Genomic DNA, 72,089 nt, shown 5'->3' with positions numbered 1-72,089 from the left:
ATTGATCAAACTCACAGCATAGAAACAACTTCTTAAAATTGAATGCATTCAAATTAGAATGGTGACACGTACGACCAAATATGTTTCATGATAGTGCCTTTCAACATGAAATGGACAACTGGGGAGAAGTAGGCCCCATCTTGGACCTGGTGTCCCCAATTACCTACACACATTTCTGATCAGACACCATTCATAATGTGAATTGCAACACCCATTCACAACATACAATGGCCATAAGCTTTCTGTGATGGTTGGCACATTTCATAAACTTCCTTTTAAAACTAATTTTTAAGAGCCACCCCTAAATATCTGCATACACCACAACATTCAGTGAAAATTGTGTTTTTATATCAGAGCAAATTTTTACGATCAAAATTGCTAATATCTTGGTCAATTTTGCCAATTTTCTCGGAGAGAGAACGCATTGTAGTCTTCGAATTGAATTGGATATATGCAGAAGTGTTGTTTAAGGCCACATATGTCGCTATATCAATATTGGAGCCAACACGGACAGACAGTGATGGGTTCAAGCTTGGTGGTCTCCAATTCCCTACACCTACCCTACATATGTCAAGGAAAAAAATGGCTATGAAAGAATTCATTTTTCATCAAATCGGTGAGAAGTGGTTTTACGGCACACATCATTATTCAATTGATAGGCTTTATTTAGACCAGCATTGCTCCAACGTCAGTGAATGTGGATAAAGCAGTTGACATCTATACTAGACAGATGCATGAATTTCAAAAGATATTACCTTACCTGGTGGATTCTATGACACAATTTCCAAGAAAGTTCAAACCATGGCTGCCATGAAGAAGTCAATGTTGGGATACGAAAATCTATGAAAAGTTGATCTACTCCAGAGTAATAGGACTGCAGACAAGTTCAAGAGAGGTCAATATCAAGGACATTTTGTCATAAGAGCTTTCACCAGTCCCAACAGCACTTTTTGATGATTCTGGAAACGAGCACTCCCATGTCAAAGACGGACTTATAGAATTTGACAAAAGTTGAGATGTCAGCCAGGCATGAGACACTGGAACAACCTTGTACAGTCATTGATGGTTGTGCTCTGCTGTGGATGAAAATCTGATGATTTTTGCTTGGTGTTTGACAGATCCGAGAGTATCTAGAGGTCATAACGGGTCGAGAGTCTTCCAACTGAGTCCCGCGTCACTGCTGCCCTCCAAGAAACTATCTCTTACTATTCGTCGTCGTCGTCGTTGTCATATAGATCATGGCTCACCATTGTGACCCGTTTGATGAGACCTTTTGATCGGCATCTGTCTCCTGCAATCCGGTAGAGTGTCTTTAGTATTTAGAGGGTGGCTAGTGATTTCCCGAAGGTCGTCAGTCCATCTGAGCTTGAGTCTTCCTTTGTTACGTGTTCCTTCAAAGGTACCTTGAATGATAATTTGTCAAGGTTGTCTCCTGATCTTCTGCTAACGTGACCAAACTATTGTAGCTTGTACCGTTAATCCTGGTAGCAAGTGGCGGTTGATCTCCGATGATGGACATTAATTGTGTCCATTGGTGTTGTAATCTCTTCATGATATCCCAAGTAGCTTCCTCCAACACCACATTTCAAAGGCAGATATTGCCGAGCTTCCACCCTCCTTGACAATCATTGACCCAAGAACATTATATAAACTTGTCCACTTGATCAACTTCTTCTCCATCAACCACCATGCTCTGTTGCATGTAGTTAATTTCCACCAGTCATGATCTAGGTCTTTTTCCCATTGAGGTAGGGTCCAAATTATTCACTTGCATCCTTCACTCTTTTTTAAAGAGTTCTAGTAGTTCTTCTTATGTTCTTGTTATAAGTGTTGTCAGTGGCATACTGAGCAAAAACACTTAGAGGGGCAGAAAAACAATCTGCATCACCACCACTCATACATGTTACATGCAGGTCCCGCAGAACTTTTTTAAAATCGGGGTGGGGGGGGGGGGGTGAAGTATTTACGATCAGGAAGAGAGGAGCGCAAATTGGCGTGGTGTTCAGGGGGCACAGCCCCTGGAAGCTCAAGGGTTTCAGGCATTTATTAACTGTAAGATGAACATATTTTGATACCTCATTTCACCTCGGGTCACTTTCTTTCTTTCTAGTTCTCTTCAACATACTTTATACAAAAAGTGAGGGGGCTCGAGTCCCCTGAGCCCCGCTGTTCTGCGGACCCTGACATGTAGGCTTTTAAATAAGCATATTTTTTTGCTTGACTGTGAATTTAGGATTTGTCATTTTCCAACATACGCTTAACAAATAATAATTTACTAAAAAGTGAGAAAAAACCCAGGAAAATCATGTCATTTCAGCAACATTTGTAAATCACTGGTATCGAATATATAGAAAAAACAGTTTGAATTTTGTTTGGGGGTTTAACTGTCCCCAACCCCCCCCCCAACCCTTCCCCATCAATACGCCAGAGAGTGTTGTATTGTCGGCGTATCTTAGGTTGGTGATCGTTCGTCCACCAACAGAAACTTGACCATAAAATGCCTTTCTCATAATGAATACAGCATAGATGGTGATAGGATGCAGCCTTGACGGACAACTTGACCAATAGTGAACCTTTCGGTGTAGCCATTCTCTTTTGTTACTGTTGCTTCTAGGTATTGGTAGAGCGACTGGATGAGTTGAATTATATATAATGGAAAGCCCATCCAGCTCATAATCTTCCATAGGCGTTTATGTTGTACTCAGTCAAAAGCTTTGGAAAGATCAATAAAGCTAGGGAGAGAAGTTGTTGAAACGTGTCTCTAGTGTTGCTAACTTCACTATCTTTTCATGACAACAAACTACAGTTGATCGACATCGTAATTATATGCGCGAGTCTGCAGGATGATTGGGTGCTCAGAAATAGGCAAAAGCACAAGCAGGCCTTTACCGTCAAGATGAGGTTCCTGTTGAAGTGATTCCAGGCAGTGATGTCATGGCAAGGAAATGTCTGTCCACAACATAGTTATGATGAAGCAGGCAACATCGAAGTACAGCAAGCGATTTGAATTGATGCTAATGAGAAGATGTATGTTAGGGTCCTAGTGGATGACACAGACGTCTACGTACTACTTTTGCATCGATCATTATCTACATGACGGACTTATAAAACGCCAATGACCATGGAGACGCCCCTTCACAAATTGAACTGTTATTGATGTTCCTGCTAATGTAGACAAGTTAGGAGATATCATTCCATCGATGTTGGCAGGACATCCGTTGACGGGATGCGACACTCTTGGGGCATACTTTGGCATTGGATAGGGTACAATGCTGAAAGTGATGAAGCAGAAGATTCGACTCCCTTAGGACTCAGTTGGCAATGTTGATGCAGCATGGTCATATCGTCGCCGTTTTCACGAACCGGCACAAGCCACCGAAATCCCTTCAAAATGTAGTTTTTATTTTTTTTGCATTTTTAGCATAAGTTATCAACAATCTTTCATCTCACCAAATTTGATCATCCAAAACGCTTTAGTTTTTGAGATATCCATGGTTACACAAATGACAAAAACGACACACGAGCCAAAAAGCACGATTCATATTTTCACGAACCGGCACGCGCCGTTATAAGTCAATGGGCTGTGCCGGTTCGTGAAAATATCTTTGCGCTTACAAGACCTAGACGACGCGACACAGGCGGTTGTGCCGGTTCGTGAAAATAAAATACGCGCTAAGACAGTGCGAGCGCTTTTGTCTTGCGCGTAAAGTTACATAGGAAAAACGACACAGTGGCTTGTGCCGGTTCGTGAAAATATTTTTGCTACGTAAACAGCAAAATAATATTTTCACGAACCGGCACGAGAGTCCAAAGCTTCGTAATATTAATAGTAATTGTCATTATGCTTAACAAATGGAATGTATAGAAAATACAGAATATTTTCCTTTCATTGATATGTATTTTGTGATATAAAATTTGACATAAGGCATGTTTCTGGCGAATTCAAAACGGGCTAAACGTAAAACGCGTTTTTCTCAGAATGTACTTATTTCGTTGCGCGTTGGGCTGTGCCGGTTCGTGAAAACGGCGACGATATGTCATCACTCAACCTACTCAATGCTTTGCTTCATGTTATGGACAGTCAACAACCAACTGAATGTCAGAGGCTCGTATCAACGTGTGGCTATCAAGGGTCCGAAGACTAGGAGCTCCAAATACCCCCAAACCTTGCCTCACTACCTCAAGCGTTTGTAGAAAATGTTATTAAAAGAGAGCTCATTTGCAAACATGCGTGTGGAAGCACACATTACAGTCACGACCTCACTTTGCAGAATTAAGTGTTAAATTACACCCTCTTCCGCATGGAATATTTTAGGGCTCCCAACACTTTAGAGGGCTTTTAAACAAATTTCAAGATTTTGAAGCAAACTTATAAACGGATATAGTCCTGTATCGTATCGGTAGTTCGTAATTTGTAGGTTAATTAAAAGAATCTAGTACCTTAGAATACAAATCTAGTTTCTTAACGCTGTCACTGAAAATGGGCATTTATCACCATATGCCACCTCATATCTATGGGACAGAGAGCATAAAATTCAACCATGTTTTCTTCGAGTATAAAATTACAAAATAAAAATAAATGTGCAGCACAATTTTTAATCACTGTATCCAGTGCATCTGACTCATGACATATGATAATCTCATGTTAGAAATTGGTATTTGGCCATCATTTTGAACTATTCAAGTTAATGTGTCTATAGAGGGCGCCATTCCGAATTATGCAAATTTGCATATCATTTGTGATCATACAGCATCGCAATTTTTATTTAGTGATGATTCTAGAAAATTATTAAGATATTTGACTGCCATTTAATGTAGTAAAATGCTGTTAAAACTTTTTATATCATTAATTTTGGTTAAAAAGGGGATTTTGGCGGCCATTTTGTATGACGTCACATATCTCAAATTGCTCAATGCTGACAGAGTGTCAGCAATCGAATTCTTCAAATTGATGGTCTAAGGAACTATAATCCGAAGAAAAAAAAACTATAGACCCTAAAACAAGGTATATCGAGATGGCTGCCGGACTATTATTATCAATGATATTATTATTGTGATATTATTATTACTATTATAATCTATATTATTATTATCATTATTATTCTCCTTTCCAGCACTTCACCCGTTATCTCCCGCCCCTGCTTACTTTCGATACTCATGTTGATACTTCGAGTAATGTTCCTCACACCATTCGACACCACGCAAGTGTATGTTCCTCCAGCGTCGACATCTGTGGAAAGGAAAATGAGCGTCTGGTTGCTGTGCTCTAGCTTATACTTGGTGTCGGAGTTGTTGCCCAAACTCCAGGAGTCGTACGGGATGCCATTGAAGAACCACTGTATATTACAGAAATTAAAGCTCTCACACTGGAGAACACGGTAATGGCACTCATCGGAGAACACCTGGCTCGTAGTCTCTTCCTTAAAGGAAAGCTCACCAAGCTTATCTGTGGGAGTAGAGTAATGCAAAAGCTTACTGGGACCAGCTGGTGATCAAATACCTCACAACCCAAGGAGTTAACGTCATATGAAAAAGAATTTGATATAACAAATCATTTTCAATTTTACAATCCACTTGTATTGACATCACATGAAAAAGAATATAACAATGGTTTACCAAAGACAAGTTGCAAGTATTATACAGTTTAAAGAATGAACGCACAGATGTGATGAAGCATAAGCATAGAGCTTGAATCGTTACAACACCTTTCAAATATGTGATATATGACAAATAAAATTCCCAAAGGGTTGTTAACTATTGACACTTTCTACAAAGAACAAGAAGAAAAAAACTAGAAAAAAAGAAGTATAGTGTTAAGTTAGTAATCTTCAATGATCTTTTTAGCACAAATGCATCTTATCACTCATATTCCACCCGTCAATACGCAGATTTTCATCACTTTCTTCCCAAATCTACAATCAGTTAACATTTCATAAGTTGTAATGGAATTAAGGTTTGGAATGACCTAGACAATGTTAATTAACATAATAGAACTGTTGGTAAATTAAAAAAACTTTTGAAGAATGAAATGTTCATGCAGTATAAAAAACACGCCCAATTAAATAATGATTAATTTGCTCCATATGTTTTGTAATAAGTACTGCAAAGCACCGTCTAGGGGCGCATAGGGACGCAATATAGCTTGACGCCGTGTCCGATACGTGCGCACATGGCTGGTGCTTTGCTGTAAACGTTTTATGCTCATATATAAGTCTACACAGTGATCCGCCTCGAGGGTTGAAGCCACGAGGCGGATCACTGTTTAAACACGGTAATAATCTTTTCTGTATTTGTGTATTCATTTATCGATTGGTTTTATTTAGCATTATTGTTATTATTAATTGTAACATTGCAATTATCATCATCATTGTTATCATTATTATTATTATTATTATTGTTTTCATTGTTATTGTTATTCTGCTAATTATAATTTTTATTATTATCATTATCATTGTAATTATTATTCTTGTTATTATATTCATTATTATCATTATAATTTACTATATCATTATTTTTCTTTTCCTTTTACTCGAACATTCAAATATAACCTCTAAATTTTACTATTGCCTGCTCAGATATAAACATCACGGGGCATCACGGGTTCCAAAGCTCTAGCTTATTATTCATGCTGAATGAATTATCTCCTCATTTCATTTAAATTCAGTCGTAATAAATCGGCACTTTAGATTACTGTTCCTGTTATTCAAATCTCTTTATTGCACCCTATAATACCTTTTTCAAGCAACAGGAATAAATTTGAAAGAAAATCTAAAAGAAAACAGGAAAGAGACTTAGAGCACTATGCCTTGTGAGAGACTAGACAGAAAAAATAACAAGGCAAATGAAGGGAAAAACAATAGCTCCAATAATACGTAGTATACTAATAGTAATTAACATGTATATTCATGATAAATCTTGTCATTGACATCACATAATACAATATAATGAATGAAATATTTTTTTTTTAAATGTAATAAAATGCTTTGTTAATGCATGTACAAGTTGTAGCGTCCACTTACTACTATCAAGGTCCGCCAAACAATCCGTTGCTTCAGTCATGGTCTCATTGCCAAGAACTGACCAAACACTGATCAGTAGGAATACAAGTCGTCTCATTACTTCCAAGTCCCTCATATTATCATTAATGATTCTCCAAACAGATGATTCGAAACTCAACAAGCTGAGAAGTTTCTTTTTCTACAAGTCATTGACGAATTCGTAGTTAATTTAGCAATATCCTCGCCAGAGCCGCCTTGAGAACCTTGCGCGGTGGATATGATAAGACAAATAGAAATGGAATCGAAATGCCTCCGTTCTTCAAATAAAAGTAATGCTTGTTGAACGATTGTTAAGAAGAGATATGCTGCGACCGTCGACCTACATGAGCATCGACAGTATGCAGGATCGATCGTGTTTGAAGATCTGCCCAAATTTGGAGGCAGAATACAACGGAAGTCAATGGATATATTACTTCTGCTTTGTGGTACTAAAATCAACAACATATCTCATGACCGGAAAGTACAAGGACTACCGGATACGCATCGTTTATACTAGATTAAATAGATTTTGCAACGTAATTGTGGGCTTTAGGGTTTGTTCAAGCTGCTACCTCGAAACCATTGCATGGAGCGAAGATAGCTGACAGCAAAAGTGAAACTCAAACTTTCACTGATGATCTGTTTTTTCTACTTTTTCTGCTTGCAATAAAACTAGCTTCATATCCGGGTGGACTGCCCTTGATATGCATCCGGATATATATAAATACGTTTCGTATTTGTTTTAAAAAACCCGGACTAGAAGAAATTGGGGATAGAGCGTTTGCATCAGCAGCTCATTCTCCGTGGAATAATTTCCTGCTTTCTCTTCAAACAACCAATATCCTTCAAAATGTAAAAGTCATACTTAAAAATAAAGTTGATTTCTGGTCATGCGATTGCATTGTGAAAGAAACGGTGTGGAATCAATCAGAAAAGTTATTATGTAGCATTAGTAGTATTGGTGTGTACTGTAATCATTATGGTGCCTTCACTTAAATTGTATCATAATGTGAAAGAGGATGTAATTTGATACACGCTGCTGCAAAGATCCCCCCCAAAAAAAAAAAAAAAAAAAAAAATTGTTTAGAGAAAAAATAATATTGATAAAAGAATACATAATTTGGGTGTGCTGTGGTAAGCAGAAAACCTCAGTGTTGTATTCTTTCATCAATATTCTACTTTAAACATGTTTCTATTAAAAATCCTTTAACATTATGATACAGCTTAAGTGATGAACATTTGGGGGCCCCAACATTTTAGAGGGGCTTTACAAAAGAAAAAAAATATAAGGTTTTTGGTATGCCCTTTTGAATACACAATTATCTGAGAAGTAAAAAAAAAAGGGGGAGGGGGGCTCTTCACTCTAGGAATCTTCATTTCTTTCTATCTTCTTTACCCTTCCCCTACTTTTTTATGCCGGGGAGGAGGCACGTACCATCTCCCGTTGTGCCAGCGAGCCCTGTTAGAATGGAGGCACTTGCAAGAAAAGCTTGCATTATGGCTTGTTCAGATATGCCGCGGTATAAAAAGAGAAGAAGAAGAAGAGAGAGAGAGAAAAAAAGATAGAGAAGGAGACAAGTAAGAGGAGAAAAGAAAGGAAAGGAGGAGGGAGGGAAACAAGAAACAGAAGGAGTAGAATAAATGGGAGGAGAGCAAAAAACAGAGGAAGAAGAGGGCAAGGAGAGAAGGTGTAGAAGAAGAGTGAGAATGTGAAATAAACATGCTTTGAGACTTCATAGGGCTGTGGCCCTCCCAACATACTTGGAGCCAGGGGCGTACGCAGGGGTGGGGGGGGGGTTTGGGGGTTCAAACCCCCCCTTTGGTATTTTTATGTGTGTAAACCCCCCTAAAAAAAACTAAAAACCCCCCCCCCCCCTTTTTTTTTTTTTTTTCAAAAAAAATTATGCCCACGGCTAACGTAAAGTGACCTTACCCCCCCCCCCCCCCCAACGGAAAAAAAAGTCAAATTTTCAAATTTCGAGACCAAAAAAAAAAAAAGTGTCCGCTTACCCCCCCCCCCCCCCCCCCCCCCCCCCCCACCCTCCCACTGAGCGACTTTTCGGTTGGCTGAGTCGTTGCGTTCTTTCTTTTGGATTACCAAAAAAAAAAAAAAGTGTCCGCTTACCCCCCCACTGAGCGACTTTTCGGCCGGCGCGATTTTCAAATTTTCGGGAGCAAAATATTTTGGGCCAGATTTTAAACCCCCCCCCCCCCTTGAAAAAAATCCTGCGTACGCCCCTGCTTGGAGCAGTATATTGAAAAGAAAGAAGTTACTGCAATATTTGTTACGGTGTTCCTAACTTCTTTTAAAACGTTAATTTCGACTCTTAAAGAGAGAAGAAATATTTTAGCCGAGCTGTTTGTTGGGTTTCATTGTCCTTTCAATGTATGAACTATAATTAATCAATCCATCATCCAGTCAACCAATCAATCAACCAATCAATCATCATACTACCCAACTAATCAACATCCGTAGATCTTGTACGTGCGGACGTGTTTGTATTGCGCTCCCAATTCAGGACATTTTATACCTTAATTGCCTGAATTCTTCCTGTGATTTGGATATTCTAAGTTTTTGGAAAATAACTATTGGAATCCAGTGGAAAAGAACTTCACTTCATATCGTCAGGAAGACACTCATTTTAAGCTATTCCAGTGGATGATTCTGGCTACGGTTTTTTTCTTCTTCCCACTGTTGTGGTGAACTACATGGGCCTACGGTGTAAGGATCCTACGACACAGTCGCTCCTGATCTGACGTAAGATCACCAACCTTGTTGCAATTTACTCACTGGAATCAAACCTCATGACATATTTTATCATCAGAAACCAGAACAATATCCCAATATAAGTATTTTCAGGAGTTTCCTGTGATTTCATGCTATTTCTCTGTCGTGTTGAATTGTTATAGCGTATGTCTGTGAAGTGTCTGTGACTATGTGATACCATTTGCCTCCACACTACTTGACGGAGGAAATGCCTGTCCGTGAAAGGAGAAGCTACCTAAAGTGAGCCATTTTCATATTCTACATCTCCTACTTGGTGTTTTTCTTATCTGTATCGTCATCACTGGACATTTTTTTTATTTTTTTTTATACCTATCTAATATGGCGTCTTCAGCAAAGAACGATGACGTCACCCAAAGAGTCATGAATGAAATGTTTGAACGTTTTCAAAATGAGAACAAAAAGCTAGTTGAATCAATCCATGTTACAATCCATGAGGCTGTGCAGAAAGAATTTCTTTTGTTACATAATCGATTGGATGATCAGGAGGCTCGATTGTTTGATGCTGAGTTCAAGAACAAGTCGCAGGCTGAGGAGATCCAACGTCTCTCAACCATTGTTACGGATCAACGCACCACGATGAACAACCTTCGCTTATCTGTAGCTGAACTTGATCAGTATTCGCGAAGAAATTGTCTCCAAATATTTGGTGTTGAAGAGCAGGTCAATGAATCTACGGATGACGTCATCTGCCAATTAGCGCGGGATTCCCTTGGAGTGACTATTTCCAAGGATGACATAGATCGTTCGCACAGAGTCGGTGACCCGAACAAGCAACCGAAGAGAACGAATGGAAAACCCGAGAGAAGAGCGCGCCCCATTGTTGTCAAGTTTACATCGTATCGGACCCGGCATGCGGTAATCTCTCGCCGTCGGAGATTGAAAGGCACTGATGTTGCTATTCAAGAACAGTTAACAAAAGCCAACTTACAGCTTTTGAAGAGCGTGAAGAAGATCAAGAATGTTCTCACTGCATGGTCTAGTGATGGTCGCGTGATTGCAAAACTCCAAGCATCAAATGGGAAAACAATAAATAGAGCTATCAGGGATGAAAGTGACCTACATACTTTGGAACTCTCCTCGTAAAACCTGAACTTTGTATTTGAATAAAAGGAACTATGGCATATACCCTCTGTCACTATTTGATATTATACTCTCGTTTAAGTTGTATATATTGAATCCTTTGTACATCTGCGATTTTGTTTTGTTCATCATATGTGCACTTTTCTCTTCCAATGCCTCCCAAATATCCTTGCACTTTTTGTAAAAAACCAGTAAGAAATAATCAAAATGCCATGTTATGTATTAGCTGTTACAAATGGGGTCATTTGAAATGTTCCGATGTATCAGATTTCTTTTTCCGATCAAACTCTGACTGGAAATGTGATGTTTGTCTCTGGAAAGAGTTGCCCTTCTCCGAGTGTTCAAGTCCTTCCTTTATAACGAACAATGACACGAGTAGGGAAATAGAACGTATCAATGAATCAATCGTAAGTGATGATTTAGACGTTGTTAAGAATGAAATAACTAAATTACAATTACAAAAGGGACTAAAGTTAGGCCATTTGAATTGCCTATCTTTAAAAAAACATATTGATGAAATAAGATCTTTGGTAAATAGTTGTGGTATGGACATAATGACACTTAGTGAAACCCATCTCTGTTCTGATATTGATGACAGTGAATTATGTATACCAGGGTACACAATCTTACGGCGTGATAGAAACAAATTCGGTGGTGGTGTTGCAAATTTTATTAGAAATGGTATCGAATTTTTGAAAAGAAATGACCTGTTGCAAAATACAGATATTGAAATGATTATAACTGAAATTAAACTTGATAAACAGAAACCATTTCTAGTTGTTTGCTGGTACCGACCACCGAATTCGAACATGAAGGTGTTTGAGGAATTTGAGCAAGTTATTCAAAAAATAGATAACTTAAAAATGCCATATCATGTTCTTGGTGATTTTAATTGTGACGTGATGAATAGCCCTATACTAAACCACACAAAAAAACTTCTTGATATAATGGAGTCATACAACTGTACTCAGTTGATTGAAAAACCTACTCGGGTGACACAGAGATCCGCGACAATCGTTGATCTAATTTTCAGTAACTGTAATGAAAAGATAATTGACAGGGGTGTTGTTGAAGTTTCTATTACTGATCATTACATGATTTATTGTGTCCTTGGTAAATCCAGAGCTGGATTCAATAATTATCATAGGTACAAAACTGGAAGATGTCTGAGAAATTTTGATAATGAAGCCTTCAAAAGAGACATTGGTGATATAGATTTTGATGTTGTCTATACTATTAGTGACCCAGTAAAGGCTTGCTCAGTGTTTCTGTCTCTTTTATTAACGGCCATTGATAAACACGCGCCACTCCGGAGAACACGAGTTAAACTTAAATATTCTCCATGGATGACGCTCGATATTTTACAATTGATTCGCACTAGAGATCGCTTAAAGAATAAAGCGAAGAAATCAAAGAAGGATGATGACTGGGCCAAATATAAAAAAGCCAGAAATAATGTAACAGCACAAATTCGACAAGAGAAGCGAAGTTTTGTCTCGAGAAATATTGAATCTGCTTTGGGAGATGTCAAAAAAGTCTGGAAAACTTTACAAAATCTAGTGCCCACAAAGAAGAATGATACTGAAATTCATTGCATTAAAGTTCAAGAAGAAAGTCTACGAGGTCAGGAATTGTCAAATGCCTTTAACAATTATTTCTCAACTATTGGTAAGGCTTTGCATGGTACATTTTCTACTACTCAAACTGAACCTACACGATTTCTGTACCCTCATGCAACTTTGTTCGAATTTAGGGATGTACTAACTAGTGAGGTTGAGAATATATTAAGGACACTCCCAGTGAATAAGGCTACTGGTCCGGATAATATCCCAGCAAAACTCTTAAGGCCGATTGCCACAATTATTGCTCCATTGTTAACACATATTTTGAATCGATCACTGCGCATGGGCGTTGTGCCTAGTCAATGGAAACATGCACGTGTCACGCCAATTTACAAATCAGGTGATAAAACTTGCATGGAAAATTATCGACCTATATCAGTTATTCCTATATTTGCAAAAATTATGGAAAAGGTTGTCTACAATCAGATTCACGATTATCTAACCAATAATGCAATTCTATCTGATTGTCAGTCGGGATTTAGGCCTTTACATTCCACTGTGAGTGCCCTTCTTAACGTTACAGATAAATGGTTGGATGTAATTGATAAGGGAAATATTGTTGGCTTGGTGATGATAGACTTAAAAAAAGCGTTTGATACGGTCGATTACTCTATTTTATTGCAAAAATTAGAAATGTATGGATTTGATCAATTGTCTTTGGAATGGTTTAAAAATTACTTCAATGAAAGATTTCAGTTTACATCTGTGAATGGTTACCTATCTGAAAAGAGACAAATTATTTGTGGTGTCCCGCAGGGCTCCATTCTGGGCCCACTGTTATTCACTCTTTTTGTAAATGATATGCCAAAATGTATTAACTGTTGTGAAGTCGCACTGTACGCTGACGATACATGCATATATACATCAACAAAAGATCCACAGGAAGCTGTACTTAATTTGAATAATGACCTTATAAGTTTATCTAATTGGTTGTCTGAAAATAAGCTGACAGTTAATCTGAAAAAATGTGAGGCCATGTTCATGGGAACAGCTCAACGTCTGAAGAAAATGCAACATGTATTTGATAACTCTGATATCTTTATTGATGGCATAAAAATTCAACAAGTCGAATGTTGTAAATATTTGGGAGTCGTTATTGATAGGAATTTGCAGTGGAAAAATCACGTTGAATATGTTAAGAAAAAAGTTATAAAATATATTTATCTTCTGAGAAGACTCCGACCATACATTAACCAAAATACGGCACTGTTGTTCTACAAAACCATATTGCAAAGCCATTTTGATTACTGCAGTCCGGTTTGGACAAATACCTGTAAAACATATCTTGGAAAATTACAAATTCTACAAAATAGAGCTCTCCGTACAGTGTTAAAAGTGGATTATTTGTTTCCTTCTAATGATTTATACCGATTACTTAAACTAGACCGTCTGAACGAGCGATGGTCAAAACACCTAGCTTGTATCATGTACCGATCAATTCACCAACTCTGCCCAACCTATCTTAGCAATTTTTTTTCTTTCCACCAATCAAAATATAATACAAGATCTGGCCCACGTAAATTAAAACTTTCCCAACCCAAAACTAATTACGGTAAACGATCACTTGTCTATCGGGGTTCAAAGCTGTGGAATTCACTTAGTAACATCGCTCAATCAATAGTCTCAATTCAAGCATTTAAACACTTCCTTCAGAGTAACCCCATCAGATGATTTGTTTTACTATGTTTTGATTGTTTTATACGCAACAATTTTATATTTGGTTTTCTCTCTCGCCTCTCTATTCCTTGTTTCTTTCTTTCGCCTATCCTGCACATTTCTGTTTTTCTTAATGTATATATAATGATTTGTTTTTGTTTTGTTTGCTTGTTTATCATTGTAATCATATCTCAAATGTATTTTATCAACAATTTGTATTTTTATCTTGTGGATGGACCCCTTTGAAGACCAGCTTTTAGCTGAAAAGGGTGATCCTTCCCATATGTGGAAAATAAATAAATAAAAAATAAAAATAAAATAAAATATCAATCAATCAATATATCAATTAATCAACCAGTCGATCAACCAATCATCCAACTATTCAATCAATCAATCAACCAATCAATCATTCTACTACCCAAATAAGCAACATCCTACCATATCAATCAATCAAAATATCAATTAATCAACCAGTCGATCAACCAATCATCCTACTATTCAATCAATCAATCAATCAACTAATCAATCATTCTACTATTCAACTAATCAACATCCTGCCATATCAATCAATCAATATATCAACCAATCATCCAACCAATTAACCAAACCTTCAATCAATCTATCAATCAATCAACCAGTTGAAATATCAATCGATCACTATCAGCTAAAATTGTGTGCAAAGAGAAATGTAATCATAGAACAGGAAACCACACAAGAGAAAACAATACTGTCCCATGAAAAAGGGAATTGAACAACAACTTCCCATTTCATATTCATTTCATATTCTGCAGTTTTGAATTGAAGTATGTTCATCGTGCATATACAATGTATACAACTCAAATGATATGTAAATCAAAAATAAATAAATAGGGTTCCATGAAGCCCTTTTATATATGTATCATATTGTTCTAATCTGCAGAATGTTTGTGAAAGTTGATCATATGAATTATGAGACCATTCCAGATCTTTGACATTTCTTTTTTAACGAGCACATGTTGTGATATTGGTTCTGTTGTGTATTTATATGAAGAATTCATTACAATGGTCATGATGGTACATGGATATTTTGTTTTAAAAATACAAGCACTAAATAAAATGAGACAGAAAATCATGTTAAAAACAATGGAAACATTATTAAGAATCGATAAGTGTGCAAATGTGACATATTAAAGCTTACATCTAAAATTATTTAACAAAGGACCTGTTTCGACCAGTCCACCTTTCATTCTTGACAAACATCAAACATCACACATACGAGGGGTATGAATAATTCAGTTGATAACTGTATGAATACTACATATATACATATATATAACCCTACATGGTACATTAAGTTGACATCATAAAAATCCTAACCCTAACCCTAAAACCTAACCCTAACCCTAACCTTAACCCTAATGTCTACTTAATGAATCATTTGTTCACTTTAAATGTCCCTCCAATGACGCCTTTATTGAAATTACATATATAAAGAGAGATATACAGTGCGTCCCAGAAAAAACGTAACCGAGAATTATCGATGTTTTATCATAACTTAATCGAAATTATAATTAATATAATTTATGACACATATTTGTAAAGCCTAGATCCTTTTCTTTCTTTTGATCCGACTCATATTTTGCATGAGTGATAAAAAAAATTGAAGAGAGGACACAAATTCATTTGGCGGACGGTATCTGAATTTCAAAGAGAAAATCATATTTCTAGAAATTTAACTTTCTTCCCTTTCATATGACACCTCAATCAGGAAAAATGAGCTTGGAATAACAAGGTTCTGTTTGTTTAAAGTAAGGCTTGTATTTCCGTAATTTTATTAAACGAATTTGTTTTCACTGGGTGCCTGTCGTAGCAACAAGCAGAATTGACAAAAGACTTATCTCCGTTTCGTTGACAACTAGCCATGCATCAAGTCTTTCGTCTTCTTTGTGCATGGCTGATTTAAAAAAAAAAACAGAGTTAAGTCTTCTGTCAACTCTGTTTGTTGCTACGGCAGGCAGCCAGAGAAAATGAACTCGTTTAATCAAATTATGGAAATGCAAGCCTTTTTTAAAACAAACAGAACTTTGTTATTCCTGGCTCATTTTTTTTCTGATTGAGGTGTCATATGAAAGGGCAGAAATTGAAATTTCTAGAAATGTTATTCTCTCTTTGAAGATACCGCCTGCCAAATGACTTTTTGGTTTCCTCTCTTCAAAGTGTTTTAAATCGCTCATGCATTAAATATGCATCATATGAGTTGCACAAATATGTGTCATTTTTTAATCATTATAAATGTGATTAAGTTATGATAATACATCGATAATTCTCGGTTCCGTTTTTTCTGGGAATTAGATCCTCCTCTTTCATTTGTAGACGAAAGACTTCATGCATGGCTGATTGTCAACGAAACGGAGCTAAGTCTGTTGTCAATTCTGCATGTTGTTATGGCAGGCACCTAGTGAAAACGAATTCGTTTGATAAAATTATTGAAATGCAAGCACTACTTTAAACAAACAGAACTTTGTTATTCCTGGCTCATTTTTTCCTGATTGAGGTGTCACATGAAAGGGCAGAACCTCAACTTTCTAGAAATGCGATTTTCTCCTTGAAATTCAGATACCGTCCGCCAAATGACTGTTTGGTTTCCTCTCTTCAAATTCATTTTAATCACTCATGCGTGAAATATGCATCATATGAGTTGCATCGATTGAAAGAGGAGGATCTAAGCTTTCCAAATATGTGTCATTCAGTAATTATAAATGTGACTAAGTTATGATAAAACATCGATAATTCTCGGTTTCGTTTTTTATGGGACGCACTGTATAGCGCTCGATCCACATCATTCAGCTGAAAGCTTATCGGTTCGGATCTGAATTAGTTGTAAAAAGGAGATAGAAAGCAAATATACCAAGCATTAAGTTCGAAAGTATAGTGAAAATTATATATCTTTGGAGGGACTGGCAATAGTTACTATTTTTTCTCTCGAAATTATACCTTCTGTTTCTAGTGCGGCGCGATGGTCATGATACCAAAGTTTGACGTCAGTGCCATAGCGTTTCCATGACAACACGACTAGGGAAAGGAGGATGATCATTGTTGTAACCACGACCACCACAATGGTTGTGTGCGTGACCTTGACTACATGTTCCTCTGTGGTCGCTGTAAGAAAGTAGATAAAGAAACACGCACGTATGAGATGCTGATAACTGTAATGTGATCGAGAGCACTGTGGTATTACAGGTGGAGGCTCATGATATGACAGGTCCCGGGTTCGATCGTTGCTCGGTGCTTGATATCCTTGGACGAAATGTTTCATCCCTCTGGTCCTATGTGTATTAATGGAGACCTTGCAACGGTTGAATGGTAATAGCTCCATCTGTAATAAGTCTACCCTGGGTAATAAACCAAAGACAAGAAAATAAATCAAAGACAAGCCAAATCGTCGTAAAGTCGTTAAGTGTCTACACGGTCTAAGGATATTCTTACCAAGCGAGAGTGTAAGGTTGACTTTCGTTATGTACTGGGAGATCTTACACATGACCTGGTATATCCCCAAAGCCTCTTCAGTCACATTAGTGATGTTCAGCCATGTAGACAAAATCTTGAAAGGCTTCCTGGGTAAAGGGAGTCAAGTATAAAGAAATGCCTAAACATGTACACCACCATTATACATGTACGTCATGGATTCTCGAAAATCGATTTCAACCAATGAAATGAAATTTGTATGAATTGATGAATCGTATCCGTGCCAAAAGGTTATTCAAAACAAGATAAAACATGAATCATAACTTCTTTCCGCATTGAGTGATAATCCGTGGTGAGTTCAGGATTCCCTGGCAGTGGCGGAAGGGAGTGGGGGAGGGGGCAACAGTCTGAAAGCTCTCGGACAAGCAGAATAAATGTTGTATATTTCAAGAGCTGAGTTTTCTGCCGGGAAGGAGGCACATTTTCTTTGCATACTCCATGCGTTTTAAGATATGCCAGGTTGGGTTTTGTTGAGTGGTAGGGGGTTGGTAGGGCACGCCTCCCCCCCCCAAAAAAAAAAATTAGCCATGCTGTCATGCAGCAGGTTAGAAATTTGTTTTTAAACCCACTGCATTTGGCAAGCGATTGGAAACGCACAAAATATTATTTCAAAAATGAAGCAAAACAGAACTGTTTACTTGTTTAGAATTAGCTTCGGTGGGCAACTACCCCTTTGGCTGAACTATACGCACTGCAATTGTGTTTTGCCCCTCTTGAGGTCAAGGTCTGGATACGCCCCTGGTAAGAAGATAATAAAAACGAAAAATCTTGCTTACCTTTGACAAGTCTGAGTTTGGGTGACATTTCCGTCTTCTTTTCGGCTCCCATATGAGAACTCCGTGCCATGGATCTCATAGAAGTCCACGTTTTCATATATCCCGTTGGTCTGACTCAGTTTTTTCCAATTATGCTGCAAAAGAAGATCGTATCGATACTTGAACTGGCAGAAGAAGGAGGCGTTCCCTCCAAGAACGGCCATCTGATCCTTGCATACAACGCTGGACGATTGATACGGGATTGGTTTGTTGATCCAAGGGCGCTCTGCACAGAGATGGAGGAGTGAGAATGAGAATGAAAATGAGGGAGAAAGACAGAGAGAGAAAGAGAGGGGGTGGGGGAATAGGGATGGGGTAGAAAGAAAGAGGGAAAAAGAGAAAGAGGGAAAATGTTATAACTATCATTATTACTATTAGCATTATTATTGCCATGGTTATTATTATTATTGTTTTTATTGTCATCATTATGATATTTATTATTATCAATAATAACATTAATGTTAATATTTTTGTTATCATTATGATTGTTATTATTATCAATGATATTATTATTGTGATATTATTATTACCATTATAATCTATATTATTGTTATCATTATTATCATTATTATTCTCCTTTTCAGCGCTTCACCCTTCATCTCCCGCCCCTGCCTACCTTGGATACGCATGTTGATACTCCGACTAATATTCCTCACACCGTTCGACACCACGCAAGTGTATTTTCCTCCAGAGTCGAAATCTGTGGAAAGGAAATTGAGCGTCTGGTTGCTGTTCTCTAGCTTATACTTGGTGTCGGAGTTGTTGCCCAAACTCCAGGAGTCGTACGGGATGCCATTGAAGAACCACTGTATGCTACAGAAATTAAAGCTCTCACACTGGAGAACACGGTGCTGGCACTCATAGGAGAACACCAGGATCGCAGTCTCTTCCAGAAAGGAAAGCTTATCTGTGAGAGTGGAGTAATGCAAACGTTTACTGGGATCAGCAGGAGATCGAATACCTCACAGCACAAGGAGTTAACATCATATGAAAAAGAATGTAATATATAAACAAATCATTTTCAATTTTACAATCCATTTGATATAACAATGGTTTATCAAAGACAAGTTACAAGTATTATACCGTGTAAAGAATGAACACACAAAGGTGATGAAACATAAGCATAGAGCGGAATCGTTACAACACCTTTTAATATGTGATTTATGAGAAATAAAATTCCTAAAAGGTTGTGAACTATTGACACTTTTTACAAAGAACAAGAAGAAAAAAAAACTAGATAAAAGAAGTATATTGTTAATTCAATAATCTTCAATGATCTTTTTAGCACAAATGCCTCTTATCATTCATATTCCACCCGTCAATACGCAGATTTTCATCACTTTCTTCCCAAAACTACAATCAGTCAACATTCCTTAAGTTTTAATGGAATTAAGTTGCTATGGTCATAAATCAGAGCAGCGACCGACCGATTAGTAGCCTGCTCGGTCGCCGTTGGAATTTAGGCATCGCCCGACGATTTTGTGGAGAAGTCGCGAGCAGGCTGTAGAGCCCCAGCGATGCCTGGGCGGTGCTCATGTCGATTTCCCGTCGGTCGCCGGTCGATTTTAGGTCAAAACTGGGCAAAATTGGAGAGCTTCTCCGAGCGGCGTCCCGGCAGTGACCGACCGATGACCAACCGATACCCGAGCGGTCTCCAACCGGCCACCGGCTTACTGTAAGAAAATTGCCCGGCAGCCGGCCGGTGATCGGCGGGGCGCCAAAAAAAGCTCGGTGCCCGGGTGTTCGCAGCCCGGACATCGACCTAATCGAGCGTTCGCCGTCGAGCGATTTAGGTCAAAAATCTAGGCCGCTAGGTCAAAGGCTGCTGACCGATTTTGAACTCGCCGCCCAGTGACCGACTGATCTCCCAGCGGCGACCGGCCGACGACCGGGTGGCGAACGCTCAGGTGCCTTTGACTTAGCGGCTTCGATTTTTGACCTAAATCGCTCGACGGTGAGCGCTCGACTAGGTCGGTGCCCGGACGGCGACCGCCCGGGCACCGAGCGTACTTTGGGCGGCGAGTGAAAGTGAGCAGGCGCCGCCCGAATTTTAACTCCGCGCTAAAACTTCAGCAGCGACCGAGCCATGCCCTAAAAACAAGCGGGCCGGGCGGCCGCCGCTGGGCGAAATTGGCTCAAAACTCGTCGCCCGGCCGCCGAGCAGGCTACTTTTAGGTGATGTGACCATAATGGAATTACCTAGACAATGATATTTAACTTAAGCTATGGTCGTGCATTGATTAAGCATTTTCTTACATTTTATTTCATTCAGCTTTGGTAATTGTATTTTTTCAAGTTCGAGTTCGTTCATTCATTTCATTTAAACAAAACAGCAAATGCAAATAAACATACAAGTATATATACATACAGTTGTAGCGTCTACTTACTTCTATCAATGTCCTCCACACAATCCGTTGCTGCAGTCATGATCTGATTCCCGAGAACTGACCAAACAATAAGCGATAGGAATACAAGTCGTCTCATTACTTCCAAGTCCCTCATATTATCATTAATGATTCTCCAAACAGATGATTCGAAACTCAACAAGCTGAAAAATTTCTTTTTTTACAAGCCATTGACGAATTAATAGTTAATTTAGCAATACCCTCGCCAGAGCCGCCTTGAGAACCTTGCGCGGTGGATATGATAGGAAAAATAGAAATGGAATAGCATTGCTTCCGTTCTATTTGGAGGCAGTATACAACGGAAATCAATGGATACATTACTTCTGCTTTATGTTACTATAATCAGTGTTTATATTATACGCCGGTAGATTTTGCAACGTAATTGTGGGCTTGTAAGTTTGTTCAGGCTGCAACCTCGAAACCATTGCAAGGATCGAAGATAGCTGAAAGCAAAAGTGAAACTCAAACTTTCACTGGATCTATTTCTTTCTACTTTTTTTCGCTTGCAATAAAACTAGCTTCATATCCGGGTGGACTGCCCTTTATATGCATCCGGATATATATAAATACATTTCGTATTTGTTTTAAAAAACCCGGACTAGAAGAAATTGGGGATAGAGCATTTGCATCAGCAGCTCATTCTCAGTGGAATAATTTCCTGCTTTCTCTTCAAACAACCAATATCCTTCAAAATGTTAAAGTCATACTCGAAGATAAAGTTGAGTTCTGGTCTTGCGATTGCATTGTGAAAGAAACGGTGTGGAATCGATCAGGAAAAGTTTATTATGTAGCATATAAGTATTGGTGTGTACTGTAATCATTATGGTGCCTTCACTTAAACTGTATCATAATGTGAAAGAGGATGCCATTTAATACACACTGCTGCAAAGATCCCCCTAAAAAAAAAAGGTTTTGGTATGCCCTTTCGAATACAAAATTCTTTGAGAAGCAAAAAAAAAAAGGGGGGGGGGGAGTGGTCTTCACCCTAAGAAACTTCATTTTTTTCTATCTTCTTGACCCATGCCCTACTTCTTTTCTTTATGCCGGAGAGGAGGCAGGCGTACCATCTCCCTGCATCTGTCACTGATCATGGATGTACAAAAAGCCTTAACTGAATCGATAACATATTATTCTTTGTTACGTCATGTTCGTAGGCACTGCTAATGGTTGTGCCAGTGAGCCCTGTTATAATGGAGGCACTTGCAAGAACAGCTTGACCAGTTACACGTGCCTATGTACAATACAGGAGATACAGGAACCCACTGTGAAATGTGTGAGTAAGTCCTAAATGTATCAAAGAGACTAAAAAATTATGGCTTGTTCAAATATGCCGCGGTAAAAAAAGAGAAAAAGATAGAGAGAGAAAGGAGAGAGAGAGAGAGAGAGAGAGAGAGAGGGGGAGAGAGAGAGGGGGAGAGAGAGAGGGGGAGAGAAGAAGAAGAAGAAAAACAGAGAGAGGAGGAGAAAAATAGGAGGAGAAAAGAAAGGAAAGGAGGAAGGAGGAAAACAAGAAACAGAAAGAGTAGAAGAAATGGGAGGAGAGCAAGAAACAGAGGAAGAAGAGGGCAAGGAAAGAAGGTGTAGAAGAAGAGTGAGAATGTGAAATATACATGCATTTAGACTTCATAAGGTTGTGGCCCTCATGCATTGAGACTTCATAAGGTTGTAGCCCTCCCAAGATACCTGGAGCAGTATATTGAAAGGAAGAAATTACTGCAATCTTGGATACGGTGTTCCTAACTAAGAAATGTTTTAGCCGAGCTCTTTTGGGTCTCGTTCTCCTTTTTGATATATAAAAACAATTAATCAATCTATCATCCAGTCAACCAATCAATCAGCCAATAAATCAACCAGTCGATCAACCAATCATCCAACTAATCAATCAATCAATCATCCAACTAATCAACATTCTATCATATCAATCAATTAATCAACCAGTCGATCAACCAGTCGATATACCAATCGATCATTATCAGCTAAAAGTGTGTGCAAAGAGAAATTTAATCATAGAACAGCAAACTACACAAGAGAAAACAATACTGTCTCATGAAAAATGGTATTTATTTCATGTTTTTTAAGTTCTGAATTGAAGTATGTTTATTGTGTATATATACAACTCGAATGATATGTTAAGCAAAATAAATAAATAAAAAGAGAATTGGGTTGCATGGAAGAGCCCTTTCATCTTGTATCATAAACAAACAAACAAATATTGTTATAATCTGTAGGGTATTTGTAAAAGTGGATCATACGGAATATGAGACAATTCCAGATCTTTGACATTAATTTTGTTTTTTAACGAGCATATTTTGTGATATTGGTTCTGTTTTGTATTTATAAGAAGAGTTAATTCCAATGGTCATGATGGATGGTGGATATATATATATATTTTTTTAAGTTTACAAAAGAAAAATGAGACAGAAAATCATGGTAAAAACAACGGAAACATTATTAAGAATTGATAAGTGTGCAAATAACTGGATTGTTTAAGATGAATTTAAATGTTCAGAAGACGGCCAATGGTAATTTATTATCAATTGTGTTAACACATTGCATTGCCTTTTATAATTGACAACTGTACAACATTTCGGAAATGATATATTCGTAAATTTTATAGTAAATTTTCTCTTATGTTCTTACACATTTGCATAATAACAATGATTATGCTCACCAATAATTTGTTTTACCTCTCCCCAGAACTCAACTGTCTCTTTAAGCTGAAAAGAGTGTTGCCATGTGGACTATATGTATCCTGGATTGCTCTCATTATCAATCAAATGAGGCCCCTTTTTTGGTCGTAGGAAGAATTGAAAGATGGAGAGAGAGGAGTTGAATGTGTTTGAATTTGGCTGATATTCTTGGAATGAGTTAAGATTGTCAGGTTCGTTTGCGTGGACCGGGTGGGAAGGCGAGAAAAGTGAGGACGAGGTGGAAGATCCATAACTGGATGATAAGGACATCGGCGCCGTCGGCGACAGCGGAGGAGACGTAGTCGTCGACATATAGGATATTTCTGAGGACTGAGTTGAAGGTCGGTTCTGCCGGGACGAGCCCGAAGCTTTCCCTACGACGAGTCCACCAGATCTTGATGATTCTGGACAAGATAACGCTGTTAAATGTTGTAGGCTGGAATCGACTGCATATGGTCTTTCAGTAGTTAGCAATGATGGGGACGTCAATGATATCGATGACGAGATATTCGACGGCGTTGCGGCTGACATTACCGGCATCGTAATATACGATGATTGTTCAATCGGTAAATTACTGCTTTGTCGACGCGGTGGTAGTCGGAGTCGTAACCGCTTCATTGCCCAATCATCGAGACGCGTCTCGCCCTTCTGCTTCCATTTTAAACATGTGACATCCTTGAGCACGTGGTCGATCAGCTTGGCATTCGAGTCGGTGTTCGACAAGGAGGTTGGCCCGGAGTCTCGGTAGAGCAGAGGGATGACGTTTGGGTGCATGGTGTCCAACGCGTGATGGAGTTCAAACAAATGCCATTCGTTTCCTGAAAAATTGTTCACAGAAAACGATGGCGATGATGGAGAAGACAATGATGATGACGAGGAAGTTAGTTGTGCAGCTGTAGTTTCTATCCTTCCTGATGTAGATTGCGATGATGAGGTCGATGAATGCCGGTAGAAATCTGCTGACAGTAACACGATGCAGCGGCGGCTTTTTGTCAGCGCTTCCACGATTTCTTCACTTTCAACTAATGATGCAAACAGAATGATGGAAACAGAATGATGGAAACAGAATGATGGAAACAGAATATGCATTTGCCCAAGAAATATAAGATCAGTGGAAGAAAATTGGGGATCGAACAAGTATAACATCTAAATTAGGCATACTATTGTTAATACATCATTAAGATAAATTATCTTGATATTGTACTTCTTCGTTCCCCCAATAAGTATCAACTGGATTTGGTTTTTGGTTGAGAAGGGGGAACGGTCTTACTTTGATCAAACTTACATGTAAGCCAACATTTTTTTGTCACTCACAGTAGTAGTCAACATGCGGAAAAGAAGAGAAGGTGTTTATATTAATATTTATCTGATCAAATCAATTTCATTATGCTGTTATTCTTATGCTTCAGTCATACTTCCATGTAAATCCTATCGCAAGCGCCACGTAATTTTGTTAGATATTGTGATTAACAGAACTTTACTAAAGGGAGTGCAAAAAAAGATCGAACTAACCAGAGCCGAATGTTGCGTCTCTTTCTCGTATGAATAGTTTATACTGGTCCTGCAAACTCGGGCAGAGAATGTTGTCGACAAAGGATTTATCCTGGCCTTCATAACATGAAATAATGTATGCGTCGTAGAGTTTGTTATCTATCTCTGGAGAAAGAAAGAGAGAGAGAGAGAGAGAGAGAGAGAGAGAGTGAAACGGTGAGAGAGGAGGGGTTGGGGGAGGGTAGGCAAAAATGAAAACATAAGAATAATTGACAAAATTAATCACACAATGATTGATTCATGGTCACAAAAAAATCATACCAAATATCATGAACGTCCTAGAATTTGTTATCTATTTCTTGTTTTAAAAAAGAGGGAGGGAGAGAGATAGATGGGGCAACAATCTTAACAACAATGATAATAGCGAGACTTATTTTGCGTTTATATCCATCCCATGGGATGCTCGTGTCTCAATTATAATTTATTATCGCGCCCAAGGAATACATTCTTACCAGGGTGGAGAGTGTCATTTAGATGAACTGCCAAAGTAATGTATGGTGATGGAAAGCCACTTTAAGCAGGAAGCCCTCTCTTGACGGTGGGATGACAGCTATAACTCTACTTTGGTTTATCCCATTTACTCTCAAACTCCCACTCTACATACTCATGTCCCCAATTGGCATGAACCCGAGGGGAAAATAGGGTTAAGCAACCTCTTTTTTTTTATATTATTTTCAGACAATCAAAGCCTCTATTGTTAGTAACCCCTTCCATGGCTCACAGCCCAGATTACAGCATCATGTCATTTAATATTGTAGTGTAAGCAAGGGAAAGCAAGGGATAGATTAATGCATTTTTTTTTATAGTCGAAGAGACGTTTTTTATGCCCCAATTGGCATGAACCCGAGGGGAAAATAGGGTTAAGCAACCTCTTTTTAAAAAATTATTTTCAGACAATCAAAGCCTCTATTGTTAGTAACCCCTTTCATGGCTCACAGCCCAGATTACAGCATCATGTCATTTAATATTGTAGTGTAAGCAAGGGAAAGCAAGGGATAGATTAATGCATTTTTTTTTTTTATAGTCGAAGAGACGTTTTTTTCTTTTCATGGAATTGCTCTTTTGCTGTAACACGTATTTACACATGCTGTGCCAATAGAGACAACGTGCTTTTATGGGTTATAGTGGGAAATTGATTGGACCTACTTGTCTTAACTGTAATAGAAATAGATTAATAGATGGATAGATAGATAGATAGATAGAGGATAAGAGAAAGAGAGAGGGAGGGAGAGAGGCCGGAGTGAGAGATAAAGAGAGACAGAAAGTGTGATAGTGGGATATTGATTGGGCCTACTTGTCCTGACTGTAATAGAAATAGATGTATTGATAGACAGATAGACAGAGAGAGAAAGGGAGGGAGAGGAGGCTGAAATTATACCTTCTGTTTCTAGTGTGGCGCGATGGTCATGATTCCAAAGTTTGACGTCAGTGCCATAGCGTTTCCATGACAACACGACAAGGGAAAGGAGGATGGTCAATGTCGCAACCACGACCACCACACTGGTTGTGTCCGTGACCTTGACTACATGTTCTTCTGTGGTCGCTGTGAGAAAGTAGATAAAGAAACACGCACGTATGAGATGCTGATATTAATGTGAGATCCCTGTGGTATAACTGGAGGATTCTCATTATGACCGATCCAGGGTTCAATCTGTTCGGTACTGATATCCTTGGACGAAATTTTTGATCCACACTTGATCCTCTCGTCCTATGTAACAATATAGATATAATGACTGCTATGAGAGGGATAGTGTTTTTATGGGCTCAAGAGGACGTTACATCCTGATATCACCCGAGGCGTTCCGAGAGGGTGGTAGCAGGATGCAACATCCCCGAGAGACTATAAAAACTAATATGCCTCGAATTTTAAAGCAGTCTTTATATCTTTTATAACCCGAATTCACAAAAAATGTACAAAGAATTCTTACCCTTATCCTGTTTTTTGTATAGTAAAGACTGGATAAAACATCACAGAAAATCTGAGACACTGTCTGTAAACCTTCGCTTGAAAGTTGCTTGAATGTTACAATCATTCGGGAATCCTACACACAGTACTGCACTGTATTTTGTATCCGCGCTCGCACAAATAAACTTTTAACACGTAAACCAATAGGGATCTCACCAAAATGTACCTTTGCATCTTTTAAAAGACTATTGACCGGTAGGCGGGCATGGCTAAAAGCACAACTCCAATTTCGACCAATCAGATGGCTAGATTTCTAAAGGTATATAATACTAATGAGGCTACACTGTTTTCAAACCAACCGGGTGTTGAAACCTATGTTAAAACCATATGGGAGTTGGAGGATTCATTAGTCAATGGGTTCAATCGACCTGTTGGGCAGAATCTACATGTACATTTAAAAGTCCACACCTGAACCTATCCCAATATCTTTCAGAATCCAATTTAGGTCAAGTCGTAGCTAAGTCGCGGTCACGTCATGGTCAGGTCATAGTCAAACTGTAGTCAAATGGTAGTAAATTTGCGACCATGTCGAAAACAAGCCAAAATCGTAGTAAAGTCGTAAGAAAGTCGCTGTCAATCTTAGTTAAAGGCGTAAGGTGTCTACGCGGTCCAAAGATAATGCTTACCCAGCGAGAGTGTAAGGTTGACCTTCGTTAAGAACCCGGAGATCTTACAATGTACCTGGTACCTCCCCAAAGCCTCTTCAGTCACATTCGTGATGTTCAGCCATGTAGACAAAATCTTGAAAGGCTTCCTGGGTAAAGAGAGTCAAGCATAAAGAAAATCATAAATATGTATATCACCCTAATACGTCAAAAAGCTCTCGGATAAGCGGAATAAATGTTATATATTTCAAGTTTTCCGCCGGGAAGGAGGCACATTTTCTTCTCATACTCCTTATGTTTAAAGATATGCTATGTTAGGTTTTGTCGAGTGGTAGGGGGTTGGTAGGGCGAGCCTCCTGAAAATCAGCCATAGCAAACAGCAGGTTAGGGAATCGTTTGTAAGCCCAGTACATTTGGCAAGCTATTCAAAACGCAAGAAAAATTCATGCAAAATGATGCAAAACAGTACTTACGTAGCATTTGCTTCACCACCCCTTTGGCTGAACCATATGCATTACAATTGTGTGATACCCCTCTTGAAGTCAAGGTCTGATAAGAAGGTAATAAAAACGAAAAATCTTGCTTACTCTGGACAGTTTTTCTGAGTTAGGATGACATTTTCGTCTTCTTTTCTGTACCCATGCGTGAACTCCGTGCCTGGGATGTAATAAAAGTCCACCAGTTGAAATCCCCCGTATGTCTGGTTCAGTTTCCTCCAACTCTTCTGCAAGAAGGCCCCGGGGTTTCGATACTTGAACTGGCAGAAGAAGGAGGCGTTCCCGCCAAGAACGGCCATCTGATCCTTGCACACACCGCTGGACGATTCCAATGGAATGGGTTTGTTGAGCCATATTTTCTCTGCACAGAGATGGAGGAGAGAGAGATAGAGAGAGAGAGAGAGAGAAAGAGAGAAAGAGAGAAAGAGAGAAAGAGAGAAAGGGGGTGAGGGGAGAGAGAAAGATAGGGGGTTGAAAGAGAGAGATTGTTATTACTTTTATTATTATTAACAATATTGTTAGTAATGTTATTGTTGCTATTATCATAATTACAATTATCATTCATGCTATCATTATGATTTTTATTATTATCAAAATTATATTATTATCAATATTATTATCATCATTTTTATTAGTATTATTCTTTCAAGCCCTTCACCCTTTATGCCCCGCCCCTGCCTACCTTGGATACGCAAGTTGATACTCCGATTAATATTCCGCACACCGTTCGAAACCACGCAAGTGTATGTTCCTTCAGAGTCGACGTCTGCGGAAAGGAACTTGAGCGTTTGGTTGCTATCCTCTAACTTGAACTTAGTGTCGGAGTTGTTTCCCAAACTCCAGGAGTCGTACGGGATGCCATTGAAGAACCACTGTATGCTACAGAAATTGACGCTCATACACTGGAGAACACGGTACTGGCACTCGGTGGAGTACACATCGCTTGCCGTCTTATCCAGAAAGGAAAGCTCATCTATGAGATTGGAGTAATGAAAAGCCTTACTTGGACCAGCTGGATATCGAATATTTCACAACACAAGGAACCCTAACCCTAAACTTGATCCTATGGAATAGGTTTAAGCCCTGACCCGAGGACCAATTAACCTTGGCCATAGGGCCTAACCCCTGTTGTAAGAAATCTAATTTTCAAGTTTATTCAGAGAATTGACACTTCAGAAAATACGATTGTTAAAGTGTTAGTTAACCCAATGCATAACAGCACAAGGTTCACCTCAGACTTGTGGAATTTCTAGTTCTGTAGCTTGCTGTCACAGTCGGCAGAGGTTGATAATTGATTAAAGTAGTTTTGTTTTGTTTTTCATATATCCATATGTGTTCAGAGTAGTACAAGGTTCACCTGCTTTATGCTTTCTTAGCAGTCAGGTAAAATAACACCAACCAACCACCTCAGACCTGTAGAAATTCTGGTTCTGTAGCTTATTGTCACAGTCGGCAAGGTTGGTTAAAGTATTTTAGTTTTGCTCCTCGTATACCCATATGTGTTCCCTTCTTATTTTTGTTCATTGTTTATGTAAATATGTATCAAGTATCAAGTATCAAGTTTATTTGTCTTCCAGAAAACACATGTGACAAAATATAATAGAGTATAATCACAACAATACAATGTAGAATAAAGAAAGACGAGGAGACCTTGGTTGAAGCACAGCTTTTTAATAATATGTTCATTGTTTATATGTAAATATGATATATGGACCTATGCTCTTACAGCTGAGTCTAGAATAAAGTCTTGAATTGAATTGAATTGAATAATCTATCCATAACCCAAACCCAAACCCTGACCCGATTTCCAGAAATGAAGAAAATACATAATAAAATGTACACCTCATTAGTATTATGATAATTTATTGGTATTATTATTACTGTCATTATTATTATAATCATTATGATTATCTGGACAGTTATAACATCATCATTATTATCATTATTAGTAGTAGTAGTAGTAGTGTTATTGTTTTTATTATTACTATTATCATTAATAATAATATTATTATTATTATTATTATTATTATTATTATTATTATTATTATTCTGCTTATTATTATTACTATTATCATTAATAATATTATTCTGCTTATTATTATTACTATTATCATTAATAATATTATTATTATGATTAATATTATCATTTTTAATATTATTATAATTATCGTGATTATCAGTATTAATATAATTGTCATTACTATCATTATCATTATCATTATTTATTATTATCATCATTTTATTCATTCATTTCCTTTTTATCTGGGGGGAGGGGGGGTCAATCGAAAATCCATAGCCTCTAAATGTTACTGGCCTGCTCAAATATAAACAACACGGGACATCACGGGTTCCAAAGCTCTAGCTTATTAATCATGCTGCACGAATTTTCTGCTGATTTCAATTAAATTCAGTCGTATTAAATCTGCCCTTTAGATTACTCCTCCTGTTATTCAAAACTCTGTATAACACCTATATAATACCTCTTTCAAGCAACAGGAAGAAACTCTACAAGAAAACAGGCAAGACACTTAAAGCTCGAAATGCATTATGAGAGACTATATACAGACAGAAAAACATAACATGGCAGATGAAGGGACAAACAAAAAGCTCCGAATGGAAAAATATCCATAATATGTACTATATTAATAGTTATTTACATGAAAATATGTGATAAATCTTGTCATTGACATCACATAATACGGTTCTAGGACACCTTCTCCCTGGACATCCGACCCGGATAACCACCCCTAGTCAACTACCCCTTAGGACACCTACCCCCTGGACATCCACCCCGGATAACTGCCCCCAGTCAACTAGTCTACATGATATAGAAATGTGGAAGAGCTAGAAAGAGAGATAGAAAGAAAGGAAGATAGAATAGTGAAGCTAGAGTACGCTGCTAACGATCTCCAACAATATTCCAGGCGATCATCTCTTCGAATCTTTGGTGTCACGGAGACACCAAACGAGACTACAGATCAGATCGTCTGCAAAATTGCCGCGGATCAGCTTAGAATTGCCCTGTCGCCAGGTGACATCGACCGATCACATCGCGTCGGGAAGCCTGACGGCAGGCATCATCGCGCCATCATCGTCAAGTTTTGCTCATATCGCAAGCGAACCGAAATCATCCAAGCACGTCGATCACTGAAAAATACTGGAATTACGATTCAAGAGGATCTCACACAACACAATGCTCAACTGTACGCAAGAACCTACAAACACCGGAAGGTATTAGCTGCATGGACTCGTGATGGTATGATTATTGCCTCAATTCAAGCCTCTGGTGGAAAATCGACCTCTAAAGTTATCCGTTCAGATATCGACCTCGAAAACCTTTGATAGTTAAGTCAAGTTAGCGATATTGCGAACGATCGAACTGACATTTTAATGACTTATATTTCTCCCTGGAGTCAGAAGTTTTTTGTTTTTTTTACATTTTATCTTTTCGGATTTTTCTAATACTCGAACTTTTAAATGTATTTTGTTTTGTTTTGTATTTCTAATTTGTTTTTTGTATACTGCTTGTATGCCTGGAAGCACTGTAAATTCAATTATTAATGATCAATCGTTTGTGGAATTCTTAAGCCCGAGAAATGGAGAAAACGATTTTTATGGACCCTCTCATGGATCTTATACATGCAATGAATTCAATGACCTCGTTAATGATTCGAATGATGGCTTATTTCCCATCTTACATATCAACTGCCGAAGTTTAAGTAAAAATTATGATAACATTAGTACTTTTCTTAGTTCCTTAACAGTTCAATTCACAGCTATTGCTTTGACTGAGATATGGATTAAGGAGTACAATTCCTATTATGATATTCATAACTATACTCTTGTACTTATAGGTCGACAGAATAAAAAAGGTGGTGGAATTGGTTTTTATGTAAGAAATGATGTGAAATTTAATCGTAGACTTGATCTTGATATAAATACTCCATATATTGAATCGCTTTTTATTGAAGTTGTTACTGCTAATAAAAGTGCAATTCTCGGAGTTGTTTATAGACCTCCTGACCAACCTATACAAAGTTTTCTTGAGTCGGTTGAAAATGTTATTACTACTGTAAACACTGAAAATAGAACATTTTACATGATTGGGGATTATAATATAAACCTATTTAAAGTAAATTGTCAATCTCATGTTAAAGATTTTATTGAAATGTTTATGGCAGTTGGTATGTACCCTCTAGTTCATGGTCCAACGCGTGTTGTAAATAACTCAATCTCTCTCATTGACAATATTTTCACAAACAACCTTGAAAATTGTTCATCTGGCACAATCTTAACAGACATTAGTGATCATTTCCCAATATTCTGCATTTATTCGCAAAGTACTCAAACCGTAACAGAAACGTGTATTACAATGAAAATACAATTTAGTGCAAAAAATATAAATACTTTTATTACGAATATCGGCAATACGCATTGGATTCTGAAAGAAAACGATGCTAATTCAAGTTATGATTGTTTTCTAAAACAATTTCAACATGTATATGAAATATGTTTCCCAATGAAATGTCAATCTAAGAATAAAAAACGATTTGATAAACCTTGGTTCAATGATGAATTAAGTCAGCTGAACAAAAAGAAAAGCTTATATTACAAGAAATATTTGAATAATCGTACTGCGTATAGACTTGATGCATACAAAAAGTGTAGAAATAAGTTAACGAATAGAATTAAAGATGTTAAATATAAGTATTTCAAACAAAGTTTTGTAGATGCTAAAGGTGATACTAAACAAACATGGAAAATTATAAATGGTCTTTTAGGCACAAAGTCTAAGAAAAATGAAATTCCGAGTACTCTACATTATAATAATGAAACGATTGATAATGATACAGATATATGTGAATCTTTTAACGAATACTTTATCAATATAGGTCCAAAATTAACATCAACTCTTGATATACCTATTGGTGATTTTAATCATTATCTAAAGAAAAATGAATCTACTGCTTTTTTTTACTCCAGTCACTCCAAGAGAAATAATGACCATTGTAGATAAATTAAAGAGTAATAAATGTAGTGGTTTTGACAGTGTTGATGTTAAGATGGTTAAAAGAGTTATACATTTGATCTGTTATCCATTATGTGCAATATTCAATTCTTCATTGGAAACTGGGATCGTACCAGATCAGTTGAAAATTGCTCAAATTATTCCTATATTTAAAAGTGGTACTAAAACTGAAATGTCCAATTATAGACCTATATCACTTCTTCCAGTATTCTCTAAGATATTAGAAAGAGCTGTGTATAATCGTTTATATTCCTTTTTGAATCTCCATAATATTTTGAAAAATTCACAATTTGGTTTTCGATCAGGCCACTCCACATCCTCTGCTTTAGCTGATTTTACATGCCAAGTTTCTCAAGTCTTTGATAAATCTGAAGTCATGATGGGATTGTTTTTAGACCTCAGTAAAGCCTTTGATACTCTTGATCATAATATTATACTTGCAAAATTGTTCAATTACGGAATACGTGGTGTGTTATTAAATTGGTTTAAGAGTTATTTATCAAACAGAAAACAATTTGTCAAAATTAAAGGTAATACTTCGTCTATGCAAACAGTTGTATGTGAAGTGCCACAAGGCTCTATTTTAGGCCCGCTTTTATTTATTCTTTCTATTAATGACATGTGTAATATATCGGACAAATTAAAATATATCTTATTTGCAGACGACACCAGTGTGTTTATGTCCCATAAAAATATTCAAAGTTTACAACAGGACTTTGGTAATGAAATAAACAAGCTATTACATTGGCTTTCTTTGAATAAATTAATTTTGAATGTTAATAAAACTAACTACATGGTTTTTACAAAACAAAAAATAGATTTTAATGAGGTTGATCTTCAGGTGAATAATCATGAATTCCAACGTGTATCTGTAAACAAATTCCTCGGAATAGAAATTGATTCTAAACTTACATGGAATGAACACACTGGTGCTGTCTGCAACAAGATCTCAAAAAATACTGGCATTCTAAACAAACTTAGATTTCTACCAAAATGTGTTTTAAGAATGTTATATAATACTTTAATTCTTCCTCATTTATATTACTGTTCTGAAGTATGGGGCATGACAAGCCAAACCAATCTGAATAGGATACTCAAAATGCAAAAGAAAGCCATCCGGATAATTTCAAATTCACACTACAGAGCTCATTCGAAACCTATATTTTATAAATTAAAGCTTCTCAATGTATTTGATATCTGTGAATATCACATTGCAGTCTTTATGTACTTGTGTCGAAATGAATCTTTACCATGTGCACTTCTAAAGTATTTTAATTTGAATTCGACTTTTCATGATTATGAAACTAGAAATGCAACTAATTTCCACTTACCTCAAATGAAAACAACTTTAATGAAAAAGTCAATATTTTTCGATGGTCCAAAAATTTGGAATTCCATTCCAATAAATATAAGAAATTGCAAAAGTCTTCAAACTTTTAAACGAAAATATAAAATGTATTTAATTGATTCCTACGTGCTATAACTCACCAGGCTCTTTACCCCCCTTGTTTTCCCTCTTTTTGTCATGCTTCCAATCCTACAACATTTAATTTGCCTTTTATTTATATTATACTGAGGGATGAGCTCTAGCATAAGGACCATACTCCTTTTTAGCTCATCCCTTCACTCCCATTATGTTACATGTATGTTATTTTGTTGTTATTGAATGTATGATATTTTATGTGTGATTATTCCGTATTTAATTGTATATGTTCTTGTATTTTTAATGATGAGTGTAAATAAAGGAACTTGAACTACCCCTTAGGACACCTACCCCCTGGACATCCACCCCGGATAATTACCGCCCCCAATCAACTACCCCCTAGGACACCTACCCCCTGGACATCCACCACCGGATAACCACCCCGGGACAACTACCACCCGGACAACTACGACAATTATCCTCGAGGACAACTACCCCCGGACAACTATCCTAGGCGGTAGTTGTCCGGGGGTAGTTGGCTGGGGGTAGTGTTGTCCTAGGGGGTAGTTGACTGGGGATGGTTATCCGGGGGTGGATGTCCAGGGGGTAGGTGTCCGGATACGCACATAATACAATTACCACAGCTGATTGAAATAAATTGTAAGAAAATGCTTAATTAATGCATGTACAAGTTGTAGGGTCTACTAACTACTACTTACTACTATCAAGGTCCTTCGGACAAACCGTTGCTCCAGCCATGGTCTGAACGCCGAGAACTGACCAAACACTGATCATTAGGAATACAAGTCGTCTCATCACTTCCAAGTCCCTCATATTATCATTCATGATTCTCCAAATAGATGATTCGAAACTCAACAAGCTGAGAAATGTCCTTGTATGCAAGCCATTGACGAATTCGTAGTTAATTTAGCAGTACCCTTGCCAGAGCCGGGGTAATATTGGAGCGCCTTGAGAACCTTACCATAAAGATATCCAGTATTCTTAATTGTAGTAGTATCGAAAATATTTATTCCTGTTTAAATCTTACTGCTAATTTTCTCTCTTTCACAAGATTAGAAAAATAGAAATGGAACCGAATCGCTTCAGTTCATCAAATAAAAGTAACGCTTGTTGAACGATTGTTAAGAAGAGATCTGCCGAGACCGTCGATGAACATTGACAGTAGACATCGATGGTGTTTGAAGATTCGCCCACATTTGGAGGCAGAATACAACGGAAGTCAATAGATACAAAGTATTATTCCTGACGGAATTTCTTTTTTTAGACACCTGATGTTTCTCCTAGGTGATACTATATATATAACAGCATTTCAATTTACAGGAAAGGACAAAGAAACCCGGATATATCCGGTGATATATCAATATACGCCGGTAGATTTTGCTAAATATAGTCTTGTAAGTGTGTTAAGTGTGGTGCGGTAGAATTCACATTATGTACAACATTTTGTGAGTTATGATGATTCATGTTTATAGTATGCGAACAGCCTATTACAATGGCATCTTGCGCTAGAGTGGTTCTGTACAAAATGGTGGTGTCTCGATCTATAGACCTAATGGCCCGAATTTACAAAGCAAGGTTTGAGCTCAGACCAAGGTTTGAGCTCAAACCTCCTTTTGTTTCGCCAAACCTCCTTTTGTTCTTTACAAACCAGGTTTGTAAAAAAACGCGTAAAACGCGTCATATGACGTACGAAAACCAAGGTTTGTCGACAAACCTGCTTTGTGAATTCGGGCCAATGTGTTTCCGGCTCTTTGATTATGAAAAACCAAGAAGTTACCAGCAAGAAGTTGCTGGTAACTTCTTGGAAAAACACCACAAAAGGTTGATTTCTGTGATTGATGTTTGCCTCCCCTCTTCTCCTCTCTCTCTCTCTCTCTCTCTCTCAGTCTCTCTCTCTGTCTCTGTCTCTGTCTGTCTATGTCTGTCTCTCTCTCTATCTCTCTCAGTCTCTCTCTGTCTAGATCTCTCTGTCTATCTCTTTCTCTCTCGCTGTCTATGTCTCTCTCTCTCTCTCTAGCTCTCTCTCTCTCTCTCTCTCTCTCTCACACACACTGAAAGAGTCTAATTGTCATTCTAACGTCCCGATTCACGTTATAGCGTGATCAGCGACAAAAGTCATCTTTGTACACACCCCAGAAAACCATGTCGCATAAAAGAATAAATGACCTTTAAAAATAATCGAGGCAATGCACTCCTCTGGACAACTTGGGGTTTTTCCCTTTCCATTCAGTACTAAACCACCGTAATCACGTGACACCATTCTTTCCTGTGCATCTTTGTTCAACCATTGACATGGTCCATGGTTTAATACAATGTCGATGAATTTCCTTGTGTACGTACCAGTCTGTTCCTGCACGCCTTCCCCGAAATTTAATTTTGTAACATCATGTTTCTACTTCACTAACAGACCAGAGCCCTGAAAATCAGAAAAGTTATTATGTAGCATTAGTAGTATTGGTGTGTACTGTAATCATTATGGTGCCTTCACTTAAACTGTATCATAATGTGAAAGAGGATGTCAAAGATGCAAAGATCCCTCCCCCTGTGGTAAGCAGAAAACCTCAGTGTTGTATTCTTTCACCAATATTCTACTTTAAACATGTTTCTATTAAAAATCCTTTAACATTATGATACAGCTTAAGTGATGAACATTTTGGGGGTCCCAACATTTTAGAGGGGCTTTACAAAAGAAAAAATATAAGGTTTTTGGTATGCCCTTTTGAATACACAATTATCTGAGAAGTAAAAAAAAAAAAAAAGGGGGGGGGGGGGGTCTCCACCCTAAGAAACTTAATTTTTTTAAAAATCTTCTTTACCCATCCCCTACTTCTTTTCTTTATGCCGGAGAGGAGGCAGGCGTACCATCTCCCTGCATCTGTCACTGATCATGGATGTACAAAAAGCCTTAACTGAATCGATAACATATTCTTTGCATACGTCATGTTCGTAGGCACTGCTAATGGTTGTGCCAGCGAGCCCTATTAGAATGGAGGCACTTGCAAGAAAAGCTTGACCAGTTACACGTGCCTATGTACAATACAGGAGATACAGGAACCCACTGTGAAATGTGTAAGTCCTAAATGTATCAAAGAAACTCAAAAATTATGTCTTGTTCAGATAAGCCGCGGTATAAAAAGAGAAGAAGAAGAAGAGAGAGAGAGAGAGAAAAAAAAAAGATAGAGAAGGAGACAAGTAAGAGGAGAAAAGAAAGGAAAGGAGGAGGGAGGGAAACAAGAAACAGAAGGAGTAGAATAAATGGGAGGAGAGCAAGAAACAGATGAAGAAGAGGGCAAGGAAAGAAGGTGTAGAAGAAGAGTGAGAATGTGAAATAAACATGCTTTGAGACTTCATAGGGCTGTGGCCCTCCCAAGATACCTGGAGCAGTATATTGAAAGGAAGAAGTTACTGCAATCTTGGATACGGTGTTCCTAACTAAGAAATGTTTTAGCCGAGCTCTTTTGGGTCTCATTCTCCTTTTTGATATATAAAAACAATTAATCAATCTATCATCCAGTCAACCAATCAATCAGCCAATAAATCAACCAGTCGATCAACCAATCATCCAACTAATCAATCAATCAATTATCCAACCAATCAATTAATCAATGAAACCACCAATCAATCAATCATCCAACTAATCAACATTCTATCATATCAATCAATTAATCAACCAGTCGATCAACCAGTCGATATACCAATCGATCATTATCAGCTAAAAGTGTGTGCAAAGAGAAATTTAATCATAGAACAGAAAACCACACAAGAGAAAACAATACTGTCTCATGAAAAATGGTATTTATTTCATGTTCTTAAGTTCTGAATTGAAGTATGTTTATTGTGTATATATACAACTCGAATGATATGTAAAGCAAAATAAATAAATAAAAAGAGAATGGGGTTGCATGGAAGAGCCCTTTCATCTTGTATCATAAACAAACAAACACATATTGTTATAATCTGTAGGATATTTGTAAAAGTGGATCATACGGAATATGAGACCATTCCAGATCTTTGACATTAATTTTGTTTTTTAACGAGCATATTTTGTGATATTGGTTCTGTTTTGTATTTATAAGAAGAGTTAATTCCAATGGTAATGATGGAAGATGGATATATATATTTTTTTTAAAGTTTACTAAAGAAAAATGAGACAGAAAATCATGGTAAAAACAATGGAAACATAATTAAGAATTGATAAGTGTGCAAATAACTGAATTGTTAAAGATGAATTTAAATGTTCAGAAGACGGCCAATGGTAATTTATTTGTCAGGGTCTGTTCAACTGTGTGTTGTATTTGATTGTTGATGTATCTTCTTTATACCCTTGGATATATCAAGAGCAACAGTGGAATGCAGCACTGTCTAAGATTGTATGGTCCATTTTGCATAGTTGATGGAGAATCCTATGAATAGCTGGAGGGAGAATGCCAGGCAAGTTTTGACTGAGTTCTAATGGTTCTAAGCTTAACATTTTGAGTGTGCCCATCTACCAAGATTTGTGTTGTTTTATTACTCGTGAAACATTCCTCGCAATATGACCAGATCGAGGCAGAGGAAAGCCCAACTCTTCTCCTGGCAAATTCCTGCCTACTTCACAAAGAGGTCAAGGTCAGGCCATGCCATCACCAAAACAGCCTTTTATTCCCCACAAGGGAGTAGATCGCACAGTTAAAGCGAAACAAGGAATGTTGGACTCTTCCATAACCAAAGAAGGTGTCTTCATCGACGTGCAAAGTGTTCATGACCAGCTGGGGAATATTGGAGTAGCTCAAGATGATCTGGCCATTATCATCGGGAATGCTGTTGAGACAGCTGTCAAGGCAGCAATACCTGCAATTGTGAAGGCAGTGAGAGAAGCCTGTGTTGCCTCTGTGAAGGAGGATATCAACCCACACCTACTTCGCAGCCAATTCGAGAGGGATGAAGTTGACCAGCAGATGCGGAGGGAAAACCTTCGTATCATAGGACTCACAGAGGGGCATGTAGGACAAGTGGAGACAGAAGAAAATGCAGGTGAATCAGAAGAGGCCTTGATGGGTAAAGTTTGTCAGCTAGCAGAAGAGGTTGGAGTGAACATCACCCCAGATGACATTTCAACATGCTATCGGGTTGGAAAGCCAAGAGTGGGAGGAGGAGGAGCTCGCCAAACGATAGTTCGGCTCATATCTCGACGAAAGAGGGACGAAATATTCAATAGGAAGTATGCTTTGAAGGGAAAAACTTCCTACAAGGGCGTTTTTGTTAACGATGATCTTACCCCCATGCGATATTCTGTGCTGAGAAGCGCAAAAAACTCTCCACTTGTTAAAAATATTTCCACAAAAAATGGGAATATCGTTTGCAAAATGCAGGATGACTCTTTCAAAGTCATCAAAACACCTGATGACTTGTTTGATGTTGGGCTAAATGACATCAAATACGAAGATTTCAAACTCTCCATAATGTAAATGACTTATAAATATGATGAGCAACAAATGTTTTATTATTTAAATGGAACAGAATGAGTCATCTGTAATTCAATCACATAATGTTAGCCCTCATTTATTTGATAATACATTATCAGAGCAAATGTTACATTCATTCTGTATTTCACATGTTAATATCAGATCTATTAATAAGAACTTTGATAATCTAAATTTGTTATATGAAGATACATTAAAAACAAAATTTGATATAATTGCCTTATCAGAAGTGTGGAATGTTTCAAACAAAGGTATTTTAGGTTTAAATGATTATGTCCTTGAGGTAAAGTGTAGAACAGGTGGAACAAGGGGTGGAGGAGTTGGAGCTTACATTCACTCTTCATCTTTTGAAACGCGAACCTTAAACACACTGGCTACCTTTGTTCGCACCATTGATTTGAATGAACTCATATAGACTGAACATTATCTTGCCCTTTTTACAATTTTTACCTTCAATTTGATATTCTATTGGTTATGTTTTAAATAGATATATATATATATATATATTCTTTTTTTTTTATTAAATATTTTTTTATAGTTTTTTTATTGTTGTTTTTTTAAATAGTTTTTTAAACACGATAAATATTATACCCATCCTCTTATTCCTGTCTTGTGTTTTTTTTTTCTTCTTATGTTTACCTTGATGTTTTTTGTGTTATGTTATCGGTTTTACAGTTTTACTCGTATGCTTGTTGTCGTCCTAGTTGAATATCTGCAATCAACTGTCTTATTGCTTGTTTGTTTTGTACTTTAATCTGTTAGAAATTTATTTGTTTAACTATACATGTACATATTCATTGCCTTACTTCTTGCATTTGCAACGTTTTACATATTATTGTATAATTCACTGTATATTTATTGTTATTTTTATGTTTGTGGACCCCTTTGAAAATCAGCTGTGCTGAAAGGGCCATCCACCCTATGAGAGGAAATGAATAAATAAATAAATAAATAAAATTAAAATATGTTATTCTTGACCATGAAGTCACTCACACAGAAAGTCTCTGGTTAGAAACTGACCTGAATGGTAGGAAAATTACTGTAGGTATTATTTATCGTAAGCCCAATACTGATATTGATCAATTTTAAAACTCCTTGCTGGTAACATTAGAAAGATTGAAAATTGATAAAGCAAATGTAGTTTTACTTGGAGATTTTAACATTAATGTACTACACAAGGAAGGAATAGATATGAAAGCAGAACAATTTTTAACTTCTTTACAATGTTTGGGTATGCAGCAACTAATCACTTCCTCAACAAGAGTAACTAAAACAACTTCCTCTCTTATTGACCATGTGTACACTAATGTAACAATTTCTTCTATTCATGCTGGAGTTATAGAAACTGATATATCAGATCATTTCCCTATCTTTGTTGCATTTGAGCATCTTAAAAAGGCAAGTAAAACAAGCCACAAAAAGTCTGTGTTTCGTACCTTCAGAAATTATGATATTAATAAATTCCATGATGATCTAGGTAAAATTGATTGGAACAATGTAAGTGGTTGTACAAAATTAAATGAGTCATACTCTGTATTTTACGACTTGTTTACGCAAGTCTGTGACAAGCATGCACCAATTATATCATCAACTTCGAAGAACCTAAAAAAGGGGGGAAATGCTGGGAGAAAACCATGGATGACTAATGCTATTTTAAAATCAGTCAAGAAGAAGCACAAGTTGTATTCTATACTAAAGGCATCAAATTTCCAACAGAAAGACGAGGAAGAATACAAGAGGTATAGAAATGTTCTAACTACAGTTCTACGAAATGCAAAGAGACAATATTATAGTAACCTCTTCTTCATTAATAAGAATGATAGTCGTAAAACGTGGAGAGCAATTAACGAGTTGTTGAGTGGTGGAAATGTCAAAAATAAAGTGACCAATGTAGAGAAATTATTAAGCTCAGGTGGTGAAGAAAATAGAGTGATAACTTCTGACAATGAAATAGCTAACGAATTTAACAACTTTTTTGTAAACATAGGTCCAAAGCTGGCAAAGGAAATACCACCAGTGAATTCTGACTTTACAGAGTATTTAGGATATAGAACAGAAAAATCACTATTTTTAAAACCAATAACTGAGAATGAATTGAAATGCCACTTACAGACTTTAGATACAAAAAAAGCATGTGGCTATGATAATTTGCCGGCAATATTGTTGAGGGATGCTGCCCTATACATTTCAAGCTCATTAACATATATTTTCAATCTTTCCATAGAAAGAGGTAAATTTCCAGACGCACTGAAAGTAGCAAAAGTGACACCCATTTATAAAAAGGGGCGAAAAGATCTAGCTGGTAGTTACAGACCTATTTCAGTTTTACCTATACTGGGTAAAATCTTTGAGAAAATAATAAATAATCGTGTAATTGACTATTTGGAAGCAAATAATATCTTGTTTCAACACCAGTATGGTTTCCGTAAGAAACATAGCACTAAGTTATCTTTGATTAATCTTGCAAATACATTATTGAAATACTTTGATGAAGGAAGAACAACGGTTGGCATCTTTATTGACTTTCAAAAGGCATTTGATACTATAAACCACAGCATTCTCCTCAAAAAATTGTCACACTATGGAATACGTGGGTTAGCCTTGCAATGGTTTGAAGATTATTTGTGTAAACGATCACAGTTTATACAATATAAAGACAAAATGTCTTTGAAATTGAATATAACATGTGGTGTCCCTCAAGGCTCCGTTCTTGGACCAACATTATTTTTACTATATATAAATGACTTACCTAACTCCACAAACTTTTTCAATTTCAGATTATTTGCTGATGACTCAAATCTTTTTCATACTTTTAATCCTAGACAAAAAGAAATTGATTTAGAAATTGTAAGTGAAAATTTAATGAAGGTGCAGGAATGGTGTAATGCAAATGAAGTCACAATTAACTTACAGAAAACAAACTATATGATTATGAAATCCAAAGGTAGATCAATAGACAAAAAGGGATCTGTGAGAATATCAAGATCAGATATTAAAGAGGTATCTGTTGCATCATTTGTAGGAATTGAAATTGATTGTCACCTTTCATGGAAAGAACATATTCAGACAATCAACAAATGCATAAGAAAGAAAGTAGGTATTCTGTTTAAACTGAGACATTTTGTTCCCAAGAATATACTTGTGTTATTATATAAGGCTTTTATACAGCCTCACCTCTCTTATGGAGTAGAAGTATGGGGGAGCACTTACAAAAGTAATCTAAATTGTATATATTTAAGTCAAAAAATGGCAATGAGAGCAATTACATTCAGTCCACTTAGAACAGACTCCAAAGCTCTTTTTCAAAGTCTAAACATTTTAAATATTTTTCAACTTCATGAACTTCTTGTATCAACATTTATGTACGATTTGGTAAAAGGTTTTTTACCACACTCTTTAGTGGATTATTGTCAGATGATACAGCACAGATATGCAACTAGGAGAAAAGAAAGTGGCTTACTTTATCAACCAAAATGTAAGACAACGCGGGGGCAATTTTGTATTTCGTATGTAGGAACAAAGCTGTGGAATGATCTGCCAGATGAAATTAGATTTAAAGCATCAAGGTTATCTTTTCGGAGACATCTTTCCACCTACCTTCAATGTAAATGACGTGGGCTCAATCCCATCCCCTTCGTATTTTCCTTTTATATTACTTGTCTTCCTTTTATATATGTATACACTTCCTTGTTAACGATTATAGCGGCCTTAAGCTTTTACAGGATTTGTGCATGTACGTACATGTGTATGATTATTTTTATTAGTACATCCTTTTCATTTTTATGAACACATTGATGATTTTATTTTTTCAAAGATTTGTCTTCTTTCAATATAATGCTTTAACGCTTAAGCTTTTTTATTGTTATTTTTTCATTTTAGTAAAGAAAAAAAGTTACATGATATTGTATTATTTTGTTGTATATATGTAAATACAAAACAAACAAGTTTTACATTCATATGTAAAAACAAATTAACAGAAAAAATCTTGCCAAAGAATGGAACTAGGCTCGACTAGCACTTGTGCTAACTTCTAGTTCCCATTAACAACTTCACCTAAACACAGTAATATACATATTTACGTATATATCTTTTGTACATTTAATAGTATGCAGATGTATGTCTAAAAAATATCGTTTTAAAACCATTACTGTTCAATCGACATTACTCTTATGTTATGTATACATGTATCAGTATTATTTTTTGCATTGTATGATTGGTCATATGTACTGTCATTATTATGATGTGTTGTTGTTAATAAATTCAAATTCAAATTCAAATTAATTGTGTTAACACATTGCATTGCCTATTATAATTGACAACTGTTCAACATTTCGGAAATGATATATTGGTAAATTTTATAGTAAATTTTCTCTTATGTTCTTCCACATTTGCATAATAACAATGATTATGCTCACCAATAATTTGTTTTACCTCTACCCAGAAATCAACTGTCTCTTTAAGCTGAAAAGAGTGTTGCCATGTGGACTATATGTATCCTGGATTGCTCTCATTATCAATCAAATGAGGCCCCTTTTTTGGTCGTAGGAAGAATTGAAAGATGGAGAGAGAGGAGTTGATTGTGTTTGAATTTGGCTGATATTCTTGGAATGAGTTAAGATTGTCAGGTTCGTTTGAGTGGACCGGGAGGGAAGGCGAGAAAAGGGAGGACGAGGTGGAAGATCCATAACTGGATGATACGGACATCGGCGCCGTCGGCGACAGCGGAGAAGACGTAGTCGTCGACATATAGGATATTTCTGAGGACTGAGATGAAGGTCGGTTCTGCCGGGACGAGCCCGAAGCTTTCCCGACGACGAGTCCACCGGACCTTGCTGAATCCGGCCCAGATAACGATGTTAAATGTTGTAGGCTGGAATCGACTGCATATGGTCTTTCAGTAGTTAGCAATGATGGGGACGTCAATGATATCGATGATGAGATTGTAGCGGCTCTTACATTCGCCCTACTTTCACCGTACATTCATGTCTCCTGTATTTTTCCATCACGGTACTTATTTATATTCATTATTCGGGCCACGTGTGTATTTCTTTCCAATCGCGCATCGTGGTTCCGCACTGTTCACCCCGCGTATTTTCAACTCCACGAAGTTTTTCTCCACTCCCGCTAATTCCAACTTGGTCGAGTCAACAACTCCTGCTTACATCTCAGTTGAGTCAACACGTCTCTGCATGATTTCCTCTCCGGGTTTGATTCTACCGTGCCTATCACTTCTATCGGCACATCTTCACTTTCTCTGCCGTGTTCATCGGGCTGCAGTCTTCCAGTGGAACAGTTAAATCAAGTTCCGACATATATGGTGCTTAATATCCGCTGGGAGCTGCCAGTTTCTTCACCGGTAGTCTTTCACTCACATGAGCTCGACTCACCGCAGCTCATCTAAACATTCATCATCAAAGTTCGGCTCATCAATCGAGCGACTCACTGCTCAGCACCAGGCGCGGATCCAGGATTTTCCAATAGGGGGGGCCGGAAATTTGGAAAGTGTGCAGACCATTTTTACAACTCAACATACCAATACTGACAAGGTCATATCAGAAGCACCATACCGGTACAATTTTTGACATTTTCATCGGGGGGGGGGGGGGGAGGGGCTAAAGCCTCTTTCATGACAAAAGTTTTATTAAATTATTAGAGAAAGAAGATGATCCGTTATATTCTCGACTCTAAAATAATCCTTGTCTGAATTCAGTTTTCCCCCGCCCGCCCGTAGCGCGTAATTTTCGGACGCTTTATTAAATTATGAGAGAAAGAAGACCATTCGTTGTACCATTCTCGACTCTTAATCCTTGTTTGAATTCAGTCTTTCCCCTTCCCGCGCGAAGCGCGGCAGCTTTGACGTTTCATTAAATTATTAGAGAAAGGAGAGGATTCGTTGTACCATTCTCGAATCTCGATCCTTGTCTGAATTCAGTTCCTCCCCCCCCTCCCGCGCGAAGCGCGGAAGCTTTAACTTTCCATAGTTTAATGATATTGTTAGAGGAAGAAGATGATTGGTTGTTCCATTCTCGACTGTCCTACTTGTAGCTACCTGCTCCCTCTATATAGAAAACTTCCCAAATCGGTGTCTTTTGTTCCCCCATGATCCTCTTTTTCTTACGTTAAATGAGAGCTGAGTTAATGAGATAGCCACCTGTCACAGTGACCTTGCTGGCTCGCTTGGTGTTCTAACCCCTTCTGGCTGAAGTAGTAAAGCCTGCCTTTAATCCTTCACTGAATTCAGTCCCCTCCCCCTCCCGCGCTAAGCACAGAAGCTTAACGTGTCATTAAATTATTAGAGAAATAAGACGATTCGTTGTACCGTTTTCGGAATTTTCAAAAATATTTCTTTGTCTGCTCCTTTTTTGTCTTATGTCCTCTTACTGCCCCTACCGCCCTTGGCTACACGCCTGCTTTAAAGGGAACATGAAGCAATCATGATTGTGATAGCACACAATTAGGTTAGTAGAAACGAAAGGAAAAAAATATCTATTACACCAACCATGGATAAATCACGGCCGGGAGCGTCATATCATATCATATCATTTAATAGTTTTGTGTTATCGGGCGAGGGCCGGGGCGTAGCGACCAAGCGAGATTTTGCAATGTTGAATGCTGAAATTATGCATTCTAGAAAATCCCTAAGCCCAATAATTCTTTCCGCTATATGTCTTTCTAGCTGTATTTTTAAATTTCCAGGGCGACGTGTCCCCCTATCGGGCCCAGGATCGCCGCCCCTGCCCGTGTCCATGTACCTGTGTTGGCTAAGTCAGTAGAGCGTCCGCATCACAACCGGGAGGTCGAGGGTTCGAACCCCGGCCGCGTCATATCAAAAGACGTTAAAAGACCTTGTTTGGCGTTCAGCAATAAGGGATAGAGCAATGTCGATCTGGCGCTGCTCAGTGGCTGCCGGGCTCACGATCAATTGGGCAAAAAGAATTTCCATTTTCGGTTTAACTTAATAAAAGATTACAAAATATGGACTATAAAAGATTATTATTATTATTATTATTATTATTATTATTATTATTATTATTATTATTATTATTATTATTATTATTATTATTATTATTATTATTATTATTATTATTATTATTATTATTATTATTATTATTATTATTATTATTATTATTATTATATGCTTCTTAATGGTACGGGTATTTCCACATACCCATGTATTGTCCAACTCATATTGTCTGAGCTTGGCTTCACGCACATCTTCCTTACGTATACAAATAAAACGAATGAGATAGATGTCTATAATAGTTTTTGTTTGAAGAGGTTTATACGCAGGATATTTTCAATAATATGTATACTACTCTCGATCACATTATAACACCGGCTTTTAGCCCTGCGGCCATGATAAGCATTGAAGCAATCTATCTCTTCCTACCGGGTACCCATTTATTTCACCTGGGTGAAGGATGGCAAATGTAGATTGATGTTTTGCCGAAGGACATTCGCGCTGTGGCAGGGGTTCGAACCCTAATATTTAACTCTTTGTTAATAGTGCGTTTATTTATCCAATAATCAAACTACATAGTCTCCATCTATATTAGTTTATTTTACACAAGGTCGCAGCCACCGTCTATTAAAGTGTAAATGACGAGACGAAATAGTAATGACGGCAATTTCTAATGACAGTTATTGAATATGGTTGAAGACATAAATATCTTACAGATTCAAGTTGGAAGATTGTTTTACAAGTTTCATCATTTTTTTATATTTTTTTTTTGGATTTGATTTGATTTATTTTTCACTCAAATATCCACAAATTAAATGACATATATAAACCATACAATAATACAATATATAATAGAACAAATGAATTATAGAAGTAACGAAATACTGACAAGTATGTTCGTAATCAAATAAGTTTACAGAGTACATTCAAGTTTGAGAATAAGAGAAAATATTTTATATTGCTTGACTTAACTGAGAGGGGGGAAAGGGGAACCTCAGAAAAGCTAGGTTTGTTGAGCGAGATTCCCAGTATAAATCAAATAATGGACCATCAACAAAGTGCATCAAAATCTGCACATGTCCGCTCCCAGAGAAACCAGAGACGCGCGAACCCACCCGCCCGCGCCAGATCCTCGGGTCTCCCCCGCCAAGGCCAAGGCCAAGGCCCATTCATAATCCTCTTTTAATGTAAGATATATGGTAAATCTATCGACGAAATCAAACGAATATCTGTAAACAGGATATGAGTATACCTGTACTTTTAAAATCAAATTCATCATTTGCAGACATGCAGGATACCATTTCTAATACCTTTTGTAGATGTGATGCATGCAACAGGACGTTAAAAGAAAATACATCAATAAGTGCCACGTGATACTATGAATTCTCATGACAAACAAAGAAAATATGAAATCCGTTTCATTTTTTAAATCAATCACTCAATATTTTTTGAACGACATACAGCCAGCAAGAATAATTTTTTGGTACGTTTTATTTTTATCCGTAGTATTGACAATATACAGTTGCATATGAAGTTGGAATACATGTTCTTACCTCTCATCCTGAATAAACCTCCGACAATATGATTTATAAGTTTGTGACTTCTCATAACCTTATAGATCAATATTTTACCTTTTTAGATTGATCAATAAAGTTCGGAGAAGATATTAACTTTATACAAACCATATTGGCGGAACCATTTCATGAAAAGGCGAAGGACAAACTTATTCCAACTTTACGAGAAAAAGTGCAGAAAACCAAAGAGGGAAGGGCGAGGAAAATTCATGTCCACTTGTCGATCCTGAACCCTGTAGCTTGTGATCTATAGTCCGGTGATTTATCCACTAGACCACAGCACCTTAGCTCTAAACCGTGTGAGTCAAAAAACAAGTTTACACCTAGAAAATGGCTAATTATTTTAAAGATCATCTATGGACAGTAAATTATTATACATCTTATGAAAGAGTGTTATATCCCAAATCATTTGGTATCTTTTTGTGTGGTATGTGTTCACAGGAGGCATTGTTTGCAAGGGTGCAAAAATCGACTTGCGCCAAAGTTGCTTATGTGATGTATTAGAGTAATAGAGGATGAATTAAATGTATCAAATAAGATGCATTGCATAGGCTTTTTGCAGAAGCAAAGTCACACACACATACATTTGATATTTGATATTGTGTGGCATGATTTATTTTGTTACGGGTGTTATTTGGATCTGCAAAGAACGAATTAATACCCAAATCCCAATTGTTTTATTCAAACATCCCATAAGAAACTTTGGCGCATTTAAGTCGATTTTTGCACTCTCGCAAACAATGCCTCCTGTTCATCCAAGCGTGAACACATACCACACAAAAATGATACTAAATGATATGGGATAAAACAATCTTTCATAAGATGTATGATAATATACTGTTCATAGATGATTTTTGAAATAATTAGCAACTATCTAGGTGTAAACTTTTTGTTTTGACTCACACTGTATGTATCCGTTCTAAACAGTGGATTATCTAGTATAGAGATGATCCGGCGTAAGAACCTAGCTCGATGGAAGATCCAAAGGGGGAGGGGGGTATTGAAGGTCATCATGCAATTGTAATGTTTCTATATTTCAATTTGTGATGCTTTAAGCTTTTGAAAGTGCCTTAAATTGATTTTTTTTTTAATAGTCTCCGCGATCTTTCTTCTTCTCGCCCTCTCGCCTTCTCGCCCTCTCCCTCTCTCTTTATCTTTCTTAAGCTCCCCCTCCCCATCCCACTCCCATCCCACTCCCCTGCCCTTACCCTCCCCTCTGACTCTTTCTTTCTGTCTGTCTCTTTCTCTCTCGCACTCTTATCTATCATGTCTTTTTCTCCTGGCAATATGACACAATCTTGCAGGCGGATGTTTGCCTCTTAATTTCCAAACTATACGGCAATTTAAAACAAAGCTTGATTGTACGACTAGTACCTAAGGCAGGCGCGGATCTAGGATTTTCCAATAGGGGAGCCGGAAATTTGGAAAGTGTGCAGACCATTTTTTCAACTCAACATACCAATACTGACAAGGTCATATTAGAAGCACCATACCGGTACAATTTTTGACATTTTCATCGGGGGGGGGGGGGGGGGGGGGGTTAAAGCCACTTTCATGACAAAAGTTTTATTAAATTATTAGAGAAAGAAGATGATTCGTTGTTATATTCTCGACTCTAAAATAATCCTTGTCTGAATTCAGTTTTCCCCCGCTCGCGCGTAGCGCGTAATTTTCGGACGCTTTATTAAATTATGAGAGAAAGAAGACCATTCGTTGTACCATTCTCGACTCTTAATCCTTGTTTGAATTCAGTCTTTCCCCTTCCCGCGCGAAGCGCGGCAGCTTTGACTTTTCATAGTTTAATGATATTGTTAGAGGAATAAGATGATTGGTTGTTCCATTCTCGACTCTTAAAGGTACATTGTCCTACACTGTAAAAATTTGCTGTAACTCATGCAGTAAAATACTGTGATTTACAACAGTAATATGTTGTAATAACGATTTTACGATAATTAACTGTATAAGTACGTTGCTGTACAGTATATTGCTGTAAACATCAGTGTCGTAGAGCATGGGAACAAATATCTACAGTAAGCTAGTGTAAAGGAGCGTGCAAAAAGCATTGTGGGATACAGCGCACATGCGCATTAGGCGGATCGGCTGCATATGCGCGTATGCGTTGCACGTGATTGGCTCCCGCGCTACCCGCCACGCCGCGCCGCCATTTTTAATTTTCTGCAAAGATTTGAGCTGAGATATATAGCTGAGCTGGCCGGCCTGATCCTGAGCAACGAATCTGAATCTGTTCCTGGTCCTGATCCTCGAGCTGGGATATTGATGACCAATAAGTCAATTCCAAGGGGATCCGAGGTAAGTTACAGATTGCCAATTATCAGAGTCATGATTTGATTTGTATCCCGCTGAAGTGAAGAATTGTCAGACTGTGGAAAGTATAGGGATTGTGTTTGTAATTGTTCCGTCTACGGTATATGTGTACTGTACGTGCTGTGCTGTGGTGTGTGGGACAGAGTCGGTAGTGTTAGTGCAGCACATGACACTGTACTGCAGTACCAGCGTACAGTGTCACTGTCAATGCGATGCCATTGCACATGGATATGCATGCTCACGTTAAATTGGAAATGTCTAACGTCAAGACCATCAAGACTTATAACTTATAGGACACCGCACACACTACGATCGACTACAGCATCAGTCCATCATGAGCACACTGCGTGATCAGTTGAATACGCACAAGTCTAAGCTCATGTAGGCCTAGTGTAGTCTACAGCACGTTACTGAAGAAATTACAGCAAAGTACTGGCAATCCTGCTGCATAGTGTAATTTTACTTAAAAGTTAATATATGAAATAAAATTACAGTAAGTTACTGTAAAATTACTTAGTATTTTACTGTTACTTAGTAATTTACAGTAAGTTACTTTAAAATTACTGTAATTTACTGTAAAATTACTGTAATTTACTTTTTAGAAGGTCGCAGCGTTGTCATAGCAACCAAATAGGCCATTCCGTAACTGGCAGTAAGTTACTGTAAAATTACTGAGTAATTACTGTAAAATTACTGTAATTTACAGTAACTTACTGCTAGTTTACAGTAAATTACAGTAATTTTATTTCATATTAATTTTGAGTACTTGTCTACTGTAATTCACTGTAATTTTAATTTACAGTAACTGTAGGTTATATCTACAGTAAGTTACCATCAATTTTTACTCAAAGTATCTGCCTGTAAACTTTCCTACAGTAAATCACTGCATTTCTTAGAGTAAATTGCTGTTACCGTAGGTTCTTCAAATACTAACAGTAAATTACAGTAATTTTTGTCTTTAAGGATTGTAAATTTGTTTTACAGAAATCTATTGTAGTTTCATTTACCGCAAATGAATGTTAATTTCACTTATGTAGTAACATTCATAGCCGTGAAATCAAATGTTTTTTTGCTGAAGGTTTCGCATACAGTCATCATCAGGAGGCTCGTGACAACTGGTTATATTTGATGAATTTATGTTTTTCTTTCGATTTTCTTTTGTATTTTTTGTCCTTTATCTTTTTTTTTATTATTCATTTATCATTTAAATAACTTTTAATCTGTCAATGCTGTACATAAAAAGTTATGTGTACGTATGCATATTAAAGGTATTGTTTTCCGCTCTTCTTTCTTGCAGTATGCCATGGATTACTGCTGAAGTCACACAGTGTGCATGCTGAAACACTAATCAGACGGATGCTCTACATGGACATCATATACCCATGTACGTTTGTAAGCTATGTAATCATTCTTCTGGATCATTGAAGCGGTTTTCTGAACACTTTTCAGTCCATAGAAATGTGGTGAATTTCGATTTCCCGTGTGGTGTTCCTGGCTGCAATCGAACATTCAGAAATTATTCATCCTTCAAAACCCATGTGCATAGGGATCATCAACCATTTTCAAGAAAAAAAGATGCCCAGTTTTTCTGCGTTTCTACCTGGAATTGTCCACTCTGTGCTGTAAAATGTGAGGAATGGAATCCACTCATATAGGGGTACTTTTTATATCGCAACATGTCTGTTGTTCTGGAAAAAAAGGGGTTTTCCCCTCTAGGTACTTTACTGATGGGGATAGATCAGGGTAAATTTCCCGATCACAGAATACCTGGTATTCTCGAACTTCCAGTCAGTCTGAATACGCCTTAAGATATATATACTGGAAATGTCATTTCTTGCAAAATTTATAACATGTTCTGTATAATTATAAGAAGTGTATCTTAGTACAGACTAACATTCAGAACAAATTACAGGGGCGCCTACATACTACATCAATTTCAAAATTATCAATAAAAAAAAATCCCACTTACATTGAGTATCTGAACCCTTTACTTTCACACACTTTCTTAAAATTTTATTTGTGTCTTTTTGCCCTTTTTAGACATTTGCAAATGTTATGCTTGCAAAAGGGATCATGTACCTTTAATATGCATTTCAATTGAACTTAATATGAAACATCACAAGTGAAAATTGAAATTTGAAATCAAATATTTTGTTAGTGAGGGAGGTTAAAAAAGTCACGTGACTTCGTGGTATTAAGGAAGCCGTGTGTTTAGCCTTGATGCAAAGAGACCAACTACAGGGAGCCCAAACTTTTTTAATAAATTGTGTCTAGCGGTCATTGAACTTCCTAGACAAAGCATTAGCACATGTATTCTGTGAGCCTGGCATGTGTGCAGCCTTGTCATCATAAGCATTGCTTGATTGTTTACTTACTGTTTTCCAAAATATGTTTTACATTACTTGCAATTTAGCATTATTTTACCTTAGTGAATTTTCATATATTTTAGTCTGTACATGCAATACACCTTTATTTTAATAAATTTAATAAGTCATGAAATAAATGAATTTGCCAAATATTAGGCCTATATTTAAGTAACCTATATTTTATTTCGACATATTTCAAGTTATATAATAATATATTTTTTTTAAGTAACTTATATTTTATTACGATATATGTTACGTTATATGGTAATATGTTTTTTTATCATATTTAATACGTAGCAATATTGTAGCTAAACGAATTTCATAATTTTATGTTTTCATTTTACATGTACACAAATTGATCATATTTTCTATTTTCTTTGTTCATTGTGCACATTGGTAATTCTATTTCATTAATTTCTGTATATCATGTATATTTTCTTATTGTCAAGTATGTTTTACGGTTTTTGTTATTTTGCACAGCCCCTTTGTAAACCAGCCGAGTAGCTGAATAGGGCTTTTACCGTCAATAAATCAATCAATCAATCAATTGAATGACAGCTCATGAAGTTGAAACAAGTTTCTGTGCAGAATTGGCATGTAAATGAGACAAAAATACAGAAGAATATGAAACACGTATTAAAGATTACAAGTTTAATATAACAGAGCAACTCAAATTAAATGGGGTATTAGTTCAAAAGATAAATTAAACAAAAATAAAGTGAGTAATGTCTTTTGGAGAGATTCTACCAGGTATAGAGAGTTTTCCTTGATTCTGCCAGGTATATGGAGACTTTTCATTGATTGTATTCTGATAGTAGTTGTCGTTTAATAGTGGCTTTAAAGGAAGATAAAAGTGTATAAAATATGTCTTGTTTACAATTGAAGATAATTCTTTACAATAGTTTTTTACAATTCTGAATTTTAAAGTGAACATATTGTTGTCTGTTCGACAAATAATTTTTGACCCAAGAAAGTGCAGTGCCCCTAAGCCATACGTTGTGATTTAGCATATCAATGCCTTAAAGCCGCTATGTCTGCACAATTGCATGTGTTATTCTGTCGTATAATTAAATTAATGCTAGGTCGGGTGAATGATTTTTTTTAAAGCCATATTGGTTGGGATTAAGCAAGTTATGTGTATTTCAGAATTGGTATAATCTAAACAATTTTTTCAAGAATTTTTGAGATACTGGAAGGATGACTATGGGTCTGTAGATTCTTGAGTACTTGAACTTTTGCAGTTTTTAGTGGTTTTACTTGTTTTAATGTTTTACTTGATAGTTTCTTTGCAAGCATTTTCATAATGTTACACTATTTGAGAAACTTGTTTTATGGAGCGTTGATTACCCAATAAAGACTTTAATAATGATTTTTGTGTTCAGAAAGCTTGTTTTTTCCTCAAATTAACAGGATGATGCTGCTAATGTCAAGTTAGAATACTGTACTTATTACATTAACTTAATGTAAATGAGAGAAATAGATTTAAAAAAATAACAGGATGATACTGCTAATGTCACAGTAGAATACTGTACTTAATACATTAACTTAATGTAAATGAGAGAAATAGATAACAAAATAACAGGATGATACTGCTAATGTCACAGTAGAATACTGTACTTATTACATTAACTTAATGTAAATGAGAGAAATAGATACAAAATTAACAGGATGATACTGCTAAAGTCACAGTAGAAAAGCTGTACTTATAACATTAACTTAATGTAAATGAGAGAAATAGATACAAAATTAACAGGATGATACTGCTAAAGTCACAGTAGAAAAGCTGTACTTATTACATTAACTTAATGTAAATGAGAGAAATAACATTAATTTACTGTAGAGAAAAACTTACAGTACATAACTGTAAATACATTTAAATTACTGTGAATAAAATTACATTAATTAACTGTAAGAAGAACTTACAATAAATACTGTAACCTTATACATGAAAATTTCTTTACAGTAAGCTTACAGTATTTTAATGACTTACAGCAAGTTACTGTTGAAAAACTTACAGGAAGTTACTGTAATGTCAAAGTTACAGTAATTTACTGTGCAACAAAGTTGCCAGTAATTTACTGTAATTTCTACAGTGAAATTTTTAACAGTGTACTTGTAGCTACTTGCTCCCTCTATATAGAAAACTTCCCCAATCGGCGTCTGCTGGTCCCCCATGATCCTCTTTTTCTTATGTTAAATGAGAGCTGTGTGTAAAGTCAGTACGGGCCGGATTTTGTGTATTACGGGCCGGACTTTGTTGCGTGAAAAGTTACCCTTTATCGGAGATTCCCGGAGTGGGAGGGAGGGAGGAGGGGGGGGGGGGGGGGCTTTCTTCTTTTTCTTTTCTCCTTTTTTTCTCTCTTTCTGCTTCTTTTCTCTTCTTTCTTTTCTCTTTTCTTTTCTATTCTCTTCTCCTTTCTTTTCTCTTCTCCTTTTTTTCTTCTCTTCTTTCTTTTTTCTCTTCTTTTCTTTCTCTTTTTTCTTTTTTTGCGCCGCCAATAGGGGGGGGGGGCCGCGGCCGTTTCGGCCCCCCTGGATCCGCCACTGGTGCTTGGTTATCCGCTGGGAGCTGCCAGTTTCTTCACCGGTAGTCTTTCACTTATATGAGCTCGACTCACCGCAGCTCATCTAAACATTCATCATCAAAGTTCGGCTCATCAATCGAGCGACTCACTGCTCAGCACCACTACCGGCTTTGATGTCTGCATTTTCCACTTTGGCCTCCGACATCAAACGACTCACTGTTTCATCGTCGAGCGTAACTTTTTTCTCTTCTCTTCTCGCCCGAGAGCTCCATCTACATTCATCATCATCACGGACGTCAGCGTCGAGATTCTTCACGGCTCTTCAGCCACGACAACGAAGTTACATCTCCGCCATCAAGCCTCCGCACATTTCATCGCGTGAGCCCCTTCCTTCGTTCTCAACTCTCTTCATCTTCATCTTCTTTGGACTTTCGACTTCATTTCTATTATTGTCGTAAGCTCTATTTATGTACATCGCATTTATTCACGTTCATTATGTACATCGCATTTATTCATGTTCATTATCATCATTGATCATTATGTAATCTCCGTGCAATATTCACATTTACCATTTATGCATTTTCATTCCGATTCTTCGGCTTGTGCTTGGCTACACTTTGCAAGTGTACGGCCGGCCTCATCAGTACCCAATAAACTAACGAAAAGGGAATACTTTCTTTCATGTATTTTATTGTCAGTGCAACCTTGTTTCCTCGTAGCTAAAATAAAAATAAGAGTTATGTTGTGTGACGAGTGAACACGCTTTCAAATATCCATTCACAATACCTCGCACTCATATATCTACAAGATATTTGACGGCGTTGCGGCTGACATTACCGGCATCGTAATATACGCTGATTGTTCAATCGGTAAATTACTGCTTTGTCGACGCGGTGGTAGTCGGAGTCGTAACCGCTTCATTGCCCAATCATCGAGACGCGTCTCGCCCTTCTGCTTCCATTTTAAACATGTGACATCCTTGATCACGTGGTCGATCAGCTTGGTATTCGAGTCGGTGTTCGACAAGGAGGTTGGCCCGGAGTCTCGGTAGAGCAGAGGGATGACGTTTGGGTGCATGGTGTCCAACGCGTGATGGAGTTCAAACAAATGCCATTCGTTTCCTGAAAGATCGTTCCCAGAAAATGATGGCGATGATGGAGAAGACGATGATGATGACGAGGAAGTCAGTTGTGCAGCTGTAGTTTCTATCCTTCCTGATGTAGATTGCGATGATGAGGACGATGAATGCCGGTAGAAATCTGCTGACAGTAACACGATGCAGCGGCGGCTTTTTTCAGCGCTTCCACGATTTCTTCACTTTCAACTAATGATGCAAACAGAATGATGGAAACAGAATGATGGAAACAGAATGATGGAAACAGAATATACATTTGCCCAAGAAATATAAGATCAGTGGAAGAAAATTGGGGATCGAACAAGTATAACATCTAAATTAGGCATACTAATGTTAATACATCATTAAGATAAATTATCTTGATATTGTACTTCTTCGTTCCCCCAGTATCAACTGGATTTGGGTTTTGGTTGAGAAGGGGGAACGGTCTTACTTTGATCAAACTTACATGTAAGCCTACATTTTTTTGTCACTCACAGTAGTAGTCAACATGCGGAAAAAAAGAGAAGGTATTTATATTAATATTTATCTGATCAAATCAATTTCATTATGCTGCTATTCTTATGCTTCAGTCATACTTCCATTTAATCCTATCGCAAGCGCCACGTAATTTTGTTAGATATTGTGATTAACAGAACTTTACTGAAGGGAGTGCAAAAAAAGATCGAACTAACCAGAGCCGAATGTTGCGTCTCTTTCTCGTATGAATAGTTTATACTGGTCCTGCAAACTCGGGCAGAGAATGTTGTCGACAAAGGATTTATCCTGGCCTTCATAACATGAAATAATGTATGCGTCGTAGAGTTTGTTATCTATCTCTGGAGAAAGAAAGAGAAGGAGAGAGAGAGAGAGAGAGAGAGACGGTGAGAGAGAGAGGGGTTGGGGAGGGTAGACAAAAATAAATACATAAGAATAATTGACAAAATTAATCACACATTGATTGATTCATGGTCATAAAAAAAATCATACAAAAAGGGGTCGTCAAAAGCATAGCTTGAAATGACGTCTTTGACAAATATGTCTCCATATCATGAACGTCCTAGAATTTTTTTTTTTTTATCTATTTCTTGTTTAAAAAAAGAGGGAGAGAGAGAGATAGATGGGGCAACAATCTTAACAACAATGATAATAGCAAGATTTATTTTGCGTTTATATCCATCCCATGGGATGCTCGTGTCTCAATTATAATTTATTATCGCGCCCAAGGAATACATTCCTACCAGGGTGGAGAGTGTCATTTAGATGAACTGCCAAATGAATGTATGGTGATGGAATGCCACTTTAAGCAGGAAGCCCTCTCTTGACGGTGGAATGACAGCTATAACTCTACTTTGGTTGATCCCATTTACTCTCAAACTCCCACTCTACATACTCATGTCCCCAATAAGCCAGTTTACAGATACAATCTGCGCATGGGCAGATGAAGTTCATTTGTACCAAAATGGTAAAACCCACAGAGATGAATACTGGATATGCGCTCATGAAAGTTATGTAACATTATTCATTTATGCACCAACGGTACATTCTATGATACGCAGGTGGAAGTATTCTTTTCAAGAGGTCAGATAAAAGGTATTCATGAAGCACATCTAGGACTTTGGCAGTTATTATTATAAGATGCTCAAAGTGGAACTTCTCCATGTGTAAAAGATCTGTGGATATTTGGGGTCATTTGTACCATGTGCTATCTGTAAATTTCCTTATTGGCATAAACCCTAGGGGAAAATAGGGTTAAGCAACCTCTTTAAAAAAAAAATATTTTCAGACAATTAAAGCCTCTGTATATTGTTAGTAACCCCTTCCATGGCTCACAGCCCAGATTACAGCATCATGTCATTTAATATTGTAGTGTAAGCAAGGGAAAACAAGGGATAGATTAATGCATTTTTTTATAGTCGAAGAGACGTTTTTTATGCCATGGAATTTCTCTTTTGCTGTAACACGTATTTACAAACGCTGTGCCAATAGAGACAACGTGCTTTTATGGGTTATAGTGGGAAATTGATTGGACCTACTTGTCTTAACTATAATAGAAATAGATTAATAGATGGATAGATAGATAGATAGATAGAGGATAAGAGAAAGAGAGAGGGAGGGAGGGAGGCCGGAGTGAGAGATAAAGAGAGACAGAAAGTGTGATAGTGGGATATTGATTGGGCCTACCTGTCATGACTGTTATAGAAATAGATTAATATATGGATAGATAGATAGATAGATAGAGGATAAGAGAAAGAGAGAGGGAGAGAGAGAGAGGCCGGAGTGAGAGATAAAGAGAGACAGAAAGTGTGATAGTGGGATATTGATTGGGCCTACCTGTCATGACTGTTATAGAAATAGATTAATATATGGATAGATAAATAGATAGATAGAGGATAAGAGAAAGAGAGAGGGAGAGAGAGAGAGGCCGGAGTGAGAGATAAAGAGAGACAGAAAGTGTGATAGTGGGATATTGATTGGGCCTACCTGTCATGACTGTTATAGAAATAGATGTATTGATAGATGGATAGACAGAGAGAGAAAGGGGGGGGGGAGGCTGAAATTATACCTTCTGTTTCTAGTGTGGCGCGATGGTCATGATTCCAAAGTTTGACGTCAGTGCCATAGCGTTTCCATGACAACACGACTAGGAAAAGGAGGATGGTCAATGTCGCAACCACGACCACCACACTGGTTGTGTCCGTGACCTTGACTACATGTTCCTCTGTGGTCGCTGTGAGAAAGTAGATAAAGAAACACGCACGTATGAGATGCTGATATTAATGTGAGATCCCTGTGGTATAACTGGAGGATTCTCATTATGATCGATCCAGGGTTCAATCTGTTCGGTACTAATATCCTTGGACGAAATGTTTGATCCACATTTGATCCTCTCGTCCTATGTAATAATATAGGTATAATGACTGCTATGAGAGGGATAGTGTTTTTATGGGCTCAAGAGGACGTTACATCCTGATATCACCCGAGGCGTTCCGAGAGGGTGATAGCAGGATGCAACATCCCCGAGAGACTATAAAAACTAATATGCCTCGAATATTAAAGCAGTCTTTATATCTTTTATAACCCGAATTCACAAAAAATGTACAAAGAATTCTTACCCTTATCCTGCTTTTTGTATAGTAAAGACTGGATAAAACATCACAGAAAATCTGAGACACTGTCTGTAAACCTTCGCTTGAAAGTTGCTTGAATGTTACAATCATTCGGGAATCCTACACACAGTACTGCACTGTATTTTGTATCCGCGCTCGCACAAATAAACTTTTAACACGTAAACCAATAGGGATCTCACCAAAATGTACCTTTGCGGGCATCTTTTAAAAGACTATTGACCGGTAGGCGGGCATTGCTAAAAGCACAACTCCAATTTCGACCAATCAGATGGCTAGATTTCTAAAGGTATATAATACTAATGAGGCTACACTGTTTTCAAACCAACCGGGTGTTGAAACCTGTGTTAAAACCATATGGGAGTGGGAGGATTCATTAGTCAATGGGTTCAATCGACCTGTTGGGCAGAATCTACATGTACATTAAAAAGTCCACACCTGAACCTATCCTAATATCTTTCAGAATCCAATTTAGGTCAAGTCGTAGTTAAGTCGCGGTCACGTCATGGTCAGGTCATAGTCAAACTGTAGTCAAATGGTAGTAAATTTGCGACCATGTCGAAAACAAGCCAAAATCGTAGTAAAGTCGTAAGAAAGTCGCTGTCAATCTTAGTTAAAGGCGTAAGGTGTCTACGCGGTCCAAGGATAATGCTTACCCAGCGAGAGTGTAAGGTTGACCTTCGTTAAGAACCCGGAGATCTTACAATGTACCTGGTACCTCCCCAAAGCCTCTTCAGTCACATTCATGATGTTCAGCCATGTAGACAAAATCATGAAAGGCTTCCTGGGTAAAGAGAGTCAAGCATAAAGAAAATCATAAATATGTATATCACCCTAATACGTCAAAAAGCTCTCGGATAAGCGGAATAAATGTTATATATTTCAAGTTTTCCGCCGGGAAGGAGGCACATTTTCTTCTCATATTCCTTATGTTTAAAGATATGCTAGGTTAGGTTTTGTCGAGTGGTAGGGGGTCGGTAGGGCGAGCCTCCTGAAAATCAGCCATAGCAAACAGCAGGTTAGGGAATCGTTTGTAAGCCCAATACATTTGGCAAGCTATTCAAAACGCAAGAAAAATTCATGCAAAATGATGCAAAACAGTACTTACGTAGCATTTGCTTCACCACCCCTTTGGCTGAACCATATGCATTACAATTGTGTGATGCCCCTCTTGAAGTCAAGATCTGATAAGAAGTTAATAAAAACGAAAAATCTTGCTTACTCTTGACAGTTTTTCTGAGTTAGGATGACATTTTCGTCTTCTTTTCTGTACCCATGCGTGAACTCCGTGCCTGGGATGTCATAAAAGTCCACCAGTTGAAATCCCCCGTATGTCTGGTTCAGTTTCCTCCAACTCTCCTGCAAGAAGCCCCCGGGGTTTCGATACTTGAACTGGCAGAAGAAGGAGGCGTTTCCGCCAAGAACGGCCATCTGATCCTTGCACACACCGCTGGATGATTTCAATGGAATGGGTTTGTTGAGCCATATTTTCTCTGCACAGAGATAGAGGAGAGAGAGAGAGAGAGAGAGAGAGAGATAGAGATAGAGAGAGAGAGAGAGAGAGAGAGAGAAGGGGGGGGGGGGTGAGGGGATAGACAAAAAAAAAGGGGGTTGAAAGAGAGAGATTGTTATTACTTTTATTATTATTAACAATATTGTTAGTAATGTTATTTTGCTATTATCATAATTACAATTATCATTCATGCTATCATTTTTATCAATTTTTATTACTATCAAAATTATATTATTATCAATATTATTATCATCATTGTTATTAGTTTTATTCTTTCAAGCCCTTCACCCTTTATGCCCCGCCCCTGCCTACCTTGGATACGCATGTTGATACTCCGATTAATATTCCGCACACCGTTCGACACCACGCAAGTGTATGTTCCTTCAGAGTCGACGTCTGCGGAAAGGAACTTGAGCGTTTGGTTGCTATCCTCTAACTTGTACTTAGTGTCGGAGTTGTTTCCCAAACTCCAGGAGTCGTACGGGATGCCATTGAAGAACCATTGTATGCTACAGAAATTGACGCTCATACACTGGAGAACACGGTACTGGCACTCGGTGGAGTACACATCGCTTGCCGTCTTATCCAGAAAGGAAAGCTCATCTGTGAGATTGGAGTAATGAAAAACCTTACTTGTACCAGCTGGATATCGAATATTTCACAACACAAGGAACCCTAACCCTAAACTTGATCCTATGGAATAGGTTTAAGCCCTGACCCGAGGACCAATTAACCTTGGCCATAGGGCCTAACCCCTGTTGTAAGAAATCTAATTGTCAAGTTTATTCAGAGAATTGACACTTCAGAAAATACGATTGTTAAAGTGTTAGTAAACCCAATGCATAACAGCACATGGTTCACCTCAGACTTGTGGAATTTCTGGTTCTGTAGCTTGCTGTCACAGTCGGCAGAGGTTGATAATTGATTAAAGTAGTTTTGTTTTGTTTCTCATATATCCATATGTGTTCAGAGTAGTACAAGGTTCACCTGCTTTATGCTTTCTTAGCAGTCAGGTAAAATAACACCAACCAACCACCTCAGACCTGTGGAAGTTCTGGTTCTGTAGCTTATTGTCACAGTCGGCAAGGTTGGTTAAAGTATTTTAGTTTTGCTCCTCGTATACCCATATGTGTTCCCTTCTTAGTTTTGTTCATTGTTTATGTAAATATGTATAAAGTATCAAGTATCAAGTTTATTTGTCTTCCAGAAAACACATGTGACAAAATATAATAGACTATAATCATAACAATACAATGTAGAATAAAGAAAGACGAGGAGACCTTGGTTGAAGCACAGCTTTTTAATAATATGTTCCTCCCTTATTTGTGTTCATTGTTTATATCTGCATGTAAATATGTTATATGGACCTCTGCTCTTGCAGCTGAGTCTGGAATAAAGTCTTGAATTGAATTGAATAATCATAATCTATCCATAACCCACACCCAAACCCAAACCCTGACCTGATTTCCAGAAATGAAGAAAATACATAATAAAATGTACACAACATCAGTATTATAATAATTTATTTGTATTATTATTACTGTCATTATTATTATAATCATTAGTATTCTCTGGACAGCTATAACATCATCATTATTATCATTATTATTAGTAGTAGTAGTATCATTGTTTTTATTATTACTATTATCATTGATAATATTATTATTATTATTATTATTATTATAAATAATATTATTATTTTTTTAATTATTATTCTGCTTATTATTATTATTATTATTTTTATTATTATTATTATTAATATTATCATTTTCAATATTGTGATTATCAGTATAAATATTATTGTCACTTCTATCATTATCATCATTTATTATTATCATCATTTTATTCATTCATTTCCTTTTTATCTGGGGGGATGGGGGTCAATCCATATCCTTTAAATTGTAATAGCCTGCTCAAATATAAACATCACAAGACATCACGGGTTCCAAAGCTCAAATAGCTTATTATTCATGCTGCACGAATTTTCTGCTGATTTCAATTAAATTCAGTCGTATTAAATCTGCCCTTTAGACTACTCCTCCTGTAATTCAAAGCTCTGTATAACACCTATATAATACCTCTTTCAAGCAACAGGAAGAAAATCTACAAGAAAACAGGCAAGACACTTAAAGCTCGAAATGCATTATGAGAGACAATACAGACAGAAAAACATGATTCAGCCGAGGACGCAGGTTCGAAACTGAGTCACGTCTTTCGGATGGTGACGTTTAAAGGTCGGTCCCCAGACGTAAATAATCATATCTGATTGACACACGTCTGTAAAAATAAAACACACACACACACACACACACATAACACGGCACATAAAGGGACAAACAAAAAGCTCCAAATGGAAAAATATCTATAATATGTACTATATTAATAGTTATTTACATAAAAATTCATGATAAATCTTGTCATTGACATCACATAAGACGGTTCTAGGACAACTACCCCCTGGATATCCGACCCGGATAACCACCCCCAGTCAACTACCCCTTAGGACACCTACCCCCTGGATATCCACCCCTGATAACCGCCCCCATTCAACTACCCCTTAGGACACCTACCCCCTGGACATCCACTCCGGATAACCGCCCCCAGTCAACTATCCCCTAGGACACCTACCCCCTGGACATCCACCACCGGATAACCACCCCGGGACAACTACGACCCGGACAACTACGACAATTATCCTCGAGGACAACTACCCCCGGACAACTATCCTAGGTGGTAGTTGTCCGGGGGTAGTTGGCTGAGGGTAGTTGTCCTAGGGGGTAGTTGACTGGGGATGGTTATCCGGGGGTGGATGTCCAGGGGGTAGGTGTCCGGATACGCACATAATACAATTACCACAGCTGATTGAAATAAATTGTAAGAAAATGCTTAATTAATGCATGTACAAGTTGTAGGGTCTACTAACTACTACTTACTACTATCAAGGTCCTTCGGACAAACCGTTGCTCCAGCCATGGTCTGAACGCCGAGAACTGACCAAACACTGATCATTAGGAATACAAGTCGTCTCATCACTTCCAAGTCCCTCATATTATCATTCATGATTCTCCAAACAGATGATTCGAAACTCAACAAGCTGAGAAATGTCCTTGTATGCAAGCCATTGACGAATTCGTAGTTAATTTAGCAGTACCCTCGCCAGAGCTGGGGTAATATTGGAGCGCCTTGAGAACCTTACCATAAAGATATCCAGTATTCTTAATTGTAGTAATATCGAAAATATTTATTCCTGTTTAAATCTTACTGCTAATTTTCTCTCTTTCACAAGATTAGAAAAATAGAAATGGAACCGAATCGCTTCAGTTCATCAAATAAAAGTAACGCTTGTTGAACGATTGTTAAGAAGAGATCTGCCGAGACCGTCGATGAACATTGACAGTAGACATCGATGGTGTTTGAAGATTCGCCCACATTTGGAGGCAGAATACAACGGAAGTCAATAGATACAAAGTATTATTCCTGACGGAATTTCCTCTTCTTTAGACACCTACTGCTGTTGCTATGTGGTGCTATATATATAACAGCATATCAATTTACAGGAAATGACAAAGAAACCTGGATATATCCGGTGATATATCAATATACGCCGGTAGATTTTGCTAAATATGGACTTGTGAGAGTGTGGTGTGGTAGAATTCACATTATGTACAACCTTTTGTATTTTGTATTTATTAACATTTATTTCCTTCTCAACAGCACAATATAAAACACAATGTATATATACATGATATATGTAACAATTATTTCAACATAGAGTATACAGTAATTAATTCAGATACGGAAGGAGGCGAAAATCCGGAAAGCGTAGCTTGAGTTGGGAACGCCCATGATAAATTAACACAGTTACCGAAAGAACATTATAGATATTATTATGAAAATTACATTGTATATAACAGAACGTTGATAGGAAAGAAAAAATAGTGAAAGGAAGAGAGGAGAGAATTAAGTATAGGAAGGCATGTTCACTTATAAAGAGAAAGTTACATCAATTGGGTTGTACATGTGTCTGCGATTACATCATAAAGATAACGAAGTACAATTGTAAAATAGACAGCGGGTACATATCATTACAAGCAAGCAAAATCATCAAACAGACAACAGCTTTATCCGACAGCATTGTCCTGGGAATATACAGATGGTACTAGCAACAAGTTATCAAAGCAAATATATAATCGGGCATACAAACATGTCATTAAATTCCACAAAAGATCATTTCACACATAAATACAAGAGAGGGTATCAATATCGAGCAATTAAATACATTTTTGCCTTACGGGAAAAAGTCTGCAAGGAGAGCGATTTGTGTAGAATAGATGGTAAGGTGTTCCAAAATTTTGGTCCAGAGTATCGAATGTCAAATTGAAATCTTTGGGTTCTATATTTAGGGAGACGAATGTTGGCAGCGCTTCTCGTATTATACGTATGGGTTTCCGAGTTGCATTTAAAATTGATAAAATCACTAAATTGTGATGGGAAGCTGTTATTCATGCTTTTATACATGAAAATACCCTGTTGGTGCAAGTTAATATCACTGAATCTCAAGAAAATAATTTGTTTAAAGATGGGACCAGTATGGGAACGATAGTGCATTCCGGATATTATACGAATAATCTTCTTCTGCAATAGTATAAGCTTTTGTATTTTGTACTTGCAGGAATTCGCCCAAACAAGATTACAGTAAGAAAAATGTGGAAGTATAAGAGCACAATATAACATACGTAGAATGTGATTGGGCAAGAGATGTTTGAGTCTGGATATAATGCCAATGTTTTTGGACACCTTACTTTCAACTTCGTGAATATGGTATTTCCAAGACAAGGAACTATCTAAATAAACGCCAAGAAATTTATCTACCCTTGGCAATATGACATTATCAAGAACAATATTGAAATCATTTAAATCTACATTCTTTCCATTGTGAAAAATCATATAATTACATTTCTTTACATTTATAGATAATTTATTAGATTTGAACCATTCACATATATATGTAAGAGCTGCATTTACTGCATCCATAAGAGACTTCAAGTTTGAATCTCTGTGAAATATGTTTGTGTCGTCTGCATACAGTATAAAAGACAATTCATCAGCAGATTTATAAATATCATTCACATATAATATAAATAACAATGGCCCAAGCAGGCTACCCTGTGGAATTCCGCATGTTATTGTCCTAAACTCCGAAATAGAAGATTGATATTTGGTACATTGTAATCGATTGTTAAGATAACTGGTGAAAAATTTAAAGAGCTACACCACGTATTCCATAACGATATAGTTTAGATAGTAAAATATTGTGATTAATTGTGTCAAATGCCTTAGACAGATCTATAAAAACTCCAATTGCAAATTCGTTCGCCTCAAAGGCGTCTATGACTTTACTAGAAAGACTGGTAAGAGCCATACATGTTGAATAATCCCTACGGAAACCATATTGATGTTTATTGAGAATAGAATGTTTGTCAAGGAATTCAATAGTTCTTTTATAAACAATGCGCTCGAATAATTTAGAGAAGACTGAAAGTACAGAAATGGGCCTATAGTTTGTAAATTCACGCTTGTCACCAGATTTAAACACTGGTGTTACTTTAGCTTTCTTTAGCTCATCTGGAAAAACTCCGTTTAATAATGAAAGGTTGAATACATGGCATAGTGGTCTACATATGTACATAATGACCTGTTTAATGACTCTTGGACTGTATTCGTCCAAACCTGCAGCTTTATTGTTTCCAAAAGTACTAGCAATGTTACAAATTTCGTTTTCCCTAGTAGGATATAAATACAAAGAGTCAACAGGTGGATCATTCATATACTGTAAATAATTCGTTTGGGTACCTGGGATTTTATTTTCTAAAGATGGACCAATGCTTGTAAAGAAGTCATTAAAGGAGTTCGAAATAATGTCCGGTTCTGTAGCGATGTCCCCGTTGTAATTAAATACAGAATTCTCAGCTGGCTTACTTTTGTTAAGTAGTGAATTGATCGTTTGCCACGTACGATTTACATTAGATTTATTAAGTACAAATTTGTTATGGAAATACTGAGATTTTGCTTTACGAATTAATCCTGTGAGTAGGTTACGATAGTTTTTATACACATAAGCATTTTGGTCTGATGGGTTACGTAAATACATTTTGTATAATTTATTATTATGTCGGATCGACTGTAACAGTCCATTCGTCATCCAACATTTTAATTTCTTGTTTTTGTTTTTTTCTAATACAATTGGAAAATGCTTATCATACAATGTACGAAATTTATTTTGAAAAATATTGTAACTATCGTTTGGATCTTCCGCAGCATATACACCCCTCCAGTTGACTTCGTGCAAATTCCTAATTAAGGCCTCAATATTCTTCTGATTTATAATTCTGTGACCTATGTTTACTTTCGATGATTTGACATTAGCAACATTTAACTTTGAAATGGTAAAGACAGGCAAGTGATCGGATACATCACAATACAATAGACCAGTGAGTTGTGAGTTATGATGATTCATGTTTATAGTATGCGAACAGCCTATTACAAAGGCATCTTGCGCTAGAGTGGTTCTGTACAAAATGGTGGTGTCTCGATCTATAGACCTGTTTCCTGCTCTTTGATTATGAAAAACACCACAAAAGGTTGATTTCTGTGATTGATGTTTGCCTCCCCTCTTATCCTCTCTCTCTCTCTCTCTTCCGTTTTTCTTTTTTCTCTGGCTGTGTGTTTGTCTGTCTGTATCTCTCTCTCCCTCTCTCTCTCTCTCTCTCTCTCTCTCTCTCTTTCTCTCTCTCTGTAAATGACGTGGGCTCAATCCCACCCCCTTCGTTTTTTCCTTTTATATTACTTGTCTTTCTTTTATATAAGTATACACTTCCTTGTTTACGATTATAGCGGCCTTAAGCTTTTACAGGATTTGTGCATGTACGAACATGTGTATGATTATTTTTATTAATACATCCTTTTCATTTTTATGAACACATTGATGATTTTATTTCTTCAAAGATTTGTCTTCTTTCATTATTATGCTTTAACGCTTAAGCTTTTTTATTTTTATTTTTTCATTTTAGTAAAGAAAAAAAAGTTACATGATATTGTATTATTTTGTTGTATATATGTAAATACAAAACAAACAAGTTTTACATTCATATGTAAAAACAAATTAACAGAAAAAAAAATCTTGCCAAAGAATGGAACTAGGCTCGACTAGCACTTGTGCTAACTTCTAGTTCCCATTAACAACTTCACCTAAACATAGTAATATACATATTTACGTATATATCTTTTGTACATTTAATAGTATACAGATGTATGTCTAAAAAATATCGTTTTAAAACCATTACTGTTCAATCGACATTACTGTTATGTTATGTATACATGTATCAGTATTATTCTTTGCATTATATGATTGTTCATATGTACTGTCATTATTGTGATGTGTTGTTGTTAATAAATTCAAATTCAAATTCAAATTCTCCCACATCCCCATAACTCTCTCTCGCGCGCGCTCGGTCTCTCTCTCTCTCTCTCTCTCTCTCTACCTCTGTCTCTCTCTCTCTCTCTCTCCCCCCTCTCTCTCTCTTGAAAGCGTCTACTGGTTATTCTTACGTCCCGATTTGCATAATTATAGCGCGATCAGCGACAATAGGCCTCTTTGTAACCACCCCAGAAAACCATGACGGATAAAAGAAAAAAAATGACCTTTAAAAATAATGGAAGCAATGCACACCTCTGGACAACTCGGGGGTTTCCCCTTTCCATTCAGTACTAAACCACCGTAATCACTTGACACCATTCTTTCCTGTGCATCTTTGTTCAACCATTGACATGGTCCATGGTTTAATACAATGTCGAGGAATTTCCTTGTGTACGTACCAGTCTGTTCCTGCACGCCATGTTTCTACTTCACTATCAGACCGGAGCCCCGTTCCATAAAACTTGTTATCAGCAAAGCCAAGTGACACAAATGTTGTGTTTCCTGCCCCGCCCACACCGATTTTTGGTGCCTCTTCAATATTGTTGTTATTTGTTATTTTTAAAATTCATTTATTTGTATAGAAATCATAGTTATACTTGAACCCTGCGTTATATCAGGGCATTATAAAAACCTTGTAATTGCCAAGTATAGAAATGTGTGCTTATAAAATGTAAATGTGCTTCAAATGTTGCTGATAGCAGTAAGTAGTTTTTATACCTTGTTTAGAAAGAAAAAAATGTGGGCTTACATCATAAATACTCTGGTGCTACTTAATTTAATTCTTATTGATATGTATTTTTTTCTTATAAAAGGGGGGAAACACCCTACATCTCCCTTAAACAAGGGAACTGTTCTATGGATAGTAAATCCAAAACCAGATGAGTTTCAAACATGCTTATGAGGAAAGTATTTTTTAATTAACTCAGGTTTGCTCGATACATATACTACACAATATCCACAAGTTGTCTCCAAATTTTTACATGTTTGGTGTGTTTGTTGAATGAGACCAAGACCAGTATTCAATATTGGTGTGGTTGACCAGTGTACGTCTCCGCCTTTACAAGACCATGTCCTGGGCCACTGAAAACTAACAGGTAGGCTACTAAGAGTTTTGATACAGATCTGCATGAATGTAAGTTATTGTAATACTAAAATGTGTAAAACCATGAGAAGGCGACAGGGGCAGATTTAGCTGTTTGCCCCCAACGAAACAAAATATCAAATTTTCAAATTTCGAGACCAAAAAAAAAAAAAAGTGTCCTCTTAGCTTTTTGCTAAGGGGGGGGGGGGTGAGAAGTGAACCAATGACGATGCGGATACTGTGTGGGTCTGGACACCCCCCCCCCGTAGATCCGTCACTGGGCGTCGAAGGTGAGGGTAGGTGGGGTAAGCGGACACTTTTTTTTTTTTTTTGGTCTCGAAATTTGAAAATTTGAAGAAAAAAAATTCGTTGGGGGGGGGGGGGGTAAGGTCACTTTACGTTAGCCGTGGGCATAATTTTTTTTTTTTTTTTCAATTAAAAAAAACAAAAAACAAAACAAACAAAACAAAACAAAGGGGGGGGGGGTTTAGTTTTTTTTTAGGGGGGTTTACACACATAAAAATACCAAAGGGGGGGTTTGAACCCCCAACCCCCCCCCCCCCCCCCCCCCCCCCCCCCCCTGCGTACGCCCCTGGATACAACATGTGATTTAAAAAGTTTTGTATCAGCAGCCATTTTATATATGGCGGCGATCTCGGAAAAATAACGAAAATAACAAATAGTAATTAGGTCCTCCCTCACTAATTTTTTTTAAAATCCGGACGAAAAACACATTACTTTTTAAAACTTGGTCTACCAAGTTACAATAACTGTTATAAGCTACTCTAGTCGTGGCATTCGATTGGCTGAGAGCAAATTTGGCATAGAAATTTAGCATTTAGGGTTACTTATTGACAAAACACGTTTTATTAAACAGGGCCCAGAATGATTTGATATTAAACGATGATTGAGGGGGGTGGGGTAGTGAGCACTATTTTTTTTCTTTCTATTTTGACCCCGAAAAATTGAAAATCGTGGTGGTCGAAATTTCTTTTTTCCTATCTCTCTCTCTCTCTCTGTCTGTCTGTCTGTCTCTCTGTCTCTCTGTCTCTCTCTCTCTCTCTTTTTCTTCATCTATCCTTTTACTTTGTTATCCTTTCAGTCTCCCCCTCTCTCCTCTAGTCTTATTCGCTATCACTCTCTCTCTCTCTCTCTCCTTCTCTCTCTCTCTCTCTCACACACTTTCTCATCTATTTTTCTTCATCTATCCTTTTACTTTGTTATACTCTCAGACCCGAATTCACAAAGGAGGTTTGTCGATAAACCTAGGTTTTCGTGCGTCATATAACGTACATATACCTAGGTTTGTCGACAAACCTCCTTTGTGAATTCGGGCCACGGTATCCCTCTGTCTCCTGTAGTCTTAATATATATCACTCTCACTCTCTCCCCTCTCTCTCTCTCTCTCTCTCTCTCTCTCTCTCTCACTTTCTCATCTCTTTTTCTTCATCTATCTTCTTACTTTTTTATACTCTTCGTCAAACTTCCCTTGGTCTTCTCTAGAATTGTTCTCTTTTACTCAATCTCTCTCTTTTCCTTCATCTATCCTTTAAATTTGTTATCATTTTTTGTCTCCCTCTATCTTATCTAGTCTTTTTCTCTATCACTCAGTCTATCCCCTTACTTCGTTATCATCTCGTCAGTCTACCTCAGTCTCCTCAAAACCTGTTCTCTGTCACTCTCTGCCTCTCTCTCTCCCTCTTTCCCTTTCTCTCTCTCACACTTTCTCTCTCTCACACTTTCTCTCTCTCTCTCTCTCTCTCTCTCTCTCACTGTCTTCCTCTCTCTTACTCCGTCTTTCTGTATCTTGCTCTTACTCTGTCTTTCTCTCTTTCTCAAAGTCTCTCTACCCCTTGATTTGTTCTAGTTTGTTT

General features: G+C 37.3%; 3 protein-coding genes and 1 long non-coding RNA gene across 7 annotated transcripts in view; 1 reads left to right on the top strand and 3 right to left on the bottom strand.

Annotated features, from left to right (window-relative positions):
- The window catches only part of LOC115922508, a 43,482-nt gene extending 36,006 nt beyond the window's left edge, over positions 1-7,476 (bottom strand). The window contains exons 1-2 of the mRNA XM_030981470.1: positions 7,020-7,476; positions 5,147-5,446 (exon numbers count right to left, since the gene is read on the bottom strand). Coding sequence (XP_030837330.1) covers positions 5,147-5,446; positions 7,020-7,134 — 415 coding nt within the window. The 5' untranslated portion in view covers positions 7,135-7,476. The remainder of the gene's footprint in view (positions 1-5,146; positions 5,447-7,019) is intronic.
- Positions 7,477-17,029: 9,553 nt separating this feature from the next.
- Positions 17,030-36,237, bottom strand: LOC752978. 4 transcript variants are annotated; one of them, XM_001180800.4, is made up of 7 exons: positions 35,388-36,226; positions 28,899-29,189; positions 28,307-28,577; positions 27,741-27,868; positions 26,527-26,691; positions 25,110-25,253; positions 22,945-24,619 (listed from the first exon to the last, which is right to left on the bottom strand). In XM_001180800.4, exons 1-7 carry the CDS (start codon positions 35,512-35,514, stop codon positions 23,649-23,651), a joined length of 2,097 nt encoding a protein of 698 aa, XP_001180800.3. In that variant the 5' UTR covers positions 35,515-36,226; the 3' UTR covers positions 22,945-23,648. The 4 variants fall into 4 exon arrangements, with proteins under 4 accessions (XP_030838206.1, XP_001180800.3, XP_030838204.1 ...); XM_030982344.1 differs by lacking the exon at positions 25,110-25,253 and having other exon boundaries at positions 35,388-36,229; XM_030982345.1 differs by lacking the exon at positions 28,899-29,189 and having other exon boundaries at positions 35,388-36,228.
- A 14,323-nt stretch (positions 36,238-50,560) lies between these two features.
- On the top strand, positions 50,561-54,746 carry LOC115922764. The gene is made up of 2 exons (XR_004063602.1): positions 50,561-50,996; positions 52,309-54,746. It is a non-coding gene; the product is annotated as an uncharacterized LOC115922764 (long non-coding RNA).
- A 1,901-nt stretch (positions 54,747-56,647) lies between these two features.
- Positions 56,648-64,888, bottom strand: LOC115922507. The gene is made up of 8 exons (XM_030981469.1): positions 64,591-64,888; positions 61,939-62,260; positions 61,780-61,819; positions 61,367-61,635; positions 60,801-60,928; positions 59,583-59,747; positions 57,712-57,855; positions 56,648-57,226 (listed from the first exon to the last, which is right to left on the bottom strand). The coding sequence occupies exons 1-8, from the start codon at positions 64,715-64,717 to the stop codon at positions 57,108-57,110; spliced, it is 1,314 nt and encodes a 437-aa protein (XP_030837329.1). The 5' UTR covers positions 64,718-64,888; the 3' UTR covers positions 56,648-57,107.
- Between the last annotated feature and the right edge of the window lie 7,201 nt (positions 64,889-72,089).

This window comes from Strongylocentrotus purpuratus, unplaced genomic scaffold (assembly GCF_000002235.5).
Source record: "Strongylocentrotus purpuratus isolate Spur 01 unplaced genomic scaffold, Spur_5.0 spur5_scaffold_12, whole genome shotgun sequence".
Taxonomy (NCBI): Eukaryota; Metazoa; Echinodermata; class Echinoidea; order Camarodonta; family Strongylocentrotidae; genus Strongylocentrotus; species Strongylocentrotus purpuratus.
The sequence above is the reverse complement of the archived record's forward strand: the minus strand, read 5'-3'. Positions and strand labels throughout refer to the sequence as shown.

Coding starts and splice junctions, on each gene's coding strand:
- LOC115922507 (XM_030981469.1), bottom strand. CDS start 64,717: ATGAATGATAATATGAGGGACTTGGAAGTGATGAGACGACTTGTATTC. Junction 62,261..64,590: donor TCCGAAGGACCTTGATAGTA/GTAAGTAGTAGT, acceptor CCAATCTCACAG/ATGAGCTTTCCTTTCTGGAT. Junction 57,856..59,582: donor CGCCACACTAGAAACAGAAG/GTATAATTTCAG, acceptor TTCTTTCTCCAG/AGATAGATAACAAACTCTAC.
- LOC752978 (XM_001180800.4), bottom strand. CDS start 35,514: ATGAATGATAATATGAGGGACTTGGAAGTGATGAGACGACTTGTATTC. Junction 25,254..26,526: donor CGCCACACTAGAAACAGAAG/GTATAATTTCAG, acceptor TTCTTTCTCCAG/AGATAGATAACAAACTCTAC. Junction 24,620..25,109: donor AGACGCAACATTCGGCTCTG/GTTAGTTCGATC, acceptor TTGCATCATTAG/TTGAAAGTGAAGAAATCGTG.